Raw genomic sequence first — 55,545 nt, 5'->3', positions numbered from 1 at the left:
CTTACATTTTTTTTCTTAATGTGTATGTATGCCTGCATGAATTTATGTGTATCACATACACATGTCTAGGGCACCAGATATCCTAGAACTCACCAGAATCCCTGAAACTAGAGTTACCAGTAGTTATGGGGTACCATGTAAGTGCAATAGCATTAAGAATGACTGTATATGTGGTTTTGAGCATGCCTCAACACACGTGTGGTTAGAGAACAAGTACCTAGAGATTGTTTCCCTTCCACCATGCCAGTTCCAAATGTTGAATGTAGTTTTCAGGCTTGGAGGGCAGTGTTGTTCCTAAGGTGTTGAATCTTAAATTTTTATAGTAGGTGAAGAGGATGTTTTGTTGAAGGAGACCCATTTCCCCCATGTTGCCAGTTTATTGAGGTTTGGTCTCCCTAAAAATTGAGATTGAAGTTTGTGGAGGCATCCCAAAAGATAATCTGGCATCTAGGCTTAAGAGCCAGCACTATCTCAGAAGAGATGGGTTCCATGCTTGAAGTAATGAGTTGGTTACTTTGTGACTCTGAGGTCTAGAGCTTTCCCTGCTAATAAGGTCTTACTCCTGGTTTCACTCATCAGGACACCCCAGTCCTCCAAGCTTAAGTTACAGCCATCTTTGAAGATATAGCTAGCCAGTTGCTAAAGGATCTAGTCTTGTTTCAGAGGACATTGTGGGCTTCCAGGCACTTGCTGTGGAGTGCTGAAAGGGACTGTGGAAAGGAAAAGCGAAGCTGAACGTTGGTCTTTACACTTAGCCTTTGGAACAGATAGGGCAAGGACATGAGACAAGATGGAAAGAGAATCCGGTAGATTGTTGAGTTCGCCAGCAGATGTGAGTGGGTGAGACTTCTGAGCTGCTATGGAGTTCTTTGGTTATATTTGGGGTGGGAGACAGACAAAGATTGCCCCAACACATCAGCTTAGTTTTTATGTATTTTGACCACTGTTCAACCATGGTTCAACAGATAACAAACACTAGTTATATTTTAAGTATCTACTGGTAAAGGAGGTTCTGTGTGGGTGCTAGTTTCTCTGCAGCCAGCAGAGGGCAGTGATGACCTGTAGCTTTTAAAACTACAAGGTGTGTGAGGTCAGTGAATGTGCATGGACAGAACTTAAGAGGAGCTTTTGTTTTGAGTAAGGAGGCTTCTTTTGGGGGTTGGCTTTTTGTTGGTGTGTTTAGAAGCAGATGGACCAGTACTTAGTTCAGTCAGGTACTCAAAGGTTGACTCTAAGAGAACAGGTTATAGTGACTTACGTTCTGTTCCTAGGCCTACCAGAAATACCGAAGTGCTGGGTCTTCTTCATCTAGTGTTCTTGTAGTCAGTCATCTCTGTATTACATAAACAACTTCAATACCAGCTTTACCCACTTGGTTGTGTTCATTGTTTTATGTGAACAAGGGGATTAACATCTCTGGTGCCTTTTCAAAAGCAATAGTTAAAAATCCAGTCTCGTCGGGCATGGTAGCGCACGCCTGTAGTCCCAGCACTTGGGAGGCAGATTTCTGAGTTCGAGGACAGCCAGGACTACACAAAGAAACCTTGTCTCGAAAAACCAAGAAGAAAAAGAAAAAAATCCAGTCTCACTTGTTTGGCTGTGTCAGCTGGGCAGCCATGACATAGTTTTTTTATGCTCAAAGAGTAGAACACTGGTGTTAAGGCCTGGGAAATACTGTCTTTTTCAATCTATCTTGTGATTTCGGGGCCCTAGGCTTTCTAGTGTTCCAGTACAACAGCTGTGGGCCTCCAGGGCCACCATCCAGAAGCCAGCTGCCTCTTCATTGGGAATTCTTTGAAATTGTAGGCTTGGCCATCTGGGTATGTAAATAACTTTAGATTTGCTGAAGTCACCAAATAGCTGCAACCCAGGCAGAGCTATGAGAACCAACCAATACTACCCCCAGATTAGGAAAGCATCTAGAAGCTGTTGGTGCCTACAAGTCTGGCTTTTGGTTGTATACTCCTACAGAGTGAAGTTTAGGGGACTCTGAGTTCTACTTTAGCTCCTGACCATGTGAAGGATTTTGCATGTAACAAAAACTTTGGACCTAGGAACGACCCTTTGATAAAAGGGATACCTTGATTCTATCAGGGCATGACTTGAGAGAGAGGGAGAGAGAGGGATTATCTGGCAGTAGCAGGAGGAATTTATGCAGGGGTGTGGAAGGGTAGGCGGGTCAGGATCTGGGAGTCTGTAGACTTCCTGTCTGCCCTGTCCCTGTTGGAAAGAACAGAGCCATGGAGAATGTGGCTGACAGACTCCAGACAAGGGATAGCATAGGCCAGCTTCTGTGTGTGCAGGAGGGGCGCTGTCCATGTTGTTAGGAACTTTTGAGAAGATTGTGACCATGGACATTCCTTAGTGTTTATGGGTGTAAACCCAAATCTGAGCCTTTAGAATAGAGAATAGGTTTGAAATCATAGGCACATTTTGGTTGTATAATTTAGGGTAAATAATTTATATACACTTTGAGTTTTCTCATATAGAAGATGAGCATTTGGTCACTAATGGTCTGTAGGTAAAACCTGATGAAAAATGATCTTACCAGTTTTGAGCCAGGCTCAAGGACATTTGTATGTATGCCCTAGTTTGTTTGTTTGTTTGTTTGTTTTTAAATGGCAAACCATCAAGCAAAGCCAGCATTTGGAGCACCAGGTACCTGCTCTAACTGCCTGGGCTTGCATACCTCTTCAGCAAGGCCCATGAGTGTGGTAGGCACATGGGTTAGGTGCGCATGTCTTGCCAACCACCTGTGACTGGTGCCTGGCAGGAAAGGCATAATGTTTGAGAATTTGCCTTCTGCTGAGGGTGAGGCATGGTCACAGCAGATCAGATCTCCTCCATGTGTTTTCCCTGTTGTGCTAGAAAGGGAAGGGAAACGAACTGGTGAATGGGTGGTTGTAACACCAACTATGGCCAGATCTTTGCTGTCCTCCTAGATCACAGAAACAGTCTACATTCCCTAGTCAAGGAAGGTCTCTGATCTTGGGTCAGTGCATGAGACTTGAGAGTCACAAAGTCTCAAAGAGAACCAAACTCACTTAGGTAAAACTGGGAGTGTTGGGAGTCACTCTAGGCCAAACCTTTAGGGGGAGCTATCTTGCTAGCGAAGATTCCTGGAAGTCGCTGGGTGGGCCCATGCCTGCATGTGGAGTTAGGGTTGCACCCCAGGTGACCTGCACTAGCTCCCAGCATAGGGTGTCCTGTAGGGCTGGAGAGCCTGGTCCTCTCCCATGAACATGCTTCGTCGGGTGGGCGTTGGGCCATTGCTAAGATCCTCGGCCAGCCTTGTTTTGCTGCTTTACACTTGGAATGGAGAGAATCTTCCTGGGGATTTTTTGTTGTTTTTGGAGACAGGGTTACTCTGTGTAGCTTTGGCTATCTTTCCAGGAACTCACTCTGTAAACCATCCTGGTTTCAGTGATTTACCTGCCTCTGCCTCCAGAAAGTTGTGTTCATCCACAACCGGCTTTCTAGGACTTTGACCAGTACTTATATTCTCTTGGATAAAATAAAGGGATAGAGAGTGGGTTTAAATAGGGATAATCCTTAGGGAATTGGGAGGCTCTGGATGGGTAACTCTGGAGAAAAATGTTTTGTCTTCTAAAACTTGTGGAAGTAACAGGAAATAAGATCTTCAGCTGTATTTGAGTCTCATCTGGTGAGGTTGGGGGTGGTTTCCCCACCAAGGTCCCAAAGCCAGAGTGTCCAGCTAGGTGGGGGTAAGAATGGCTTCTTTGTGGGTGAAAACAACCATGTGAGTTGAGTTTGTGACATTTGAGTAGTGTTTCCCAGATGTAATGACAGAAGTAGTTTGCTGCTAAGGTGAGCCAGGTTCCCAGAGAGGAACTCTAAGCTTAGAGTGATCTGCTGGGCAGTGGTGATGAATGCCTTTAATCCCAGCACTTGGGAGGCAGAGGCAGGTGGATTTCTGAGTTTGAGACCAGCCTGGTCTACAGAGTGAGTTCCAGGACAGCCAGGGCTACACAGAGAAACCCTGAAAAAAAAGAAAAAAGTTTAAAGTGATGTTAAGTATTTAGCCATTGTATAACTATAACTTCTTAGCATAGTGGCTCTCAACCCTCCTAATGCTATGACCTTTTAATACAGTTCTTCATGTCGTGACCTCCAAAATAAGATTTTTGTTGCTATTTCATAACTAATTTTGCTGTTAAGAATCATAACATGAATATCTGTCTTTTCCACTGATCTTAAGTGACCCTGTAAAAGGGTAGTTTGACCCCTAAAGGGGTTTTGACCCACAGGCAAGAACTGCTGTCTAGCACATAGCCATTAACAGCAAACCAGGACTCCTGTGTTGAGCTCACCTCCTGCCTGGGTTTACCTGCTGCCTGAGCCTTCACTTGGTAATACTGTCAGAACTTTTTCAGAAAGCTAGTTTGCCTGTCTGATGTTCTGGGGCCCAGGGGCAGGGGCATGCCATATGATGAAGAGTTGTGTTGATGGTGGGAGCCATGAAGAAATGTGTATTCCACTTCACTCTTGGGTCGGTTGTGGTATCCGATAGACACAACAACATTCTCTGAGGTTGTGTGACATACAATATGGCCATCTGACTTTTTGCCTTATTGTGCAGCCAGACTTATTAACTCTCCCATTTATATCTAGTTGAGAGCGGTCAATGTAATTTTATATCCTGACAAGTCGTGGATGAGTGTAGGGTTGTCGTGCTCTGGGTCCTGTGTGTGGTGGATCTGGTTGTGTGGTACTGTGATACACTATATCATGGTGCAGTTTACATGAGACTGATTCCATCCATCGTGTGTCCATGCAGACCAACATTTAACTCTGCTGTGTCAGAGTAGTGTGGTGAGTCTGCCTTTGTAATGCCTTTCAGTATAGTTGTGTATCATGCGACCCAACTATGTCCTTTTGCAGTCTTGTGTTTTTTGACCTCAGCCACGAGTGCCCCTACCCCTTGCTGGCCGCGCTGCCCCTCCTCCTTCCCCCCCCCAACCCCCGCCCCGCGTGCTCGCTGGCCGCCTGCGCCTTGCAGCGATCGATCGCCATTGATTGTCCCTGACGAGCTGCTCCACTTTCCAGCCAATGTCAGGAGGGGGGGGATCTCCGCCGCCCTGGCGGTGTCATTTCCACACACTCCCTGGGCTGCCGCCAGCACGGGCATCTCTAAGAACCGGCCTGGATTACCCAGGGTGTGGAGTGAACCGCCTACTTCGCAAAGGAAGCCCCCACCCTAACAACACAAGCACTGTCTCCTACTTGCTGGCTGGGACGCCCCTCTCCCAAGGTGGGTGGACAAATAGATGTCATCTTCACCTGAGTTAGATCCAGGTGGGCTTATACACCCACAGGGCTGGGTTGTAGCCTCCTATTCTTGTAGGCTGAGGCGCCAGTGGGCCAACTTTGCTGGCCCAAACAGATGCTAATGATTTTCCGGGAGGCGCTGGTTATCTCTGGTTCCAGCCGGCCAGTTGCAGAGCTGGGTCATCCATACACCTCCATACTCTGCTTTCCCACCTCTGTTATCCCCACCAGATGACCATTTAGCCCCAAGTAGGCAGTGAGGGTTGCAGGCTGTCCGGCTGTCCCTGGAACTATGTCTGTTTTGCGTGGGAATATATGCTGTTCTTGCCAAAGGGCCCCCACTACATATCTGCCTAAGCAGGGGAAACTGGGTCTTGTAAAAGACCAAGGTCATGTGCCCCTATTTCTGTTCAGCTGAGTGGGGTCACCCCTCTGAAAAGCCATCCTTCTGCGGGTGGCGGGGGGGGGGGGGAGCGCAAGCCTCCTCCTTCCTTTTCAGGGGCTGGAGCCAGTTTCCAGACTCCCTGGTGGAAGTGCTGACGTGGCTCTGGGCAGCTGTCTGGGGCCGGGAAGCGGGGCAGATGTCACGCAGCCCAGGGGAGGAGGCGGCTCCCTGGGAGGGCGGGCAGGACTTCTGGCCAGGCAAGACTACCTCCTCCCCCTTCGACCTGGCTCTGTCAGTCTGGAGCTGGGCGAAACCACTGAGCCCAACTGACTCGCTGTCAGAGACTCCTCCAATTCCTGTGTGTATGACTGACAGAGCCGCAGCCTCTCTGATCCCTTCTCTCCTTGCTGGAGAATAAAGCACACCTGCATTGCACGGGCAGTTCCTCAAGTGAGAGCAGGGGTGTATGAAGCCCCATCCCAGCGCCAGGCACACTGTTCCTGCTCAATAAATGTTAGCTGTCGTTGTCTTTACAAGTGGGAACTTGGTGTGTCCACAGGCAAAACTGAGTCCTAAGGGCGCCAGCTGGCTTCAAAGATCATTGCAGCCAGCCTGCTGCCGCACTGCCCCGCTGTCTACATTTCTCATGCTTGTCCCTTCTCTCTGCAGTGTCAGCCCCTCTTGGCTCTTCCTGCTGCCAAGCTGCCCCCCTCCCTGCCTCTTCGTGTGGTTCCCTCCTATCTGGCGGCCACATTGGGTCCCTCGAGCAACACGGCCCCTTGGGAACAGCAATCGATGGGGCGGAACAGCCTCCCTGACAGATGGACCCACGGAGGCTGGGCTGTTTCTCCACAGCTCCCTAGGAAACCGGAGACAAGAGCTAAGCCACCATGGCCGCCTCCTAAATAGAAAGGGGTGGGGAACGCAGAGCTTCCTGCCAGCTACAGACTCTGGTAACTCAAAAAGAGATGGGCTTGGAGGGGCAGGGCAGTTGTAAGTCCACCTTCCAGCTCACCCAGCCTTTTCTTTGTGTGTGTGTGTGTGTGTGTGTGTTTGGATTTGTTTTTGTTTTTGTTTTTGTTTTTTTTCCGAGACAGGGTTTCTCTGTGTAGCCCTGGCTGTCGTGGAACTCACTCTGTAGACCAGGCTGGCCTCGAACTCAGAAATCCGCCTGCCTCTGCCTCCCAGAGTGCTGGGATTACAGGCGTGTGCCACCACCACCTGGCTCACCCAGCCTTTTCTTTAGGCCCAGAATCTTCTTTGGGCCAAGTAGCATAGGGTTTGCCTGGCCTTGGGAAGGGTGAATCTCTTCCTGGGCACTGGAGGTTGGTGTGTGGACAGGCGAGCAGGCGACAAATGCACATCCCGCAGGACTGGGGGGGGGGGGGTTAAAACTGGTGTGGAGGCTTTCTCCTCCTGAGCAGGTGAAATGATGAACTGTAGCCCCTGTGCATGTGGAGGTAGGTCTGGAAAATATCTTTATCCTTATCAATTATCTCTACTATATTAGATACAGTAGCAACAGTGTAGACAAAAGTGTTGTCAGGGGCTAGATATGGGACCATTCACATGTAGTCCCAACACCTGGAAGGCAGAAGTAGAAGGATCACACCATGAGTTTGAGAGCCAGCCTGGTCTACATAATCAGTTTTAGGTTAGCCAGGGCTAGAATGAGGCTAGACCCTACCTCAAAACAATACCAATGAAAAGTCTCCAAGGGCAAGAGATTGAGCTTGGTGCTAGAGCACTTGCCTAGCACTGAGGGGTAGGTAGGAGTGGGTCCCCAGGAATTGCCAAGTAGCCATAATCTAACCTCAACCCCAAACACCTGGAGGTGATAGAATACCATAATGAACATGTGATCTCCCCAAACAGCCCTGTCCCCAGCCTTCTCAGGGCCAGAATTACCGGAAATGTCCTCTCTGCCCGTACCTCCCACTCCTAGCTTGCAATAAACTGCCTGAGATGGCAGGGTTTCTGGCATCCTTGCTTATCCACAGGCTCGGTGCCAATGCCTCACTGCACTACAGAAGCTACCAGTCATGGAGGCGGGAGTAGACTGGGTCATGGGGCCACTTGAGGTGCCTTAATGACCTGTCTGGCCAGTTCAGCATGGGAGCACTAGCACTGGTGATCAGCCCCCTTCCTATGGAGTCCTGGCTGCTTCCCCCAAGGTCTTTGTTGGCTAGGGGTGGTGCTGGCAGAATTCAGCGCTCTGTTGCTGGGGGTGTCATTGTGAACACAGACAGGTCCAGTGGGCCCAGACAGCCGACAGCTGGGCCACCTGAACACTGAGCTGTTCCAGAAGGCAGTGTAGATTAAACAGCACCAGTCCACAGCCTTTAAAGCAGAGAACTGAAATGGCGCCCTCTGGAGTCACTCTTGCACAGGCAGGCAGAGGGGGACAGCTTAGTGCTGGCTTACTCCTGGGAAGTCCCTAGTTCCACCTACTTCATTTTTTTCCTAAATCATTCCTACCCTGGCCTGCAGTCTGGCCCCAGTAGAAACAGTACCCAGAATTACAGTTCTCTGGCCAAGTTGTATCCTTATTCCTAGGGAAGAGAGCTCTTCTGCGGAGGAACTATCAGGACACAGATCAACAGGTGCCTCTGGCTGGAGTGATAAGACTCCCTGAGTGGACAAGGTTGTCATTGAGATTGGCATTGACGAGATTAAGACAGTTTGGGGTGAAGAGATGGCTCAGTGGTTAGGAACACTTGCTTGAGGACCTGGGTTTGATTTCCCTACACTCACATGGTGGCTCATAGCCATCTGTAACTCCAGTGTAATGGGATATGGCACCTTCTGACTTGGGTAGGCCCTGTAGTTCCTAACCCCTAGGTCAGATGGCTTATAACCAACCACTGGAACCCCAACGGGGAATCCAAGACCAAGCACGCAAACATATACACATAATTAAAAATGAAAACAGTTGTGCCTTGTGTTTATTATGGATGCAGATGTGATCTCTCAGCCACTGCTCCAGCACCATGCCTGCCTGCCTGCTACCACATGCCCTGCCACGGTGGCATGGACTGTAGCCCTCTGAAACGGTTCTCAGGGTCAGATTCCTGACTTTGTTTTAGCTAATAGCTAATATAGAAACCATACTACCCTTGTCAGGAACCGTGAAGAAGTAAGGTTCCTAAGAAACACATGGCAGAGAGACCCAGTGGCCTCCAGAACACCAGTGACGGGTGCTGGGAAGAAGACGGGCAAATGTAGGCAATCCTCCCAACAATGTCTACCATGAAAGTGACAAGAAGAGCATTCCTAAGTGGCACCATGGCTAGAATGGAAGCCACTGAGGCAAAGGCAGTTAGTTACCTTTGCCTCACTGTTAGCACTGCATGTGCTAACAGGAAAGGACAGACAAAAGCAGGACCGATATTTCTGGGCAAGATATAAGGGAGTCATTGTCTCTGGAGAATTTATAAACAGCAATAACATTTAAAAATAAAATTTAAATCTTGTCTGGATGGTAGTGGTACACATCTTTAATCCCAGCACTTGGGAAGCAGAGGCAGGAAGATGTCTGTAAGTTCGGGGCCAGCCTGCTCTACAGAGTGAGTTTCAGGACTACACAGAGAAGAAAAAGAAAAGACAAAACAAATTTTAAATTTTTCTTAAAAACAAGACACAATTCACAACCTCCCAATCACCAGTAACTCCAGCACCGGAGTATCTGGCGCCCTCTTCTGGCCCCTGCAGACACCTGCATATAAAGACACATATATACACATAAACAAATAGTAAATAAAATAGGCCTTTAATAAAATGTCCAAGCCCAAGCCAGGCGGTGGCGCACGCCTTTAATCCCAGCACTTGGGAGGCAGAGGCAGTTGGATTTCTGAATTCGAGGCCAGCCTGGTTTACAGAGTGAGTTCCAGGACAGCCAGGACTACACAGAGAAACCCTGTCTCGAAAAAACCAAAAAAAAAAAGTTCAGGACCTGCACTAGAGAGGTGCCTCAGTGGTTAGGAGCACTGGCTGCTCTTCTAGGTTGGATTCCCACACCAACATGACAGCTCACAACAATTCACAACTCAAGTTCTAAGAGATCTGATGTGTCTTCTAGCTTCCTCGGGTACACAATTAAAATAATTTTTTAAAATTCCAGAGATCGTGTTATACAGGGTCCCAGCGTAAGGAGGGTGGGCAAATAGCTTTGTAATCAGAGATGGACCTAGTAAGCCTAGGAGGCTGAGGCAGCACGCAGCTTGAGGCTGGCTTCTAAAACAGCATAGCCTGGGTGGAGTCCAGGTCAACCCCAAGGCAGTGCAGCACCTTCTAACCTAGCTAAGGTTTCTTGCCTTTCCTAATGATTAGGCAGTGAAGGAGGCAGTTAGGCCTTAGGATAGGAGGCAGGCAAGTGCCACTGCAATCCCCTGACCAGTCCCTGACCCATTGTCCTCTCTTGTCATCCTCTGCCGGGACATGAGATCTGTATTTCATCAGCCATAACCAGGGCCATTCCTCCTCTAAGAAACATTAGCATCAACTTGAAGCCAGACCCTGGACAGAGATGGAGATGTGTGAAGCCTGCTGTGGAGATAGTAAAGACCAGAAACATGCTCACAAACTGCAGAAGCGATCCCAGAACCCTAGCTAGCACCTGATTGCCTGGGGGGGGGGGGGTGACAGACTGCAGTGAGAGAGGAGGGTCTCAAAAGCTGTTTGTCTCAGAGCTTCCCCCAGAAGGTTCATATCCTGTTTGACATGGAGGAAAACAAAGATAATGACCCCTCCCCCAGTCTCACTGTCCAGGCCTGAACCTCAGGTGCAGCTTCAAGACTGTACTTTGGAGCCAGGTGTAGTGGTATACACATTTAATCCCAGCACTGCCGGGCGGTGGTGGCACACGCCTTCAATCCCAGCACTCGGGAGGCAGAGGCAGATAGATTTCTGAGTTCTAAGCCAGCCTTGTCTACAGAGTGAGTTCCACGACAGCCAGGGCTACACAGAGAAACCCTGTCTTGAAAAACCATAAAAAAATAAAAATAATCCCAGCACTGGGGAAGGTAAAGGCCTGCAGAACTTTGTGAATTTGAGACCAGCCTGGTCTACATAGAAAGTCCCAAGTCACCATAGATACATAAGAAGACCTTGCCTTTCCAAACCAATGCAGTGGGAATGGACCTGGAGAGAAGATTCAGTGGTCAAGAGCATTTTCTGCTCTTGCAAAGGATCCAGGTTTGATTGCCAGCATTCACCTGTACCACCTCGTCTGGATTCTGCAGGTATCTGTATGCACACATGTTGTGCATATGCAGAGACGTATACTATATACTAGGCCAACATATACACATAAATAAGCTATTTTTATTTCCTGTGCATATGTCTGTGTGCGGATGTCAGATCCCCTGAAACTGGAGTTCTAGACAGTTGTGAGCTGCCATGTGGGTGCTGGGAATTGACCCTGGGTCCTCCCGAAGAGACGAAGCCAGTGTTCTTCACAGCTAAGCCATCTCCAGCCCTCAATTAGCCTTTGCAAACATAACTTTAGTAATCTTCCCACTTCCTTAGGCTGACCTGAGAAATAGGAAAAGGGTCATGAAAAGTGGACCCCCTCTTTAGGTTGTTTTTGCTATTTATTTTTGAGTCAGGGTCCCACAATGTAGTCCTTGCTGGACTGGAACTTGTTATGTAGGTCAGGCTGGCCACAAACTCACAGAGATTCTCCTGCCTCTGCTTCCCGAGTGTAGGGATTAAAGGCTCTGTGTGTTTCTGTCCATGGAAACCAGAGAGAATGTTGGATCTCCTCGAATTGGAGTTACAGAAAGTTGTGAGCAGCCGGGCAGTGGTAGTGCACACCTTTATTTGGGAGGCAGAGGCGGGTAGATTTCTGAGTTCGAGGCCAGCCTGGTCTACAGAGTGAGTTCCAAGACAACCAGGGCTACACAGAGAGGCCCTATCTTGAAAAAAAAAAAAGAAAAGAAAAGAAAGAAAGTTGTGAGCCACCGTGTGAGTGCTGGGAATCATTTTTTTCCTTTTTTTTATTTTTTTATTTTTTATTTTTGGATTTGGCTTTTTTCAAGACAGGGTTTCTCTGTATAGCCCTGGCTGTCCTGGAACTCACTCTGTAGACCAGGCTGGCCTCGAACTCAGAAATCCGCCTGCCTCTGCCTCCCAGAGATTTTTTTTCCTTCTTAAGATTTATTTATTTTATGTATATGAGTACACTGTCACTGTCTTCAGACACACCAGAAGAGAGCATCGGACCCCATTACAGATGGCCATGTGGTTGCTAAGAATTGAACTTAGGACCTATGGAAGTGCTCTTAACTACTGAACCATCCCTCCAGCCCTTTGTTTTCTTTTTTGAGATAAGGTCTCACAATATAACCTTGGCTGGCAAGGAATGCAGAAATCTGCCTGCTTCAGTCTCCGGAATGCTGAGATTAAAGGTGTGTTGTACCTCCACACTCCGGCCTTCTTCAGTGTTTGACAAGAAAAGCAGTCACCCTGCAGCTTCCTATTACACTACTGGAGAGAAAACAGTTTCCAACAATAAAATGGTCTATTTCCTGTTTCACTTTCTCTTGCTAAAATTTCTGGGTCCCTGGGCAATGGCCTTTGGTGTCAGTCAGGTAGGGGTTCTTTCTCTCCTAAGCTCTGGATGGGAGCCAAGTCAGCCCAGAAACAGATGCCCTCTCTAGGTGGAGTAGTGGCCAGCCTTTCCGACCGAGTCCTGTGGATCACCGTGTGTGTTTTAATGGCTTCTCTACAGCCCCTGATTGAAGTGTGCCCAATTTAGCCATGCCGTAAGTAACTTTTTATATATCCTTAGGGAATCATTTCAGTTATGAGTCTTCTGAATCTGCAATCTCGATTAAAAGTTGATGTTGCCTCTTTTTTTCTTTCTGTCTCCTTAGCTTCTAAGACACCTCCCTATCGAAAAGGGTGGCAACACCATTAATCCTCCCTCATTGGCTTGTCTGGAAAAGGCTTCTTGGGGATGGAGGTAGCACTTGAGGACATGCTGCAGGAGGGGCTCCCAGACTGGCAGAAAATGATGATGGAATATTGCCTAGATATGTCCCCTGTTTATTCCCACATCAGAAACCCCCAGCAGCATTATTACTGAGATAAAGGGTTTATTGGTTTATTGTATCTTCTCACCTACAGTTTCAGAATATGAAATGATGTAGACCCCCTCTAGGGTCAAAATCCAAGTTCTGTGAGGCTGAAGAGATAGATTAAGGTGCTCCCTTCCTGTTCCTTCAGAGACCTGGTTCAGTTTCTACACCCACACCCAGAGGCTGCCAACCAGTGATCGACCACCTGTCATCCAGCTCCAGAGGGTCTGATGCCCTCTTCTGGCCTCTGCAGGCACTGGCATATTTAGACACACAAATAAATTATAAGAGTTGGCTGGAGAGATGGCTCAGAACTTAAGCACACCTGCTCTTGCAGAGGACCTGGGTTCAGTCATAACCAACCATAACTCCAGCACCAGGGAACCCGACATCCTCTTCTGACCTCCATAGGATAGGCACATACATAGTACACAGACATACATGCAGACAGAACATTCATATATAAACAAATCTTAAAATATAATAAATTATGCTGGATCTAGTGGCACATGCTAAAAGATTACCTACCATCTTTAATCCCAGCACACTGGACGCAGAGGCAGGTGGGTTCTGGGGTAGTCCACATAGTGAGTTCCATACCAGCCAGACTCTGTCACAATAAATTAATTAATTAATTAATCCTACTAAAGAGATTAAGTTTCTTTAAATGCTTCAAAAGAGGCAGCCATTACTGCTCTCTTTGGGACTGGACGGATGCTTAGGGGCTTATCTCAGTTCTAAGTATTTACTGAGTATTCAGAGTAGAGCTTTATCTGTGGGTTTTCCTCTTCCCATTCATTATCTAGCCTTGGACACTCCTTTGAGTAGGTGGGACTGAATAATTATCTGGGGCTGGTGGGGCTAGGACCTGCCCAGGGGTTGTCTTGAGGCCCACCCAGAGTTCCTCAGAGACAAAGGCCAGGGCTTCAACCGGAAGACTACAGAGCAAACCAGAGTGACAGCTCTCCAAGAATTTAGAGGGAAGGGCTATCCCTAAAGAAACAGCCCCTCCCACTGAGAGTTGGGGGAAGGACTTGCCTAGGTGCTATGACCTCTAGCTCTGACCTCTGACTTCTGGCCTGTGGGTGAGCACTCAGGGCCAGAGTCATGACTGGGGGTGGGGCCCAAGGGACCCAGCAGCGGCTCTGGGAGTTAACGATTTACGAGAGGCCCCTTCCTGAGGCCTCTCTCCTTGGCCCAGCAGGCAACCCGTGACTGCCCAGGTGGCTAGACACAAAACCAGTCCCACCAGTTCAAAGAGCAGTTCATCCAGACCCCACCCCAGGAACCAACCAAGCTGCCCGTTCTCTGGGGTCTGAAGAGGAAGACAGTGCAGGGGTTGGTAGATGGGGTCTTTGAGCCCCTTTGAGAGGCTGGGTAGTTTTCTGCAACCTCAACGTGGCACACAGCCAACACCCTGCTTTGTCCTCGGAGGCCCCGTTTGAGAGAAGTCCCACCCCATCACCTGCGGCAGGTTTCCCCTTTGCTACTCCACCCTAGCCTGCAGGCCCCTGGCAGACCTTACAGGCCGGCTTCTCACTGCCCAGAGCTTCCTCTCGGCCCGGCTCCACCTCCCCTAGGCCTCTCTGTCAGTTACTCCTTCCTGACCCAGGAGCTCAGGGAACAGTATGACCTCCGAGAGCACTCTGTCCTATTCCTACTGCATAGACAGGTGACCCATGACTGTACATGCTGTCAGGAGCACGATAGCCATCAGACCTTCCGGTCTCCCTTCCCCCTCTGCACATATATAAGCTCAACTCCCAGTTCCTGGTAGCGGTGTAGAACTGTGTCTGTGCTTATTTACATTTGTGCGCAACTGTGTGCGTGGCTGTGGGGGACTGGCTAGTCTTTCTCTAGAGCTGTCCTGTTCTGGGGCTGGAGTTGCCTCTGCCCTGCCCCCATTCTCTCCTTCTCCTTCTGTTTTTCCAGACCAGGACCAGGGTGAGCCACCAGACTGATTTTAAAGGAATAAGCCCAGCTCACGTGGGAGACAGGGCTGTCTTGTTTGACATTTTCCTTTGGTTTTATAGCTCTCTTATTGTCGGTTGTCATAGGATAGGGGTGACAGAGGTGACACAGTGGTCAATGTGATGGTTGAGACCCCAAAAGCCTGAGCCCACAAATGGCTTTTAAACTCTTCCCTTCTTCTGCACCACATTGGGATTTTGGCTGCAATCAGAATCCAGAGTGACCCCTATTAAAATGTATTCTGCCCAAGCAGACAAGCTTTCAAACACCCTCACTCCTTTCCTTTGTGACACTGGTCAAGGTCTTAGGTCCTAGGGGGGTTGACATTAAGCAAAATTTGAGTAGAACATCTTTATTGGGGATTCATTCCTACGCTCCTCCATCCGGACATCCCCAGCTATTTGGCTGCGGATAGGCATGTGCACATGTGGGAATGCCTCGGAAAAGGCTGCGCTGAGAACCTGGTCGGCTGCTCTGTCAACTCGGACAAGTGTCCTTCAGAACCCGTGGATTAACTATGCACAGAGAGCAGTTAGCTTGGTGCCTAATTTATAGTAAGTTCTCACTGAGGAAGATGTAGACTTTAAGGGTAGGGGTGGTGGGAGCCACTCTCTTACCTTCAAAGACTTTTCACAGCTGGTGGATGAATAAATAAATCTATTTCTGGGACTGGGGATGCAACTCAGTGGTTGAATACTTGCCTGATACAGGCAAATCTCATTCCCAGCCCGAAAGAGAGAGAGAGAGAAAAGAAGTGTATGTGATGTGATCTCAATTGTCTTATGAGAAAAGAGATGACCTGAACAAAACTGGGCCACACTGTGGGTATATACTGCATACATTTCAAAAAAGGTGCCTAGTGGGGCTGGAGAGATGGCTCAGCAGTTGAGAGCACCGGTTGCTCTTCCAGAGGACTTGGGTTCAGTTCCTAGCACTCATGTGGCAGCTCACAACTGCCTGTAACTCCAGTCCCAAGGGATCTGATGCCCTCTCCTGGCCTCCACAGCATGGCGCTGCATGCACTTGATACACAGATACACTTGTAGGGAAACACCCATACACATAAAAATAAAGATTAAGGGGCTTGGCAGATGGCTCAGAGTCTAAAAGAACTAGGTGTTCTACCAGGGAACATGAGTTCAATTCCTGACACTTAAATGGTGGCCTAGCCTCCAGCTGTAACTCCAGTTCCAAAGATTCTGACATTCTCTTCTAGCCTCTCATGCACATGGTACATAAGCATCCGTGCAGAGAAAACTTCCATAGATATAATAAAAGTTCCTTTTTATTAAGTTTATTCATTTTTTTAAATATATATGAGTACACTATTGCTGTCTTCAGACACACCAGAAGAGGGCAGCAGATCCCATTACAGAAGGTCATGAGCCATCATGTGGTTGCTGGGATTTGAACTCAGGACCTCTAGAAGAGCTGTCAGTGCTCTTAACCGCTGAGCCATCTCTCCAGCCCTATAAAAGAATCTTTTTTTTTTCTCTGAAACAAGATTTCTCTGTGTAGCCCCGACTGTCCTGGAGCTTGATCTGTCTGCCTCTGCCTCCTAAGTGCTAGGATTAGGTATATACTGCCACTGCCCAGCTAAAATAAACATTTCTAAAGTAAATAAAGGTTACAAAAAGAGGGGAAGCCGGGCGTGGTGGCACACGCCTTAAATCCCAGCACTCCGGAGGCAGAGGCAGGTGGATTTCTGACTTCGAGGCCAGCCTGGTCTACAAAGTGAGTTCCAGGACAGCCAGGGCTACACTGAGAACCCCTGTCTGGGGGGGGGGGGGGGAAGAGGGAAGGGGGGAGCTGGAAGGATGGCTCAGCGTTAAGAATACAGACTGGGCCGGGTGGTGGTGCACACGCCTTTAATCCCAGCACTTGGGAGGCAGAGGCAGGCAGATTTCTGAGTTCGAGGCCAGCCTGGTCTCCAGAGTGAGTTCCAGGACAGCCGGGGCTACACAGAGAAACCCTGTCTTGAAAAAACCAAAAACCAAAAAAAAAAAAAAAAAAAACCCACTGACTCCTTCCTCTTCAAGAGGTCCTGAGTTCAATTCCCAGCAACTACATGGTGGCTCACAACCACACAGGCTTCTTAGTGGAATTATACTGGGTCTAAAACAGGGCCTTGTATGGTAAGCTTGAATCAACCCTTATGCACAGAAGGCAGTCCACGTAAAGTCCTGGACTGCAGCCCATCCTATGCCTGTAGGGTGCTACTGTAGCCATATTCAGGATATAAAGCTTACGAACCTCACAGTGAGGCTCTATGCAAGAAGCCCCGGGACAGTGAAACTCGGGCTTAGAGAACAACTTTGACACCAACCATTCAGTCTCTTCATCTGAGAAATGGGATGATATGGGGGTGGGTGATAGGCAAGAGCTTCAGACTGGAATTCAAGAGGGTGGGAGGTCTGCGAGGAGGAAAAGAGTGAGGGAAAGGAGAGAGTCACAGATGCAGGGAGGGATGAGGGTGGACAGCGACACAGTAATCTAGGGTCCTAGACTGCTACATTCCCCTCTGGAAGGCAGGTCAGGTGGGTGTTGGGGTGGGAGGCTGTCCCTCACACAGGTGCTGGAGGCTTGAAGGCTGATTGGTTGGTTGAAAACTCATTAGAAATTTCAATAAACAATGTAAACAAAAATATTCTTGAGGGGTGGAGCCAAGGTGGCTTCCCTCCCTCTTCAGAGTGAGTGGTCTTTCCTGCCCCGCCCCACCCCGCCCCCACATTCTCTGCTTATGCTCACACTCACAGGATAGTGTTGCCCATAGACGATTTGCTTATGACAGTCCCTGTTCATATTGTATTTTCCATGGAAACAATATTCTCTCTGGCTCCCGAGTAAAGTGGACAGGTGAGGATCTGGACCTCCTGGTTGTGAGATATAAACTGGGAAGACGCTGAGCTCAAAGGAGGCCAGGCACACACAGCACCTTTCCTCCCTGAGGAAGTCCAGCCAACTGGGACACCTGGCTCCCTCCTCCGCTGCAGACCCCTTAGCCTTGGGCTTCTTGAGTTTGTTTGCTGCGAGGTAGGGAGTCTCAAAGAAAAATGCTTAATAGCAACTTCCTGCGCCAAATAGTGCCTGCAGTGTGAACTAGAGGGAAACCCCAGGAGTCAGGAGATACGTCCACCTTCTTGGAGTTAAGGCCTCTCACTGGAGCTCCCTAATTAGGATGGCTGGCTTGGGAGTCTTCTGTCTCTGCCTCTTCGATGTTGGGTTTACAAGCCTGGGTTCGGGGAATCAAAGTCGAGTCTTCCTACTGCAGGGAAAGCACCTTTCTTTATGGCGTGAGCTGAGACCTCCCAGCTTTTCCCCATGTGCAGGGCTTGATTCCGTACTGGCTCTAGGCTTCAAGGATAGACAGGTCCTTTTATGTCCTGGGTCAGGACCTCATGCTTGCTGCTTGCCCCCAGGGAATAGGCCCTCTTCACTGTCAGTGTCCCAGCTTCCCCAGGTACAGTAAGTGAGGAGGAGGAAGGGCTGGAACATCCTAGAACACTCAGGATCCATGATTCTGCCTCCCTTCTTCTTGTATGGTCTATGCCAAATAGCACCTGGCAAGGTGAGAACCAGAATCTCTTAAGCAGTTTGAGGGTTAGAATAGCACAGTATGTCCACTGTCTTAGGACTGTTTCCATACAGGGCATGGTCACATACACCTTTAGTCCCAGCACTTAGGAAGCAGAGGCAGGTGGATCTCTCTGATGTCATGGCCAGCCTGGTCTGTGTAGTGAGTTTCAGACCAGCCAGGACTACATTGTGAGGCCCTATCACAAGAAGAAGACACACAGACCTGTTTGTATTGCAAGCACCTTTTTACTTAGCTGTCTTATTTGGGGTGACTCTAAAGAAACCAGCTAAAGGTTAAGGGGAGCTAAACACTTCCTCCTGGAGACCATTCTTGGACAGTAGATAGGAATCGCTAGGGGGTGTTCCCAGAGCTGGGAGGAGTCACCTTGTGGTCTGAGATGTCACTGTGGGAGACAGATAACACAAACAGGTGGGCTCTGTCCTTCACATACCACCACCCCACTCCTAATAGCCCATAAGTCCATACACACATGGCTTGGGGGTGGCTTTAGGGAGACCCACAAACCGAGAGGAAGCAGCTGTGGAAGGCGATTTCACTTCTCCCATAGAAGCCAGAGTCTGTGGCTGGCAGCACCAGGTCACTGCAGTTAACTCTCTGTGATCTGGACTCCAGTTGATACTAGACGGTAAGGTAATACCTAGCACCAAGCTGATGACCCCCCTTCCCCACCTCACTGCTCCTTCCACACGGGTCTAGAGGCTGTGTTTTCTCTGGCTTTGAAGGTCTGACTACTGGAGCCCTGACTTCCAGTTCGAATCCCAAGTTAATCCCAGCACTTGGGAGGCAGAGACAGGCAGATTTCTGAGTTCGAGGCCAGCCTGGTCTACAGAGTGAGTTCCAGGACAGCCAGGGCTATACAGAGAAACCCTGTCTCGAAAAAACAAAAACAAAAAGGACTGCATAACTATCACTCCAGGACCCTAGGAGTCCAGGGTTCATTCTAAGGTTCTCTGAGAAGACATCAGATGTAGGTAGGATAAGCTGGCAGATAAGGGAGGGCAGAGGCACAGATGCTGTCTCAAATCTGCTGTGTTCCCACCAGGCACAGGGTTGAGATGAGATTTCGTTCTTAGTTATCTACTGAATGTTTCTTGGTTCCAGGTACTATTAAAGGCTTTCAGTTCGTAGGCCACAGCTCTGGGGTACCAGTGGACGTGTTTTGCCCCAGGATTGTAGTTGGGTAGGAACCTGCCTCCTAAAAAAAAAAAAAAAAAACCCAAAATGTCCTCTTTCTGATTCGTTTCTTCATCTGTGAAATGGGAACAGGACTCTGCCTCCTTTTCTTCTGTTGGAATTAGTGTGTAATGAATGCAGGAAAGTGTTTTTGGGAAGGGTACGGCCTTTGAACTGCGAGTCTGGCAGACCAAGCAGCACCTGAGCAGTGGGGCGGGGGTTGGGGGGGGTGAGTTGGGCAGCCAAAGCTTCCTTCTAAATCCCTGTAGCTTGTTGCCCCGCTGCACAGTTGAGCAGCGAGAAGGTCTGCAGATTTTCTACGGAAGGTGCGTCTCCAAGCCCAGGCATCTCTTACAAAGGGGTTGTGTGGTATTTATTTATTTAGTTATGTATTTGTAAAGTTGCATGGAAAAAAGCTGAAGCTTGACGCGCGGGGGAGCTCAGCCTGGGAGGACCTCGCCAGGACGCGGGGATCTTGAGGCGCAGCGGCTGCGACTCCAGCTTCAGAGCCTGCGGCGTCCAAGTGGCCAAAGCTGATCTGGGAGGGAGGCCGCGGAGGAGGGAGGGAATCCGAGGTGGAGAGGGGGGGTGAGGGAGCTGCTAGTCCGGTCCGGGTTTTGCCGGCAGCCCCCGGGCAGCGTTCGGAGCTCCTGCCCGGGCGGGCGCGCGGCGCGGCGGCAGAGGCGGCGGAGCCTGAGCTGGGATGTAGAGGCGGCGGCGAGAGCAGGCGTCCGAGCAGAGCCAGAAGAGGAGAGCCTCACCCCCGACAGCCCGGCCCCGCGTCCCAACCTGCGCCTAGCCATGCGCGCCGCCTGCTGAGTCCGGGCGCCGCACGCCGAGTCCTTCGCTCGCCGCGCCGCGAGGCGCTGCGCTCCGGGGTGATTAGTTGCTTTTTGTTGTTTTTTAATTTGGGCCGCGGGGAGGGGGAGGAGGGGCAGGTGCTGCAGGCTCCCCCCCCTCCCCGCCTCGGGCCAGCCGCGGCGGCGCGACTCCGGCTCTGGCCCCGGGCGCGGCGGGCGACTGGAGCGGAGCGCACCGCGGCGGTGCCCAGAGCGGAGCGCAGCTCCCCGCCCCGCCCCTCCCCCTCGGCCTCGCGGCGACCGTGGCGGCTCGGACGACTCGCGGAGCCGGTAGGTGTCGGGCCCTCCCCCGCCCCCCGGGAGGCCAGCCCCCTCCCCTTCCCCGCCTCCCTCCCTCTCCTCCCCCGGGGCTCCGTGCGCGGCCGGGGCCGGAGTTCGCCGCAAGTCCGCGGAAAGTTTGGCGGAGCGGGTTCCCCCGAAGTTCAGGTGCGGAGAGCCAGGGATGGGGAAGGAGGGGTCGGTGTTTGGGAGGGGCGGGGGACGCCCGCAGCCTAAGCCGTGGGGCCTGGGAGTCTTAGCTCCGGTGATCGCTCGGTGGCCGCTCCTATATCGAAGCCTTCCCAAGCCGCAGTATGCTCGGTCGCAGATCACTGAGTTCAGACAAAAAGAGGGGTTTTAGGGTCGAGGACGGCGGGCTGGGAGCGGAGGAGCGGGGCTGGGCCTCTCCCTGCGGGGGACGCTTCCTTCCCAATCATTGTAGCTTGCGGGCGCCGGGGGTCCTCACCTCGCAGTGCTAGGCGGGTGCTGCGCCTGCGGGGGCGGCTGCTTGCAGTTCTGCGGCGCACACTCCCGCATCAGACCCCGGTCGCTGCCCTGTGTTCAGGGACGATCGTAACTGCCCCGAGCGCTTCGGACCACGCGTGGCCTTGCCTTCCCTTAGACTTGGAAGAGGCGGCGGCTACTTCTGTTTTTCCCTGTGGGCTGCTCGCCCCCGCTGCCTGCAGGGTGCCTGGCGGGCTGATCAAGTTTGACCTTTTTTTTTTTTTCCGTCAAAGTATATCACCTCCACCTCTGCCGGCTAGGCGGCCTCTGTCTGTCCTTTACGGCCTTGGGGAGTCTCAGACTGCCTCTCCGCAAGTGCCCAGCTGCGTGCAAAGCCGGGGACGCAGAAGGGGGGGGTGTTCCTCAGCTGCAGGTCTGCAGGGGGCGGGCATCCCAGGCTTCTGCCACGCTGCTCTGGCCCCGAATTTACCCTCGAAGTCCCGCCCGAGCCCCCTCCCTTTCTCATCCCTGGAGCCGGGGCTGAACCGCCACGAGAGGAATGTGTTAATTTTCTTACTGGGGGAAGTTGTCCTCGCCCGGAATAGGCTGTTTTCCGGCGGGGAGCGCGGGGTGCGCCTTGCTTTGTTTATGAATAGATTGGACCAAAAGTCAGGGACCCCGTTTTTAAAATAGGGAACCTGTCACAAGTGCTGGGGCGCACCGGAAAGAGCTAGCAAAATTTCCTTTTTTCCCCCTGGGGAATCGTACGGGGTGCGTAGAGTTGGGTTGGTGCCATGGGTTGCAAGGAGGTACCATTAGATTTGGGGGGTTTTGTAGTGACTCATCTGGAAAGACTTGCTCCCCTAGTCTCCTGAAAAGTAGGGGGGGGGAGTGAAGGTTTGGCAGCCGCACCCTACTATGCTCCCTGGGACCCTGGGTGGTCTGAGAGTTGGTCATCCAGATGGGAGGACCCGAAACGAGATGCGGATTAAGGCCCTTGATCCTCGCCTTTCCTTGTGCCCCCTTGCTGTTTGGAGCCCTTGGTTTTGTAGTGCGTCCCCTTCCCACCCCCTCCCCCGCCGCGCGGGTTTGCCCAGGAAGCACTAGGGAAGGGGGCGTGTGATCGCTGGCCCTCGCCCCCGCCCCCGCCGGAGCCGCCCCAGGGCCGCCGGCAAACAGAGTCCCTTTCAAGTTTTCCGCTGGGGCCGCCTGGCGGGGGCTGCCAGCGCAGTCGCTGCGGACTTGTTTGGAGCGCGGTTTGAACGCCCAGCGCCACCTCAGTTGCCCCCATTCGGGGGGTTCGGGTATACGGTCCTACTGGCGGAGAGTGTTCAAATGAGATGGGTAGGGGGCGCCTATTGGCCTAAGCTTGACCTGACCCTCTTCGGAAAGACTACGTTGCCTTGAGACGGGAAACCCTTCCCATCTCCTTTATGAGAAGTACGAGGAGACTGTCCTCACCTACTTCGACTGTAACTGCATGGTGTTGATTTAGCAGTTCCTTAGATGAGAGTCAAGCTGGAGCTTGTTGGGGGGGGACTGGTAGCGGCGCGCTCTGCAGCTGTCGGCCCCCCCTCAGAACGGAAATTGTCCTCCTTAGGGAGGAGGGAGGGGTGACAGTTTGTGTGCGCGTTGTTTTTTTTTTTTTTTTTTTTTTTTTGCCCGGGGGAGGGGTGGGAACAGCTGAGGGAGGTTGGCCTCTGGGTTACTAGTCAGTCCTGGTAGCTCTGTAGGTACCTCCCCTCCATCCTGGCTGGCAGGAGCTGGATTCTCTAGGGGAAGCCCCCAGCTAAGCTTGAGTCGTCTTCCCCCACCCCTTCCAAGTTGCAGCAGAGGGTCCTCTGCAGAAGCTAGGCCCTTGGCTGGCCGGCTGGCTGGCTCGTTAGTGCCTTATTTATGTGTGCGTTTGGGCCGGTTTCTTAGCTCAGCAGGTGACCCTGGCCTGGGCCTCCGATCTCTCCTGTTGACTTACCGGAGGGCCAGTGGCCTCCCCTTTATCACGTGAGGCCTGGAATGTCCACCAGGCTGGGCTGAGCTGGGCTGCGTGGGGGAAGGGGAGGGCTCTGAGTCCAGGGCGCCAGCCACCCCCCCCCACACACACACACAGCCTTATGAGCCCAAGGACTCCCCCATGGTGACCCTTCAGTTTTGTTGTTTCTTTTCTGATCCCCGGTTGGCAAGTGTGAAATTGAGGCTCATGTGAATGTGGGGGCGTGCTTGTCTCTTAGGTTAAGCTCTACCTTCTTGAGGTCCCCACATAGTTACTCATGGGGGCACGCAGTGCTTCTTCCCAAGAAGAGAGAGAGCTAAAGCCGGCTGAATTCCGCGGTAGTGTCCGCGGTGAGGTCGAAAAAATGGAGGAATATACTTGAACCTTGGGATGGACCTGGTCCTGCGCTTAACTCTGTGGGATGTGATAATCATTTAGTCCCAGCATTTGCCTTCAGCGGTCACGGATGGAGCGGGTTTACCTGCTGTCATTTTAGGTAACCCGTTTATTCAGCCTCTGGTGGGTGGGTACCAAGCACCCTGACCTTCTGGTGAGCACTTCCTGCCTCCAGTCTGGAGGTGCAGGAGAGTGGAGGATCTTCTAGCCTCTAACCCCTTACCCCTGCTGTTCTAGAGCTGTGTGTGTGTGTGTGTGTGTAGGTAGTCTCCTTGATTAAGTGTATTAATAGTTAAACTTTCACTCATAGCTGGAACTCACCAGACCACAAAAAAGCCTCCCCCGTTACTCACGCGCTACTGCCCAACAAGAATATCCCACTAAAGTTTTTTTCTACATTCTCTTACTTCCCCCGTGCTCTGTCTGGTCTCCTCAGTGCTGAGCCCACCTTCCCAGGCTGCTGGTAGTGAGAAAGAGCTGCCCCCTCAGAGACCCAGGAAGCTGCAACCCTTCATCTGCCCCCAAAATCAGCTGGCAAAGATGGGGTTGTGTGGCACTAGGTCTGCTGATTGCTGTGACAACCTGGATGGTTATATCTCTTGCGTTGAAGTCTGTGTGTTTAGAATGTGCAAGTCTGAAGATGTGGGAGTCTAAGATATATGGTTTTTTATAAATGAATGGCTATGTATCTGCATTATATATATTACATATCATAATACTATATATACACCTCGTGCACTTAAGTCTGAAATTGTCCGTTGGTTGGCCATGTCCCTATATAAGATATACTGTATGTTTCCAGTACTTGGAATTTCGTAGGGTTTGTGATTTGTATGTGTTTGTTTTGAGACAGGGTCATACTGTATAGCCCTGGCTGGCCTGGAACTTACTAAACCAGGTTAGCTTTGAACTCACAAATACGGGTCTGCCTCTGCCTCCCAAAATCTGGAATTAAAGATGTGCCCTACCATCTTGGCTCCTAGCATGTATCTGGTGTGTGTGTGTGTGTGTGTGTGTGTGTGTGTAGAGGGGGGGTTTATGTCTGGATTGTGAGTATTTCAGTAAACCTGGAGGTGTGCATGTTTGAGCTGGGTGGGCAGTTGTCAATGGCTAGTGGCTTTGTGTCTCTTGTCTCTTTCTAAAATCTGTTCGCCATTCTGACTTTCTGAGTCCCTTCCTCCCTGTTTGTGAAGACTCAAACCCTTTAACACTCAGCTGGACCCCCTCCCCCAGCAGTAGTAACTGGGCAGCCTCCTGGCCTGCCTGCCTCTGGGTGTCTTTGACGCCGCGGGCGGGAGACAGGCTGGGGCTGGGGTGACAGCACATATCCAGAGCGATGACAGCCTGTGATTATAAGAATAAAGGAGTTTTAAGGTCATGGGTGTTTCTTATGTTTCTCCCCTTTGCCGGTGGCAGCAGAGGTCCACAGCAGTGTGTCTGCAGGTTGGGGTATGCCCCTGCTCAGGTGAACATCAGTGTGTGCGCCTTACCTGAGAGCACAGTCACATGTCTATGCATGAGCAGAACCTGTGACAGCCCATGGCTTGTCCTGGATTCTCCAGGGGACAGGGAGCGAGTCCCAGTAAAACTACTTGCTGCTAGGCATCCCACAGAGCTGGGACTCTGGACAGTCTTCTAAGGGAGAGTGGTCTAGCCTCAAGCCTTGCTTACGTTATTTCCTCTCCTCTAGTTGAATCCTTCTGGTTTTGAGACTAGCCGGGCCCAGTCACCTGGACAAGGCCACATCTTGGGGTGTCACTGCCTGCCCCTGGACCAGCTCCAGCCTCTGTAATTGCATTCTGCGGGCTAATCCCCCTCCAGGTCAATTAGATTGCAAATTCTTCTTCATTTCCTGCCTGTTGATGCTGGCCTCCCTCTGGGTCTGCAGGGATTGGGGGCAGTGGGCAATCTCAGCGTCCCTTCTCTACTAGCACTAGGGAATCTGGGAGGGTGATCAGTTCCTAGTACTCTAACCCTGGAGCTGAAGTCAGAACCCTGGGGACCAGCAAGACAGGGCTCCACTAGCCCTTTTGAGCCAACTACAGAATCCCTCTGTCCAGAAAAACAGGATCTCTTTTAGCTGGTCCAGGGCTACGTGCGGGATAGGCAGGTCCTTTTAGCCAGGTTCCTAGGCTAAACCTTGTCCATGGCCTCCGTAGACTGCGCTCTCGCAGCAGGTACAACTTCCCTGGCACAGCAGTTGGGGGCTTCCCGTGTGACTCAGGGCCAGCCTTACACTTGCAAAGACCTTTCCATCTCTGCCTTCCCAAGGACAGGGACTTGGAGGCATGTCCAGCACTTCAGCAGTCGCCTCCGTTTTTACCTTTTTCTGATATCTTTTCCCAGCCAGCCATAATTCTTTCAGGGGCCTTTGGGCCCACCGAGGCCTTCTGCTGACGCCCCCTGGGAACCATCCCTGGACTCAACACAGGCAAATGCACATGCGGGACTCCATCAGCTCTGGTTGTGAATCCTGACCACTCTATGGCTGACTGTATGACAAGTTTTATCTCTACCAACCTGTTTCCTTATCCCTGAGATGGGTCAGTAAGTGGCACACTACCTCATGAGAACCAGTTTTAGATTTATGATGAAGCCTGAGAAGTGGCCTAGATGTGCCCACTCAGCAATCAACAGAAGTTGGCCTTTGTGTGTGTGTTTGGGGGGGGGGTCTTAGGACAGGGCCTCTCTACCTAGCCTTGGCTGTCCTGGAGGTTACTATGTAGGCCAGGCTGGCCTCAAGCTCGCTGAGTCTGCCTGCCTCTGCTGGGATTGGAGGCTTAGAAGTTGGCATTTATAGTGTTAAGAACTGTCTGCAGTGAGTTGGGGTGGGGCTGGGGGGGAAAGCTATCCATCTCTAAGAACCAGGTACGTGCGTGTGACTGCTGCACTGGACTGTATCTTCCCCATCTGCAAAGTGGGCGGACAGGACAGTGTGCAGGACGGAGGGTGCTCAGTTAGCCCCACGGCTTCCCACATGATATTTGCTCTCTCCTTTTAGGCCTGCTGTGGATAGAGCTACACAGACACAGAGGGCAAGGGGCTGGCCAAGGTCATGGGGCTGGTAATGGGGCCGGGGAATGGCCTGCTGGCTCAGCGGAGCTGTGAGGCACAGCCTTCCCTCCCACTGCTGGTCACTGAAAAGTGGTAACTCCGCTGGGTTTTTTTTGTTGTTGTTGTTCGTTTGTTTGTTTGTTTGTTTGGTTGGTTGGTTGGTTTGGTTTTTTGTTTTTTGTTTTCTTTTTTCTGGGAAGGGGAGTCCAACCTCACCCCCATTCCCCAGGAGGCACCCATGACAGCCACTGAGCTGACAGGCCTCCTGGCTTTAATACTGGGGTGGCTAGAAGCTCTGGAAGGCTGGCTGTGCCCAGCTCAGCCTGAGGGGAGAGGGAACTGTAAAGTTCTTCCTATCGACAGTCCCCATGGCCCCGCCCGCCCTCTGCACGTCCTGTGTCAGCCAGACGGTGACAGAGGTGGGGGCTGCTCTCAGCCTCAGGCTCCCCTGTCGCTTACTGGCTAGTCTTCTGAATTCTGTGACCTCTGTCACTCGCTGGCCTGGGCTCTTTAATATTTCATAGTCCTTCAAGTCGACCCCCTGCCCCAGCCCACAGGGCCCCCTTTGTCTGTCCCCTCACCCCCCAATCTCTGTCACTGAGTTACTGACCCAGAGGCTGTCTCTACCTTCTAGCACTGTGACTGCCCCTGTTGTCTTTCTTGACCCTCCTCCTCCTCTACACCTCCACTAGTCTGTCTCGCGCGCGCGCGCGCGCGCGCGCACACACACACACACACACACACACACACACCACCATGGTCTCTCTCTCTCTCTCTCTCTCTCTCTCTCTCTCTCTCTCTCACATACACACACACACACACCCCTCTACTGGTCTCTCAGACACACACACACTCCACTAGTTGGTCTCTGTCACACACACACACACACACACATACACCCCTATCTGATCTTTCCCTGACATCTCTGACTGTCTCATCGCTTCTCCTCCATTTTCCTCTTTTGTTGGGTTCCCCTTCCCAGTGGAACAGAAACCGTGGCAACTGGTCTGCCTGCCTGTCCTTGCGCCCTCCGCCCCTTCCTGCCCCCTCCTCCGGCCGGTCTGGCTGGCTGGCTGGCTGGCTGGCTGGCTGGCGTGAGAGCTGGTTTTATTTATTTTTCTGTTTGTTTGGGAAGAGGGCAGTGGCAGCCCTAGGCCTGGCTGCCCCGCTCTGCTTAGAGCAGTGGGCAGGCAGCCCTGCCGGCCTCCCAGGAATGCGGCTGGGACGCCCTGCGCTGCGCTGTATTTATTCCCCTCCAGCTGCTGGGCTCAACAGGGCAGAGCCAGGCCTGCCCAGTGGCCCCTGGGGAGCCTTGGGCTTACTCTGTCCTGTCTGGCAAACCCCACATGGCTTTGGGGGGGGGGAAACCAATCCCTTCTTTGCCTCTGACCTCCTCTGACCTCCTCAGGCTCTCCTGGCCTGCCAGCAGGAATGCTTGTTTGCCATGCTGGAATGAGCCTGCCATGGGGGTACTGGCGGCCTGGTACCTAACAACCACCCTGTCTCCCACCCAGGGGCCTAACCTAGGCCCGTAGTCTCCTGGTCAGAACTATGCAAAACATCACTCCATGCCGCTCATTGGGTTTAGTGCCTGTGCTTGGCCTGGGCATACATACTCAGCTCTGCCCAGATCGTGGGCAGGGGTGAGTGAGGAACGGTCAGAGCCAGAGTAACTGTATCCCTCAGTGCCCTCACCCAGGCCCCATGTGCACGCATCTGAGTGGGTACACACACACACACACACACACACGAGCGATGAGACCTGCTTAGTTACAGGCACCACTAGATTGTGCTTCCTTCAAGCCGGTGCTGTACGTACTTCCTGTCGTTAACTCCCTCATTCATCAAATACTTACAAGGGTTTTGAGCCCGCTCCATGCCAGCCTTGCAAATGGGACATGGCAGTGGCTAAATTGTGTACCCCAGTGCCTGGCACCGTGTAAGTCTTGGAAAGATATTAGCCATTGCTGTCATCAGGTTCTGCCTTCAAATGGATGTGAGAAAGCCCAGCCCACCCTGAGCCCCTAAGTGATGCTACTATGCCGACATCTTTCTGCCCTCTCTCCGCTGTGAATCCCCACCAACCGTAGGCTTGGGAGTTGGGTGTTGTTTGTGCCTAGCTGTATACAAATGAAGCCAGTGAGGTCGGGTCCTGGCAGACCCATAGCAGGCCCTGAGGACCCTAAGGACAGCTGGAGTGGGTCAGTGTGTGAATTTTTTTTTTTCTTTTTTTGCACCTTCCACTCTGCCTGAATGTTTACCAAACATGGGCTTGCATCCTCTTCTCCACCCCGACGCCATCATCCCAGCTTGGTCCTGATGTGAGGCAGGGAAGAAGGCTGCTTGGCTAGTCTGGTAAATGAATGAATGAGCTGGCAGGGTGAGTGAACTTTCTCAAGGTACAAGTACACTGGGGCGTGGGGGGCAGACGGGCCGGTATGTGGGCACCTCCTGGCTCCGTGATGCATGGTGGGAATGAAGTGCTGAGCAGCCAGGACTGAGATGTGGCCGACGACCAACAACGTGCCGGGCAGAAACTGGTGGACCTCAGTGTTTCTATCTGTCAACTGGGCTCCAATTTGGAGGGGTTTTTGGCTGGCTACCAGCTGGCCTAGACTGGGGCCTGGGAGGTGAAGGGACTGTGGTGGGAAGCAGGAAGCAGTGGGTGGTGAAGACAGGAAGATAAAGCCAAGAGCTTGGCTTGGAACCTGAGAAGCAGGGAGACCAGTGCTGACCTGATGTGGGCTCGCACAGGCTCACAACCCCCCCAGCTACCAACTCTTGTTCTAACACAAGCTCATTTCCTGACATCTGTGCAGTTAGTGGCCCTGAGTGCCAGGAGGAGGTGGCCTGTCCCCTGGGGTTAGACTGGTTCCTCCCCCCAGCCCATCGTAGACCCCAGCTTTAAGTCATTTCCTGTTGACCCTAATAGAAGAAACCCAGCCCCTCTCCCGCCGAAAGTTTTGGTGAGAGATTGCTTGGAGATGGATGTGGGTGGGCACAGCAGCCCCTTCCCAGAGCTGCAGGATTTGGGCAGTCTAGAATTTTAGTGACAGGAGTCTAGAATTATAGACTGTTTGCAGTGAAAAGATGTTTTAAGTTGGCATTCTTGTCACGTTGGGACTCTAGAGTCACCAAAGAGTAGGTTTTTTTCTGTGGGGAGGAAACACGCGAGGCCACGCTTCAGTCTCCTTGTTTGATGCTAGAGAACACGGGGGAGTGGGGGCTCTCCTGAGGTCGCAGAGCCAGGAGACCTCAAGGGACATGAACCTATTCCAGGGACTGAAAGGCCAGTTCTACGTGGAGAGAGTGGGCTCTGGGCCCAGTCAGGCAGCAAGGGGCTGTGGCCGGCCTGTAGACGCAGGAGGGGTCCTGTGGCAGCCTGCCGCCTGCTGCCCACGCTTCCCGAGGCACCAGTGTGAGGAGGAAACGCAGGCTGTTGCTTCCAGCGACAGCAGGCAGGGCCGGGCGGCTTCCCAGCTCCCCCTCTGACTCATGGCTGCCTGCAGCTCCTCTCTCCTGGGGTCCTCAGCAACCCCATCTGTGCAATGGGGAGAGGAGGCTTTGTCCCACAGTGTGGGGCTCACTGCAGCAGTAAGGCTAGAAATCTTCCCGGGACCACTGCTAGGCTGTGGAGACTGACAGACCGGACTTGAAGAGCCTGGGACACTGGCCTTCGCCAGCCACTGAATCCTCTCTTCTCCCCCTTAGTCTGGGTAAAGGGTGGTTGGATTCCTGAGGCTTATGGGGTAGGTAAGAAAGAGAACCAATCAGATTCAAGATGAGACAGGCTAGGAAGCCTGCCCCTCCTTTCCAGGGCCTCCTTGGCGACCTCAGTGTGCCCATCTGTAAAATGGAACATGTTATCCCACAAGTCAGTGTCCACAGCTGGATCTGGACTGGGGACTCAAACCAAGTGGCACATCTCCCAAGGAGAGGGGACTCCTTGGCTGCAGAGATGGGGTGGGGGGATCTGATTGGGTCACAGGGGTGATTCAGAAGAGCTTGGCAGCTAGGCAGTGGTCAAAGGAAAATCCCAGCTGCTCTCCTGGGAAGACCTAACAGGCTGGACAGGAAGCGGTAAGGAGCAGACTTGGCCCCCCTCAGGCCTACACGGAGTCATCTTAGCCTGGCAGCTGGGTGGGTGTGCCCCTCACTGCAGGAGAGCTGGAACGCACCCCTTCGTGCTCTGTGAAGGGCGCTATGACTGCCAGGAGGGGTTGGGCCCTCATCCAGATCCCGAAGCCTTCTGATGCCCTCAGCTCTGTCCTGGGTTACTACCTGGGGGGGGGGGGGAGCCAGGGGAGCAGAGTGGCAGGTGTGGTTTCATTTGCCCAGGAGAATGGGGAACCCCTGGCAAGGCCTCCTGAGAGGGTGAGAGAGCAGAAAGGATGTAGGCAGCTGCCCCCAGGCAAGACTGCCTCGCCCACAGTGGCCTCCCCTGCCCCCCATGCCCGGGGCCAGGAACTGGGGATAGCGTTGTGTGAATTGAAACTGGTCTCTCTGGCCCTTTCTTTCCCCAAACTGTCCACCAGGCTCCAGGCTCTGGTCCCTTCCCATCCCTGGCTATGTCTACAGAACCCCCTGGGAAGATGGGGAGGAGGCACAGCAGGGCTCAGAACAGCGGGCGCCTGCTCAGCCAAGTATTTTGCACGAGCTGTCAGAGACAGACAGGCACGTGGGGAATTCGGTGCATGTGGGGCTGGGGGAAGCAGCGGGTGGGCAGGAGGGGAGCTGTGGCTGCCTCCTGGCCTGCTGAACCCTGTGGAGATGACTGACCCCCCCCACCCCCCCACCCCCTGGCTGTACCATAGTAGTGTGGGCTTAGCAATGGTACTGATCCTCTCCAGGGTCCAAAGCTGGAAGAGTCTCCTGTTAAGAGTTAGGTCCAGACAGGAATTCTGGCCCTACTTGACTGTAGCTGCCAGGAAATAGCAGCTGTTACATGCACACACACACACACACACACTTCCAGCCTGGCACAACTTGTCTCCAGGTTTGGTAGATTGGAGAAGCTTGGTATTGCCCAGTCTGAGCAAGAAAAAGGCAGAATGAAGGAAGTCGTCTTTATAGGCTAAAGTTGAGACTGTGGGAAAGGAACCTCTCAGCTTTTGTAATCACTAGGCGAAGACCCCAACTTAGTTGCTTTTGTGGAATATCCTTAATAAATCCTGCTAAGCAGGACAGAGCCCAGACCTGAATAATACTTGATTTTTTTTCCCCCACAACTAAGACCCAGAGAGGCATTCACTGGCCCAAGGTGACACAGTAGACCATCCATCCTCCCTCTCTCCCCATGAGGAGCCAGCATGAAGAGGTGAGCTTTGGGGTTTGCTGGGGGGGTAGGGTGGGGCTAAATTTAGTCATCACTGCGTAGCCGAGGCCTCTGGGAGCAGCTGTTGGTGCACAGACAGAGGCCTCAAGCTGCATTTAGTCTGGACAGAAATATCCTACCACCCACCCACCCACTGCCTGGGCAGCCGGGCTGTGGGCTTGTTCCCTGAGGGGCAGCTTGCTGGGTCGCCGGGACAGGCAAGATGACCCGATAGGCTTTTCACAGATCAGGTTTCTATGAAACAGGAACCGCAGCCGGAGACTGGGCCGTGGGGGCCAGGGCAGTGAGAGCCCGGGGGGGCCAAGGACGCCTTTCTAGCCTCCCTCTTCTGCTCCTTGCTGATGCAGCCTCCCTTTCACAGAGGCCTGGGGAAGCAGCAGGTTATTTATCAAGCCAGCCTCCCCGCCGAGCGTCTGCCCGCGCCTCCTCCCCACCTCTCGCGCTGGCGGCCATGAGCCCAGCAGAGCAGGGTGAGCTGGGCGGGCGGGTGGCGAGATTAGCTCAGGAGACGTGAGTCACCCCATCCCTGGCAGCAGGCAGAGCGCACACTCGATGCAGTCCCACTCTCAACACAGCCAGGGACATAGAGGATCTACCCGGCTTCAGCACACCTAATTCCACATGCTTCCGCAGAGCCCACTGCCCGCATGCTCCAGCCTTAGGCACGTCTGTGTGGGGACCTCAGAAACACCTGGTCCTGGCGCATGCACATGCTGGTGCGCAGTCAGCAATTGGGCACGCCCAGGCTCCGTCGGGCATAGGTGGGAAGCCACACTCACCCTCACAGACCTTGCATGTATGCCTTCCTGGCCAGGCTCGAGCACTGATCTGCAGGCCATGGTTCGCACCTTTCTGAGGCTGCAGTGTTAGGCCTGGCTGGAGCACCAACGCAGCAGGGCCTGTTGCGACCACTTGAGTATATACAAGGCTCAAGGGGTCAGACTGCTTATCTCTGTTGAGGCTTACACAAAAGAGGCCTCTCCTCCGGCTGGTTTTGAGGTGGGAGTCGGGGAGTGCTTTCCCTGCCATTAAGATACTGTTGGTCCCTTTTGGGGAGCCAGTTGCCGGTTAGGGAACTCTAGCTCAAGCAGAGTATATACTCAAGGGTAGGCAAGGGAAAGAGGCGGACAGACCGGGAGGAGGGGAGGGTGGTGGAGGAGTGCCTTCTTGGAAAATCCATCTTCCCAGAAGTGGCCAGCTCTCTCTTTCCATTCCAGGTGGGGTCTGTGAGAGATGGGAGCATCGGGGGTTGGGCTGGGGAGGAAGGAAGGACACCTCCGTGAAAGCGAGCTGTGTCCAAGGACTCTGTCCCCCTCAGCTCAGCCTGGCATTCACTTTTCTCTGTCCCCTTGTCCCCTCCCGCTAGCACCCTGAGACTTGGGATTTGGCCACACCTCTTAGTCTGCATGGCGCTGGTCTGACGAGAGGGCCTGGGCTGCGGGCCTGGGCTGCGAGGTTGGCAGGGTGCCTGCAGTGGTGTCTAAGCCCTAGCTCCACTGGGACCAGGGCCTGCCTGCCCTCCCACACAGAACGGAGACATACTGTTTGCCATACAAGAAGTGAGAGAATTGAGCTGGGTGGGCATGGCCTTGTAATCAGGACATGTGTTGACGCCACTGTCCAGCACCTCTATTATAGATCATTTGGGGTGCAGCCGGCTCTCCTTCCCCCCGATTGTCGTACACAGAGGAGAGCAGGAGAGAGTTCCAGAAAGACTGAGACATTTAGAAAGCTAGACTTCCCTCTGAGCTGGGGACCCTGATTTTGTCTATTACCTGCTGTGTCATGCCCAAGTTTCGTTTTATTTTGTTTTGTTTTTTGTTAAGGCAAAGTCTCACTGTGTGTGTGTGTGTGTGTGTGTGTGTGTGTGTGTATTCTTGGCTGACTGGAACTCCAGTAGGTAGACCAGGCTGGCCCCGAACTCAAAGAGATCTGCCTGCTTCTGCCTCCCAGGTACCAGGATCAAAGATGGGCGCCACCACAGCCCCCTGCCAGGTTTTCTGTCATTATTTTTGTCTATAAAATGAGCCAAGTGCTGTCTTGGTATTATAGCCACACTACTGAAAGTAAGTGACGAGGGCGGGGTGGGGGGCGGGGTGGAGGTGTGCTCGCCAGCAGGGCTCATGCCCAACATGTGCAAGCCTGGGTTTAACCCCCATTAAGTCCTGCAGGGGCCACCACCGAGCCCCTGTCTGCTCTACCAAAGCTAGATTATTGTTTTCTGGGGGCAGCATCCTCAAGAAGCTTGGGGCTTCCCCTTGATTAGATTGTCATGGGCTTGGCCTATCCGGAGCTGTTCTCAGATAGATGCAGAACTGAGGAAGCTTGACTGAGTGGCGGGAGACCAGGGGCTCAAACCGGTGAGATTCAGAATAGAGGACATTGCCGCCTCACATCCTGGACGGAAAGAGCCAGCCATAATCATTCCAGAGCTACTGACATAGCAGTGCCAACACAGGGTGGGCATGGAAAAGGGGTGCCCGTAAGTGTAGGTGGGTTCTTCTGTGGTTAGAAGAGGCACGGCCCTGTCCAGCTGGCTCTGCCTTCCTAAGTAACCTTCAGACTCAAACCCACACTCATCTCCTGGGGTCTGCAGGGTCGAGAGCAGGGACTGTATGTATGGGGATGGAAGAAGCAGGACAAGGGAGAACAAGGGCGTTGGCAGCTCACAGAGAAACTCGGGCCTTGGGCATCCAGTATCCTTGGCCTGCGCAAGCCATGACTGTAAGAATAATAAGCTAGCCCTGTTGGAGAGCTTCAGGTCTGTGGGCTGCGTAACCCAGTGAGTTGGGGTCTTTGCTTACTGTGGTCCACACAAGGCTTTGAGCTGAGCAGTGAGCTTCACCCGCCTGTCTGGGATCCCCTGGACTAGATCTCCTCGCCACAACAGGGGCAGGACCTTACGCCACCTGAACCTCTGCCTCCCAAGGGAGGTGTGCTTCCCCACTTGCAGAGTCACAGGTAGTGAGTGAGTAATGGTTGCTGATGACTGCTGGTCCTTTGGGCCTAAGGAGCGTTAGCCCCCACAAGGCTGTGGCAAGCGCTGAGGAATTGCGGCACCAGGGCTCCAACCACCTAGACACCTCTTCAGGGTCTTTCACCTCTCCCAGTTCGGAATTGCTGCCTCTCTTTTCTCTGAGAAACTTCCTCAGAGAGGGGTTGGGAGGTTCCTTAAGCAACCATTTCCTTTTGGGTACACAGCGGCTGTTATGAGAACACGCCCCTGTCCCCCATCACCTGGTCAGTTTGCCGCTTAACCAGGCAGAGTCCCCGGTTGCGTGTGACCACTGGTGATCCACCAAAGCTTCTCCAGTTAGGGTGACTTGGCTGCAGGTTGGTCACTTCCTCTCTTTGGTCAGAGTCCCGGCTGACTCTTGCCCATTTGGAAGCAGAAGATCCTCTCATATGCCCTGTGCTATCATGGAGACATGGGGACCGACCAACCTTTATAAAAGCTTGAGTGACCTTGGCCGGTTACTGCCCTTGTCTGGGCCTCAACATCCTTATCTGTAAGGTGGGAGAGCTGTGCTGCTTTGTCTTTGGGCTGCTATGAAGATGAAACAAGATGTGTGCACAGCACCTAGCTCGGCTTCCACCGATGACAGTAACAGTCAGCCCCTCCCCCAAGCTAGGCCTCCTGGTTTCTGTCCTTCCAGCCTTGATCATGAGGATTCTGGGAAAGAGATGGTGCCAGTCTGCTAACTCAGCCGGCTTGGCCACTGACCTTCAGAGCACCCAGGCTGTCAAGGCCGCCCGCCTGCCTGCCTGCCGGTTGGGTCGGGTGGCGGGGAGCGCCAGGCAGTTCCTCGCCTGACGCCACCCGCCCCTGCTCCCACTCTCCCCTCTCCCTCTCTGCGCCTGTGTGTGAGCTAATTAATCTCAGCCCCTTTGGGAAATTAGACCGCAGCCGCGTTCTCAGCCTCACGGAGCCTGTGCTGCTACCCGGCCAAGACCTGCTATGTTTGGGGGCACTGGGGTGTGTGTATTGGTGGGGTACCAACTGCAGCAGCAGGATGAGCTCAGAAGGACAGATATCTCTGAGAACCCCTCCCTTCTGGGCTGAGGGGCTCTCAGGTCTTAGTTCATCCTTCCTCAAAACGGTTTCCCTAAGGACACTAGGCAAACTCCCAGTTATAAAGAAACCAAACCTCCTGTGTCCTTTTCAGCTCCCAGGTTGTAATAGTCATCCCTCACCGTGCTCCACCTCAATGTGGGGTCATCCTCTTGCTTGCCCAGCTAGGAGGCTGATGGAGACAGATGTAATTATGGAATTTTGCTTGGGAAATTAATTTGAAAAAAGTTAATTAATTGGCGGTTCCGGAGGTGGCAGGCTCCACGCCCGGCTGGCCTTGCTGACGTCAGTCCTGACCCACTGAAGACGTGCCGCTTCCTGGGCAAGCTGGGAAGAGGGGCCCCAGTGACCCCCACTCTACAGCTCTGGGACAGGTAGTTGGGAGCAGAGGGGCACTTGTGACTTGGCCCATGGTGGGTACCTGGGCAGTGGGCAGTAGACCTGGGCTAGGTCTACTGAGGATGGCTTGGGGGCCTGAGAACTGGCCACTGGCCTGTATGTGAGTGGCCTCTGTCGACTTCCATAGTATGCTCTCAGTGTCGCAAATGTCCAGTTCTTCAAAGAACAGATCTTTTGAGTGTCTACTTCCTCCGAGAGGGACATGGTTGCCCCATTGGGCACCCAGGTTGTTAAGTTAGCACTCCGTCAAGGTGGGGTGGAGAATAGCGTAGTCTTCCTCCCAGAGAACAAGCTCAGCACTGGAATCCTGCGGACATTTAGTGTCCTCAGTGAGGGTGAGCCAACTTAGTGTCCTCAGTGAGGGTGAGCCATCCACGGGTCATGGTCACCCCCTCCAGCCTGTCACCCCGGCGCCATTTTACTCTCCTACCACCCCAGCGTCTTGTCAAAAGACCTAGCTGAACAAGACAGGGCTGGGAGCCCTGTACATGCCCTGTGATAGAAATCTCTGTCCAACTTCAGGTCTCCTGTGAGGCCATTGGCCGCATGCTTCAGTTGGACTGAGTTCCGATGTCTGAGGAAACGTGGGTACTCTTGGTTTTAAAGAGTGATCAGGGCTGGGGCAGAAACATTTCCAGGCATGGGAGAGATGAGGATACTCATTGTCCCAACCCATCACTGGGATACGGGACATGGGCTCCATAGACTTTTAAACCTGTGAACCCCAAAATGCAGTCAGTCTTGGGCAAGCCCCTTATCTTCCCCAAGGGTCTGGGCAGCTGTAACCAACCTGCATTGCCTCCCTGCCTGACCAATGGTGGGGCATCTGCTCTGGGGCTGTGCTGCCCCAGGCTTTAGAGGAAGAGCTGGTGTGCACTGCACAAGAGGAGATGTCTGTGAGGCATCCAGTCAAGACCAAGCGCCTAGCTAGCAGGCCTGGGCCTTGGGCAGCCAGTCTACGGTGTACTCCTTCATCTCTAGAATTTCTAGAGGCCTAACAGGCCCTACTGTGAATTTAGTATGGAGAGGTGGCTCAGTTGTAGGCACCTTTGCTGTTCTTCTAGAGGGCCTGGGTTCAATTCTCAGGGCCCACACCTGGTAGCTAACCGTCACCAGTAGATAAGCCCAGTTCCAAGAGATCCAAACCGTTTGGGCTCAACGCGCCCTGCGTGTGCGCGTGTATGCACACACACACACACAGTATTTAAAAATGTTAGACACATCATGTATAGCGCTTTAATCCCAGTGCTTGGGAGGCAGAGGCAAGCTAGCAGCTCCCAGGTTTGCATTTGAAAAAAAAACAAAACAGTGTATTTAGTAGTGGTTTGCATCTCAGGTTTGCATCTCAGTATCCGTGTAATGTAACTTGTAGTTCTAGGTTTCTTGGCGATCTGTCTGACCTAGGGCTTGGGTTAAGTGGACCACATCTCCTTCCCTGAGCATCCCGTGGGCTAACAGGAAGGAGATCCTCACCATATACCTCACTATGTTAGCTTGTTACGTGTGTGTGTGTGTGTGTGTGTGTGTCCGTCCCCGTCCCCGAGACCAGGAGCTCCCAGAGGGTGGTGTCCATGGCATCTCTCAGTGTTGGGCTTGGCATGGAGTTATCACTCCTTTAGGGACTTTGGGCATCTCTGGTCCCATTTTACAGGTAAGCCAAGGCCCTGCAAGGACAAGGTCACTTGAGCCCTGAGAGCTTTGGGAGTGAGGGCTTCTAGCATGGGGGGGGGGGGCTCAGAAGGCGGGTCTTAATCTCACTGGGCTTCAGTTTCTTTGAAAACAGTGATCTTCAGTAGTTCTCCGCCCTGTGGTGTTGGGGCAGTGAGTGGTTAAAAGAGTCTCTGCCGGGTTCCAGTTAAAAGCGTTCTTAAGTGTTCATGGTTATTACCATTGATGCTGTAGGTTGTTATCTTGGCGTTATTCATGCTTCCCGGGTCCCAGCAGCTGCTATGACTGTGCCTAGACTCAGAGTCTGAGCCTCGTCCACCGAAGACACGTTGCAGCTCCTAATTAAAACTCCAAAGAGATGGCCTGGGTGTTTTTAAATTTTGCTACTGGGTCCCACCCGCCAAGTGCGTCCCCCACTCCCTCCACTGCAGTGGGTTCAGAGTTCTCTCCCAGGCTCAGGTAGAGGGACTGGCCCCAGGCAAGAGCCTCCCCAAATTTCCCCTGCCACTCCCTCCGCCTCCCAGACCTCTGGGGCCATGAATCATTTATGAGGCAAAAATGAAACCAATTAAGGACAAACTTTGAAAGCCTCTAATTGCCGCGCCTGGTGGCACGGAGGAGTGAGGGGCGGCAGCCCTGCTCGCGGCCGAGCCTCCTTGGCCCCAGCCCTCCGTCCCAGGCTTCCTGCCCGCTGCGTCTCGGTGCGTCTCCGGGCGCCACCACCTCCTGGCCGCTCTCGGACGGACGTGCCTGCGCTGCCCTGGGCAGCCGCCTGGCGCCCGCCCCGTCCTCCCAGGCCGACTAATTAGACCGGGCTCCCTCCTGCGCTGCCCGCTCCAGGCCCGAGGTGATGGCCGCTCAGCCTGCCCTTCTGGGGCATGTGCCCCAAAGCTGGCTGCCTTTCCCAGGCTGAGTGGCTGCCCGCCTGGCTTAACCCGGACAAGCCCAGGGTGCCTTGCGTCCTTGGAGCCTGGGGTCCACCCAGCCAGCTGAAGGGCAGGGCAGAGACTGAAAGGCAAGCGGGGGACAGGGGAGAGGCTGGCTGTTGAGTTTCTGGAGTGTTGCATTGGTGAGCAGGACCACCCAGTGCCCATCAGCTTTGCCATGGCTGACAGAGATGACCGTATGCAGATTCTTGCATTTGGGGATTCCAGCAGGTGGAGGTCAGAATCTGTACCCAGCAGGGCTGCCTCACCGCAGTGAATCAGAGGTGCCAGCCTTAAAGTCCTGTTAGCTGTGCTGGGGCCATGCAAGCCCTGGGCACTCAGGCACACTGTTTGCTGAAACAGAATTTCCGTGCTTGTGTTTTTCCATAATTATATTAGCAGGTGGGATTTTTCCTCGGGGAAGCACTTTGAGGGGGAGCGCTGTGGCTGTGTCCCCGCCTGCTCCAAGCGTGAGCTCACACTCAGCTCTGCCCGCCTGCCTGCCGTAATGATTTTTTAATTATGCAGCCAGTGCTCGGAATTGCTAATCCACCCCTAGCCCAGCGTCCCCTGCTGCAGCTCACACCCCAGCCCCTCGCTGCCAACCCCCCAAGGGGCAGTCCCCAGCTATATACCCATCACTGCACGCTGAGGGACACAACTGCTTCAGTGAGGGACTGTGGTCTAGAAAGTCACAGGGGGGGGGGCGGCCGTGCTTCTCTTTGTCTCCCACTCTAGCCCTAGTTCCAACCTCGCGTGCACTGGCCGGCTGTGTCTGTGGAAGAGGGTAGGGGGGTGATTGGTGCCCATCCCCGGGAATATGTCCACAGCAGTGCAGGGACCTTAGCCCACCCGTCTGCTTGTACGACCCCAGGGGACATATGCATACAAGTACTGTCTTTGTCCCTGTCAGACTTGGACTTTGCTTCACTTCCACGCTCAGACACACAGCCAAGGTGCAGCACAATGGCCAAGTCCATGCTGCTCACATGCGGGCACACCTGAGGGCTGGGGTACCCTCAGGTGGCCCCGTGACTGGATCCCCTCCCAGTCACCTCCACTCCCAGGTCTTTCTTCTTTCTCGTGCTGGCCGGTAAGAGCCTCAATCGACCCTGGCCTGGGGTAGTGGGGGGGGGGGGGGGCGGCAGGCTGGAGCACAGAGGCAGCGGGTGGCTGCAGCTCCTCTCCAGGCGCCCAGCTGTGGCATCTGTCAAGGTCAGATAGCGACTCCGGAACCAGCCAGCTTGGCCCCATGGCCCCTCTCGCCTCATTATTTTTGTGTTCCGGGGTTGCGACGACACCTCCCTCCCTCCTTCCCTCCCTCCCCTTCAGTCTCCTGCGCCTTGCCTGCCTCCCCCACGCCTCTGCAGGGAGGGCCTGCGGTCTAGGGGCTTTTGTTTGCCAGTTTTACCACGCTAAGGCCAGGCTGCCAGTCAGGCAGCTAGATGCTGACCAGAGGAGCTGTTAGACCTTGAACAGCAGACAGGTGCCTCGTTAGGGGTTGGGATTGTCAGCTCAAACCTTGAATTGGTTTCTCAGAGGGACAAACTGAACCTGGGGCAGCCCCGCCCCCACCGCACCGCCCCGCCCCGCAGGCACACCTGTGGGCAGCTTCCTGTTTCCATGAGGGCCCTAGCAGCTGGCATCAGTTCCCAACTGCAGCATCCCCGTGACACTCGGGCCCCGCCAGGGCTCACAGGGCACACACACTGCCGTCTCATAGCTCAGGCAGGTTAACACACAGAGCAGAAGGACCTGCAGACATTCCGCCACCACCATAGTTAATGCTCTACTTGCAAACCACACTGATGACTGTGTGCGCCCTGAGCGATGGAAGTACGCCCCTCCACCCTGCACACCGGGAGCTTATACTCCAAATGCGCCCACCTGGGTTGGTGCTGCACCGTGTGTATAATAGCGCTCTCGTCCACAAAGGTTGGCGCCTTGCACTTAACCTGCGCCTGGCCATACCCACAGCCTACCCGATGCAGGCTCCAAGCTTAAATGTCTGAGGTGCTTCCCCTGGTAGATACGTGGGCCCGCCCCTCAGGACACAGTCTGCTTCATGCTCCCTTCTCCACGTACCCTTCTTAGTTACACACCCAAAGGGGCTTTTATCCCCTGAATTGCTGGGAAGTGGCATCTTGGTGTGCCCTGTGTCTAGTGTGTGGGAAAGGGTGGTCTGGCAGCTGTGCTGCCCCAGCCACCTGGCCCAGGAGCATCCTGGTGGAGTAGGGTGGGCGTGGTTCCAGGTGGGTGGGTCATGACGGCGTAGGTGCCACAGTTTTCTGGTTAGGGTATGTAAATATGGGGGATTGGGATGTGGGCCTGTTGCAGATCCCCTAGAGTCTCGGGGCAGCCACAGCCATCCACTCACTTCCTCCTCCAGCTGTGGACTGCTGTGGTTGTTACTGGGAGGGGGAGAAGCTGGAGGCTTAGTGGTGGCTGGACACCCCCCCCCCCCCCCAGGAAACTCAAAACCCTGGGCCAGCCGGGTGGCGGGTTGGGGCAGGCACAAAGAAGGCCTCTGTGCAGCCTGGCTGGGCTGCCCACAGGATTCTGGGGGAGGCAGCAAGAGCCGGTTTCCGTCCCCATTCTGCTTCCTGCGGAGGCTGCCGGAATGCCCGGAGCTCTTGCCCCGCCAGGCCCGGCCGGCCCACCAGGAGCCCCTTTCCCTGTCTTTCCCTGGGCTTGGGCTACGGTTGCAGACTCTTCCGCAGTAGTGCTTGATATGATGTCCCTAGAGCATGAAAGCCACCAGAAAGACCCTTGGGGGGTGCCTTCTCCTAAGCCAGGGTTACAAAGCCAGGCCCTGGCATCTGGGTCCAAACTGTGACCTTGTCACCTACTGACCTGGTGACCTTAGGTAGGCAGATAGTTTCACATCTTTTAGTTAAAAGAGTGTAGAGAGAGTCCAGTAATAAGCTACAAGGCCTGGGTGTGGTGGCGCGTGGCTTTTATCCCAGCCCTTGGGAAGCAGAGGCAGGCGGATAGCTTCAGCGTCAGGGGAGACTGTTTCAAAACAGCTACAACCCAGATGAAGTACAAGAGAAATGTTGAGCACAGTGCCTGGCTTGCTGTCAGGAACCCGTAGGCAACCAGAGCTAGAGGGCACCCTCAGTAAGCCAAACTCCATCAGTGGTTTGCTTAGAGGCTTCATCTCCTGCAAACCCTGTGACTAGCTCTGGCTTCCCAGCAGGCCACTCTGGGTAGCTGGATGAGGAGTGTCTTTCCCAAACTTTTTTTTTTTTAATCTGTCTTTTTCCCCTTTGAGCCCAGGAGCAGGAGTCCTGCAGTTTGGTGTGAGATCAAGAAGCTGTCTCCAGGCCTAGAAAGATGGCTCGGTAATTAAGAAGAGTAATAGCTGTTCTTGCAGTGGACCGAGGTTTGGTTCCCAGCACATACCTGGCAGCTTACAATTTCCTGTAACTCCGGTTCTAGGTGACACTGTGTTCCCGTCCCCTTGGTCACCAAAGATGCCCACAGAGTATATACTTAGGTGGGCACTCACACCTGACAAAACAGTCTTTGGGCATTTGCTATTTTACAAATAGGAAACGGATGCCCTGTGCAGGGAAAGGGCTAGTTCAAAGTTCACGGTGAGGGGAGGCAGGGACAGAGCCACAGCACAGACCTTAAGCCTCCAGAGCCTAGCTTTAGTCTTTTGACACAGTTTATCCCCTTTGGCTCCTTGACTCCAGTGTCTCCGAGCTAGTTTTTGCTGCCTGGCCGAGATGAAACCCATCAGGACAGAGAGGCTAAGCAGGGATGCCAGCTATAGTCTCAGGCGGGTGTCTGCTTAGAGAGCATTTCTCTGGGAAGCAGTTAGTTCAAGATCCAGGGGCACCCAGAGCAGAGTTCGCAGTCTCCATTCTATCCACAGACCATTTTGCCTACTCTCAGTAGGACAACACAGGACACACTCAGAGGGTGTCCACGAGGAGTATATGGGCATACAGAAGAGAGCCTATGTCTGTGTTAGCTGTGGTCCAAGGGTCCCATATAACATGTCAGCAAAGAGCTCAAAGGTCATATGCTGAAGTCACAAAACGAGGAAGGACATTCCTGGGCATCTGCTGCTGCCTTTGCAGAAAGAACCTAGCTCAGGGGAGGTGCCAATATCTTAAAGAGTCTTTAACAGCGTGGCAGGCTCTGCATCTCTCTCTCCAGTTGAAAGCACACCTCTCTCTAGTCAGGGACCCTGTGTGCCAGTCCAAGAAAGTACTCAGAGATGGTTTGGGGAAGAACAGAGGCCTGGGTTCAAAGCCTTGTATCTGAATCAGGTTTAAGTCAGAGGTGTGAACTTACAAGTCTGACTGCTGCAGACCCACAGTTCTGTTCTTTGTTTGTGGTGGATAATCATAGTCTCACTAGGTAGCCTTGCTGCCGTGTAACTCTCTATAGACCAGGCTTGCCTCAAACTCCTAGAGATCCATCTGCTTCTGGGTCCCAATGGTGGGATTAAAGGGGCGCACTTCCACGCCCTGCTCTTTGTTATTTACTGTCTTGGAGTGTTAAGACTTGGATCCCCCAGTGGTGTCGAGGGCATGTCTTACCCCGGCCCATTGCTAGGTGCCTGGGGTTGCTATGACTGTACAGTTCTATCCCCCTATGCCGGCTCTATGTCCTGGCCTGTCAGGCTGCGTGTCTTCCTGCCCCAAGATCAGCACCCCACGTGTATCTCTTGGTCCCAACAGGGCTCCCCAACCCTGGAGACTTCCCAAGCTAAATTATGGGAATTCAAGACAGAACCCTCTTCTTAGTATCAGTGGGTCAGCCTCAGTTCAGTCGCTGGAGTCTGTGGTCTGGGCTTCCTGCCAACTCCTGCTGTCTGTCTGTCTGTCTGTCTGTCCGTCCTCTTTATAGTGCTCATCAGCACTGCTCCCCCCATGCCCAGGTAAGTAGATATAAGCTCCACTCTATATAGAGCTAGCCCACTTAAGCCACGCTGCATTCTGCTCCCCAGTTGGAGTTAGTTCAGGAAGCCACCTACCTTTCACAGGCAGGATAGACCTAGAAGGTTATTAAAGCCAGTGCAGCAGTCGAGGCGTAATGCCCTGGGCAGACCTGTCCTTGGACATAATTCTAAAAATGCACTTAAAAATCACTGAACTAGGCCGAGTGTAGTGGTGCGTGCCTTCAGTTTCAGCACTCGTGAGGCAGAGGCAGGTGGTTCCCTGTGAGTTCGAGGACAGACGGGGCTACACAGGGAAACCCTGTCTCGATAAACCAAAAAGGAAATAAAAAATACTGAACCAGGCCAGGAATGGTAGCTAACACCCAGAATTCCAGTGTTTAGGAACAAAGGTTGTTCCCCCTCCCCCACCAAATACACACACCTAAGAAAAGGCATTGAGTTGTCCTGTAAATGTCCTATCCTTGGCCTCTGTAGTCGTGACCCTGCAAAGGTCATCCACACCTGGCACCCGCTTCTAGCTGTGTGTCCTGGAAATGTCTCCCTATCCTTTGCCAACCTCTTCCTCCACGAAGGCCTCTAGCCTCCCTGGTGACTGCACCAACCCCGGCTCTCACGCACTCTGCAGGAAGGGTCGGTGTGGGCGTCTCCCTGCCCCTCCCTCCACAGTAACATGGAGTAAGCACTGGTAGAGAAGGGAGTATCACTGAACATGTAGACCTAGCTGTAGCCTCCTAGGAATAGAGCACCAGCCCCTCCCACGACGTAAGCGCCTCCCTCATGTAGTCACGCTCTTCTGGGGCTGAGGCCATCCATCGCCACCACCTCCGGTGACCTAATTGCCAGCTGGCATTATGATGTCACTGGCCGAGCATTCTGAGTTCCTCCCGCATGTGTATCTCTAAGCCTCCAGGTGGGGCACTCCCCTGGGGGCCTGTGACAGCTCACCCCTGACCAGGAAGAAGTGACAGGCATGGTAACAATTTGGTGGCCGGGCAGTAGGATAACTGGGTCACTTTGCCTTGGGCTGTTCTGTCAGTTGCCCAAGTAGAGCAAAGGCAGTCATGGAGCGGTGACCAGCACTTAGGTCTGGGTTCAAATTCTACCGTGGCTGACGTTAGGCTGACAGCTTGCACTTTTGTGAAACTATAGTTTCTTTATCTCTGAAACTGGTTAAAACTTCCTGTCTCTTGGGTACTGCTATCTTAACATGTGAAGCATACAAATACCACAGCACAGTAGGTGCTCAGTAAATGTGAGCCCCTACAAAAGGGTTCTGAGTTAAATGTTAGTTGGGGTGCTGGTTTGAAGAGAGCAAAGTCTTCCTTTTTAGCCAGCCTCCCCCCACCCCGGGGGGGGGGTGTCAGGTGGTCACATGACTTCTTTCTTTCCTGCAGCCAGGGACCCATCCACCTTAGGCTTCTGAGGCTAGGGTCTGGGGCAAGAACTCTGTCCCTCTCCCCACCCCACCCCCATCTATTCTCCCCAAGCTAATGTTAAACATGATTCTCACTCAGCTCTTCCTGCCTCTGGACATCTTCAGCTTCTTTCTTCTGCCTCTGTCATTCCCATTCCTTGTCCCCTCCAACCTTTGACCATGAGTGTGCCTTACCTTACCAGGTCCTGTTGTCTCTGACCCGTTCCTAGGTTCTGTGTGTCAACATTCTCTGTCCTTAACACCTGTCTCCCCTTCACCCCACCCCACCCCAGCTCTTGGGGGCTGTTCCTTCATCCCTAGGCCCTATCCCCACCCATCAGCCCCTGGTCCCAGCTCCAGGCCGCCGGGCTCCTGCATGGACAAAGGGGTCCTTTGTGGGCTGACCGCGGCTGGCGGGGCGGCGGGGCGCTGGCTCCGCATTGCTGATGAAACGGAGCCCTTTGTTGTCCCTCCTCAGGCGCAGTATTTCTTTTTGGGGGCTGGATGCGTTCCTGGCAGGGCTGATGATGGATGCGCCCGCCGCTGCCGCCTGCCTGCCCGCCAGCTTTCCCTCCCGCTCATTCCCGCTCCGCTTCAACGCAGCCCAGCTCTTCCCTGCTGCCTGGGTACTGCCAGGCCCTCCTTGGCCTTGGAGGGGTTGCTGCGTGCCCTGCCATAGAAGGCTGGGGCTTAGGAAAATGTCACCTCTTTGTTCTCTCCTCCTGTGAACAGGTTAGATGGGACCTGTAGTTGTTAGGGACCGGGGAGGGCATCAGCCTTTCCCTAGGTCTGAAGGGACTGACACAGCCACAGAGGCAGGTTTGAAGAAGATTGGGAGCTAGGCCTAAGCCAGGAAGATTGGCTTTGCGTGTCTACTGTCTGGGTTTGAGGACTGTTACCCCCCGTGGCCAGTCCCCTTGTGTATCCTCCCTTACCTTCCAGGGCTGACAAACCACCGTGTTCTTCTGCAGCACATGTTCAGTGACATTTCACGTTCTGTGTCCCAAGCTCAGTGTTCTTTAGGACTCGGGGACTGAGACCGCGTAGTCCCTGGGAGAACCCAAGTGAGAGCTGAGACAAATTTCTAGGAGGGGAGCAGAGATGAATAGAACCCAAGGTCTTTTCTCAAAACATAGACAGCCTGGGATGGAGACAAAGCAGGAGCTCAGCCCGAGCAAGGAAGCCCAGCCCTGAACTGCGCTGCTTGCTGCGTCGAAGGGAGCTGACTTCTAATTGACCTGCCGGCCCTGCACGCAGAGCCCTGCACGCAGAGCCGGCTCCTGGAACTGGTGGAGGCGGGGAGAGCGAGCTTGAGCGGCGTTAATGCGGCTATCGATTTCTGCCACCAGCCAGCAGGCCTTAGAGGCGGGGGACACATGGGCTTTGGCTCCTGTCGCTCCAGCACGTAGACCTCTTCTTCCCTGTGTCTGTAGTTGTGGCCCTGGGCAAGGAAGTTGAGCTCAAGGAGCAGGAGCCAGAAAGGGTGCTTGGTGTTTTCTGTCTCTTGTCTCTTAGCGCACCCAGGGTCACTGGTGCCAAGAGGGATCACTGGTCTTCAAGGAAGAGGGTCTGGAAAGGTGGTTTAGGCTGGCCTGTTGGAGGTGAGATAGTCCAAAATCCTCAGACAGAATGGTCCCCTTCCTGTTATGGCCCTGACCTCTGACCCCCAGCCATGCCCTCCCAGGACTGTCCGCGTGGTTCCCATCATGCTTGGTTCTTCCTCATCTAGGTGTCCTGGGTGGGTGCAGAACCACAGAGAGGTGAGAACTGCATGCAGCGTGAGGCCGAAGGTGGCCCCGCCCACCCCACCCCCTGAGCATTTCAGTTGGCTCTGCTAACCACCTTCTGTCCTGGAGCAGAGGGCCTTATGGGTGACGTGCTCACTCCTTTGTAAATGCAGAGACTTGGACTATAAGACCTCTGGTACAGGCCGAGGATCCAGGGCAGCCTGGTGGGTGTGATGGGGTTGTCCAGGGACAGAGATCTGGTGTGTTCCTAACACTCAAGCCCAGGGCAGGGCGGGGTCCACCAGATGTTCAGCTGCCCCTCGAGCCACCAGCTGCTCAGGGGTGGGGCCTTGTGCTCTCTCTCTCACTCCTCTCCTTGGGGATGCTAGACTGAAGCAGGCCTGCCTGGAAGGCTGTTAGGAAATTGCTATCCCGCTCCATCTGGGCCTGGGAGAGAAGGGGGCTGGTCATTCACATGCCCTGCCTAACGCCTGCATTTAGAAGCCCCTGTCCTGGGAAAGGCCCCAGCCTCAGAACTATGGATGTGGCCAGAAGACAAGCTCCTGCCTGCCTCCCTTCACGCTCCCATCCCGGCCCTCTGGACCTTCACTGTGGCCTCTGTTCTGCACCCCCTGTCTGTCAGGCCTGCACCCCCTGTCAGGCCTGCACCCTCCGTCCATCCGAAAGCTGGGCCAGGGCCCAGCAGAAGCCACACTGAGACCAGAGCAGGGTCTACGATGATGGTTGCGCCTTGTGAACAGAGAGGGAAGTGTGTCTGGAAAACACGCATGTCTTCCCATGCTTGTACTCCGTCAGACTGTGTATTAAAGGAAGCAGCCTGATTCCCTTCCCCACAGTCTCCAAACAAGCATCCAGGGGCTGCAGTTCCCGTGCTGTCTGCATCTTTACTCCTTAGATGGGTCAGGCTAGAGGTCAGTAGTCCACAGGGTTAGTTAGGCTCTCTAGATCTCCTACCCCACCAAGGACAGCAGCCCCTTGCGCTCATTCATTAGTTAGGTCTTCTAGATCTACACCGCAGATTTGGGCTGGGACCACCTGGCCTAAACCTCCCTGTGTCTCTCAGTGGCCATGTGTCTTCCAGCTAGTAACTCTCGTAATAAAACTAGTTCTCCGTGGCTAGGAAATAGAGGATTACCACCAACTGCTTCCTAAGGTTCTTCTGGGTCTTAAGTGAGATAGTACAAATAAATTCTTCACCAAGATAGGCTTGGCACTTAATGCCTCATTGGGTTGTTACCATGGCAACACGGGTGGGGATGCTTAAGGAGGAGGGCTTATACTGACCTTGTCCCCCACCTTTTCCAACAGAGTAAAGACGTTTCCACGTGGACACCTGACCATGTGCCTACCCTGACGGAGGCTCTCCAGGCATCTGTACAGTGGGCAGCCCAGCTCCGCGCTCAACTCTGAGCCCCAGCAGTTTGCAGGCTCTCCCAGCAGCGGGGTCTGGGCCTCGGCCCCACCATGTCGAGCCTCGGTGGTGGCTCCCAGGACGCCGGTGGCAGTAGCAGCAGCAGTAACACCAATAACAGCAGTGGTAGTGGCCAAAAGGCAGGCGGAACAGACAAAAGTACCGCGGTGGCTGCCGCGGCGCCCGCCTCCGTGGCAGACGATGCCCCGCCTCCTGAGCGTCGGAACAAGAGCGGTATCATCAGTGAACCCCTCAACAAGAGCCTGCGTCGCTCCCGCCCACTCTCCCACTACTCCTCCTTTGGTAGCAGTGGTGGCACCGGAAACATAATGGTGGGGGAGTCTGCTGACAAGGCAGCCGCAGCCGCAGCCTCCCTATTGGCCAATGGTCATGACCTGGCTGCGGCCATGGCGGTGGACAAAAGCAACCCTACCTCAAAGCACAAAAGTGGTGCTGTGGCCAGCCTGCTGAGCAAGGCAGAGCGAGCCACAGAGCTGGCAGCCGAGGGACAGCTGACGCTGCAGCAGTTCGCACAGTCTACAGAGATGCTGAAGCGCGTGGTGCAGGAGCACCTGCCACTGATGAGCGAGGCTGGGGCCGGCCTGCCCGACATGGAGGCTGTGGCGGGCGCCGAAGCCCTCAATGGCCAGTCCGACTTCCCCTATCTGGGCGCTTTCCCCATCAATCCGGGCCTCTTCATCATGACCCCAGCGGGTGTGTTCCTGGCTGAGAGCGCGCTGCACATGGCTGGCCTGGCCGAGTACCCCATGCAGGGAGAGCTGGCTTCCGCCATCAGCTCAGGCAAGAAGAAGCGGAAACGCTGCGGCATGTGTGCGCCCTGCCGGCGGCGCATCAACTGTGAGCAGTGCAGCAGTTGTAGGAACCGAAAGACTGGCCATCAGATTTGCAAATTCAGAAAGTGTGAAGAACTCAAAAAGAAGCCTTCCGCTGCTCTGGAGGTAACGGCACCGTAGAGGGAGGTGTGTGGGCTCTCCCATCTGCCTGGCGGTCCATACCCACCCCTGAGTCCTGGAGCCCACCTTTCCTGTCTGCAAGTGTGGGGGATAGCCAGCCCCTAGGGCCTGGAGGTCTGGCTGCAAGATACCTGGTCACTGCCCTAAAAGTCAGAGCCACACATCCTGAGATGCCAGCAAGCCATGGTTTGCAGGTAGGGGCCTGGCGTTCCCCGTGAGGCCCCGGGACTCCGATGCCCCTCCTAGGGCCCGTGTCAGATATTTCCACATAGATACCACGTTTCTATCTCATAGACATGTCCAAAAGCATCTAGTCTGTGACCTAAGACTGGTTCTGTCCCTAGCCCCATCTGAGGGGTTTTGTCTCTGGACCCTGTGGCCTTGAGAAGAGTCATGTGTTGTTAAACTCCCACCCCCACCCCCATGCTCCCCAAGATAGAGCAGTCCAGTGCTGGCTGCTTTGCCTGCCAGTGGGAGCAGGCAGCTCATCTGTAACTGTGGGCGTGGTCTGCCTGCAGGGACCTGCCTGCCATTGTCGCAGAGCCTGGCTCTCCATCCCAGATGGGGTAAACTAGCTGAGTTCATAGACAGCTTAGCGGTTTGCCATCCCTACCCACTAGGCTCCACTCCTCTCGCGAGTAGGCTTGACGCCGTAATGGTTGGAAAGGCATCCTAGTCACGGCCTTTGGCCGCCTTTCTGACCGCAGCCTCTCTCGTGTCTTGCTTACCTTCAGCCCACCAAGGCGCCCACTCCAGTGTGGACGCCCACGTGCACACCTGCCCTGTGGGCACCCGCGTCATAGACTTGGCTGTTTCCCCGCCACATGCACAGAGCAGTGCTAACTCTCCCTTGCCAGGACGCAGCCGTGGCCCCAGGTATCCTATGGCCACCTGGTGCTAGGTGCCTTTGGGCGCCTGAGTGGCTCAGGAGGCCTCTGGGTGCTCTGGGCCTTGGGTAGCCCAGCGGGTCATGGCTCCTTCTTAAGGCCAACCTGGCCTGGCCAAGATGACAGGAACTCTTCGGGGTAACTGCCTGTTCGTTCTCCATGCCCGTCCCTCCGTCATTGAGCCGGCTACGGGGAGCATCTTGCGCCAGGCCCACCGGGACCCTGACTGAACTCTCTCCTTGTTTTTGTCTCCCGCCCCGCCAGAAGGTGATGCTTCCGTCGGGAGCTGCCTTCCGGTGGTTTCAGTGATTTCAGTGACGGCCGGGAACCCAAAGCTGCCCTCTCCGTGCAATGTCACTGCCCGCGTGGTCTCCGGCAAGGGATTCGGGCGAAGACAAACGGATGCACCCGTCTTTAGAACCAAAAATATTCTCTCACAGATTTCATTCCTGTTTTTATATATATATATTTTTTGTTGTCGTTTTAACATCTCCACGTCCCTAGTATAAAGAGAAAAAGAAAAGGAAAAAAAAATTTAACTGCTTTTTCAGAAGAACATCAACAACAACAAGAGAGGTAAAGACGAATCTATAAAGTACCGAGACTTCCTGGGCAAAGAATGGACAATCAGTCTCCTTCCTGTGTCAGTGTCAATGTTGTCTGTGCGGGAGATGCTGTTTTTGTGTAGAGAATGTAAATTTTCTGTAACCTTTTGCAATCTAGTTACTAATAAGCACTACTGTAATTTAGCACAGTTTTAACTCCACTCTCATTTTAAACTTCCTTTGATTCTTTCCAACCATGAAATAGTGCATAGTTTGCCTGGAGAATCCACTCAGTTTATAAAGGAAATGGTGATGGCACCGTGTAGAAGCCCCTCTGTGTCCATCCACGTGTGCAGAGCAGCCAGAGCCCCCTGGGACTGGGAGTTCCTGACCCAGGCCCGACCATGTTGCACCCATCGTCCCTGACTGGGATCCCCCTGCCCCAACAGTGACGGATTTTGGAGAGATGAAAAAAAATCTATTCATTCATTTATCCACTGAGATCTGGGGAGCCCACATCTCAGTATTTCTGATCCTGGCTACTTCCCCTAGAGAAAAGAAGCCCTCATTTTTCAGCCTTGCTTACAGCAGCAGAAGAAAGGGCTTCTCTGCGTGGTCCCCTGCTGGTAGGGGTGGGTGCCCAGGGGCCCCCTGCCCGTGGCCCGCTCCCTGCTGAGGAACATGCTGTTTGTATTGTTTTAGGAGACCAGGCTGTTTTGTGAATAAAACTGAATGCATGTTTGTGTCATGATAACACTGCTGTCTTCTTGCTCTTGGGTTTCGGGAGGGTTGGCTTGGGGCTGTGGCTGGGCTGGGGATAGCTAGAGTCACTTGGAAAGGAGAAGCCTTTGGACCCAGGAGGCAGGGCGAGAGCGGGAATAAGCATCCAGAAACAGCAAGGAACCATGTTTGTACGGGAAGGGTTGGTGCGTCCCAGCTCCTAGCCCTTTAGTCAGGCAGCCTGTGCTACTGGGGTAGGCCTGGGCTACTTGGGTCCTTTTGCAGGGAAGCCATCTCCCACACACCCAGCCACCCACACAGTTCCTCCGGGAGCGGTTTGGGTTTCTGGACAGCAGCTCTGCCCTCTACAATGCCTGATCCCTTCTAGTCCATGCACTGCCCGCTCTGCCCTCCAGAGGGTTTGTTGGTAAGAGGTGGTCTAGAACCTTAGAAGCCAGCTGTCTGGGGAAAAACTTACAAAGCCCCCTTGGTCTAGGCCAGGGTTGACTTTAACAGAAAGGTGTGTGATCTGGAGGCTGCTTTTCACACATCCTAGAGGCCAACCTGAGGGATACGGCCTAGCCAGCTACTGGAGGACTGCTCTTCCCCTTCCCACATCTGCTCTCAGCCTGGCAGAGATGGAAGCTAGACTTGCAGAAGGACTTCCTGACAAGGTTTCAGGTGAGTGAGCTCTTTGAGAACAAAGGAAGGTGGGTTTCTGAAGCCGAGTGGGTGGCAAGGTGAGGGAGATGGGCTGTCTGCCATTGTTTCCTGAAGGGGGAAGCAGGGAGGGGGGGATCCTGACCCCATCTCTTCCCCAGTGTCACAGGCTCCCTTGGAGCACCAGGGGCTCTGCAGCCTGGCCTGGCACAGCAGGGGTAGGCAGGGCGGGGGAGGTAGCTTTCAACTCCCATCTCTGCCTGGGAAAATTCCCTTTCATGTGGCTGCCTGTGATCTCTCCAGGCGGCTATGCAAAAGGGGGGTGTCCAGCAGCGAGTGGGGGGGTGTTACAGCTGGGGGCACCCTCACTCCAGCACAAGGCAAACTACAGCACCTCCAGAACCTTGGGGGAGGGGGAGAGGAAGGGCTTAGGAGGGAGGGAGTGGGGAGCCTGGCCAGCAGGGGGCACTGGGCTAGAGGCCTTTCCTGGCAGCACGCGGACTGCAGATGGCCTAGGCCGGCCCTCTGGCACATCTCCAGGTGTGGGGTGGGTGGCTCTGGTGCCAGCCTTAATGGGAAGGGATGTTGTGACTCAGCTAGCCATAGCCTACCCCACAGTGCAGAAACCCAAGGTTCAGAGCCCCTCACTTGTAGTTTCTGCCTCTCCATACACCCAAGGGCACTGTGAAGTGGACACTCGCTGCTGTGGTGTTTCTGAGGGAGGCAAAAGGAAGGGATGGCTTTGAAGCCAAGCCGTGCCCTAGGAAGTGATATTCTCCCAGTGAAATGGTCTTGGAGGAGCTGCCATCACGAAGGCGGGGCTTGGCATACTGAGCTGTAGTCAGGGCTGAGGAGAGGCATCACTGGTTAAGGGCACTTGTTGGTCTTGCAGAGGACTAGTTCTGTTCCCCAGCTTGTGATGCTCATGACCACCTGTAACTCCAGCTCTGGGGGATCCAACACCCTCTCTTCTGGCCTCCTCAGTCACCAGCATGCAAGCACACACATACACATAGGTTAAAAAACATACACATCTGGGCCAGCTCTGGTGGCACAGGCCTGTAACCCCAACTGTGAAGGCTGAGACAGGAGGACAGCCCTGTCTGAAACACAAAACAACTTAATAAAGTGATTACATTCCCCTGATCCCAGCACTCAGGGAATCCGGGGAAACCGAAAGCCTTAGTTTTAGTGAGTGTGAAGTTATCCTGAGTTACATCAGGCACTGACTCAAAAAAATAAATAAATAAATAAAGGTCTTGAGTGGGATGGGGTTGGGGTAGGCCTTTAATTCCAGAACTCAGAAGGTAGAGGAAAATAGATCTCTTGTGAGTTCGAGGCCAGCCTGGTCTACTCAGTCCCTGGGCACCCATGGCTATGTCTCCAAACAAAAACATTTCTGAATGTGTGCTTTCCCCAACTGGACAGCCCACTCCCACTTTGGGAATGCCCATTGGGCTTTAGTGTGTGTTTGTGTGTGTGTGTGTGTTGTGCCTGAGTGTAGGCTCTGCTCCACATGGGGGGTGGGGCTCGGTAAGAGGCCAGAGTGTCAGGTGCCCTGGGACCACAGTCACAGTTGGAAGCTACCTTATGCTCTGGTCCTCTAGAAGAGCAGTATTGTAACTGCTGAGCCCTGCCTTTCCTAGCCCCACATTGGATATCTCTTTAAAATAATTCACCAGACCTCCCCCAAAGGCCTTTCTGGGTGGACCTGACCTTAGCATTCTCCCTAAGACTCTTTCTGCCATATAGCACCTTTACAATATGGTCCTGACCCTTGCCAACCAGCCTATTACCCTACTTTCTCTGGTTTATAGGTCTCAAACTCCTGAAACCTCGTCTAGTCTTTACACACTTTCGAGTCCCCGTGTTGTGTTCAGTCTTTCTCTTGTCCCTTTGTCTCTGTTTCAGACCTCTCTTCTGTTGACAAAGGACACTCTTGGGAGGGTGGGGATGGTTCATTCCCTCCCTTGTCAGGATGGGAAGGGTGGACTCCTGAAGATTTGGGGGGCTTCACCCCAGCATCCTTTATCCCAACTAACAACAGTCTAGTGCTCAGAACTAGCTAAGCACCCTCTTAGAGACAAGTCCAGTAACACAAGGACTCTGTGAACGTGTGTGCACATGTGCACGCAAGAGGAGGAGACGGACTGACTTAAAGCCTAGAAAAACCTCATGAGGCTGTGTCCAGGAACATGACTATTTGTACCATTGAGTGTGACATGGAAGGGGGCTTGAAATGATGTGGAAGACATTTAAGACGTCACGTGCCCATGGATTCATATCTGAATGATGTCATTGGGATGTTCAGTGATATTGTTTATGTGATCCTGTGACCATGTACAGTCCTGTAGCAGACCCAGGATGATAACCAGACATACAACTGAATGTAACATTGGATGATTTTGTGTTTGTGGTATTGAATATACAACACTGTTGTGTATTATGTGACCCTGGGACAACACAATACTAAGTGTCCATGACTCATACATGTGGCGCTGAGACTGACATCGGAGAGAGTGATGTATGTGATGGCCGTGTTGTAACCCTGCATGTTGCCTACAGAATGCTGTGGATGTGCAGTATTACATACGTGTGTTGGTGTGCCCATCGGGTCCCTGGGGTCCGTTCATGTGTGTCTTCCCATGGCATTTCCTGCTTCCCCACCCCTGACAGCTATACAACTCTAGAGAAAGCACAGAGCTCTCAGGGCAATTCATTCTCCAGTGTGGGTTCAGAAGCCACTGGCTGCACTGGGTGCTGGCATGGGGGAATGGGAGAACGGGAGGCTTTTCCCATAGCTGAAATGCCCTTCTCGTAGACCTCTCACTGCTGCCTTCAGCTCCACAGAATACCTTGGCAACTCTGACTCCTTTGTTCTGTGGCCGCCCGGCAGGCCTCCCATTTCAACCCTAGAATGTCCAGTGCCTGCCAGCCAGGCCACCCTTCTCCCATGACAGCCAGCTTGGTATGACCTAGTCCCTACCCACTGAAACCACCACTTCCACCACATGTGTGCACCCACACACACACACACACACCTCCAAGTCTGTCCCATGCTCTGTGTCTACACAGAGCTCCAGACTAGCCCTGAGCCGTGAGCATGGTCTGCAGGAAGAAGGAAACACAACAGTTCCAGGGGCTGTGCTGGGTGATTGTGGGTCAGCACCTGGGTTCTGGAAGGGTACAGCTTCCCCTTGGCACATGGCCAAGTTGGAAGCTCAGCCTGCAGTCCAGACTGGTTTCCGTTTTGAGTTGGTTGATGTTTCTTTGGCTGAGGTAAATCATCAGGATTGGGCTTATGACCCATTTTATAGATGAGGGACGCTGCGTGACTCACCAGAAGCAAGGCAGTGATCAGCACCCAGGCT

At 53.5% G+C, this 55,545-nt stretch overlaps 1 protein-coding gene across 6 annotated transcripts; it reads left to right on the top strand.

The window, feature by feature from the left end:
* Positions 1 to 20,287: 20,287 nt before the first annotated feature.
* On the top strand, positions 20,288 to 51,548 carry Cxxc5 (CXXC finger protein 5). 6 transcript variants are annotated; one of them, XM_052155271.1, is made up of 4 exons: positions 20,561 to 20,625; positions 31,731 to 31,814; positions 48,286 to 49,347; positions 50,514 to 51,548. In XM_052155271.1, exons 3-4 carry the CDS (start codon positions 48,442 to 48,444, stop codon positions 50,556 to 50,558), a joined length of 951 nt encoding a protein of 316 aa, XP_052011231.1. In that variant the 5' UTR covers positions 20,561 to 20,625; positions 31,731 to 31,814; positions 48,286 to 48,441; the 3' UTR covers positions 50,559 to 51,548. The 6 variants fall into 6 exon arrangements, with proteins under 6 accessions (XP_052011234.1, XP_052011230.1, XP_052011231.1 ...); XM_052155273.1 differs by lacking the exon at positions 20,561 to 20,625 and adding an exon at positions 20,700 to 20,781; XM_052155276.1 differs by lacking the exon at positions 20,561 to 20,625 and adding an exon at positions 28,807 to 28,877.
* The last annotated feature ends 3,997 nt before the right edge of the window (positions 51,549 to 55,545 follow it).

The sequence above is a fragment of the Apodemus sylvaticus genome, chromosome 13, assembly GCF_947179515.1.
Source record: "Apodemus sylvaticus chromosome 13, mApoSyl1.1, whole genome shotgun sequence".
Classification (NCBI taxonomy): Eukaryota; Metazoa; Chordata; class Mammalia; order Rodentia; family Muridae; genus Apodemus; species Apodemus sylvaticus.
Note: the sequence above shows the minus strand (reverse complement) of the source record. Positions and strands in the feature narration are given on the sequence as shown.

Coding starts and splice junctions, on each gene's coding strand:
- Cxxc5 (XM_052155274.1), top strand. CDS start 48,442: ATGTCGAGCCTCGGTGGTGGCTCCCAGGACGCCGGTGGCAGTAGCAGC. Junction 49,348..50,513: donor AGCCTTCCGCTGCTCTGGAG/GTAACGGCACCG, acceptor CCGCCCCGCCAG/AAGGTGATGCTTCCGTCGGG.